This window comes from Tachysurus vachellii, chromosome 10 (assembly GCF_030014155.1).
Source record: "Tachysurus vachellii isolate PV-2020 chromosome 10, HZAU_Pvac_v1, whole genome shotgun sequence".
Taxonomy (NCBI): domain Eukaryota; kingdom Metazoa; phylum Chordata; class Actinopteri; order Siluriformes; family Bagridae; genus Tachysurus; species Tachysurus vachellii.
Window position 1 is genome coordinate 10675439 of NC_083469.1, and position 72089 is coordinate 10747527.

At 38.8% G+C, this 72089-nt stretch overlaps 2 protein-coding genes across 2 annotated transcripts in view; both read right to left on the reverse strand.

Moving 5' to 3' along the window:
- Nucleotides 1-12635: 12635 nt before the first annotated feature.
- LOC132852262 (G patch domain-containing protein 2-like) lies at nucleotides 12636-42440 on the reverse strand. Its single transcript, XM_060879357.1, is given in 12 exon segments — nucleotides 12636-15923; nucleotides 24746-24831; nucleotides 29469-29560; nucleotides 29640-29679; nucleotides 29758-29822; nucleotides 29972-30051; nucleotides 30888-31064; nucleotides 33188-33249; nucleotides 38681-38857; nucleotides 38907-38937; nucleotides 38940-39410; nucleotides 42398-42440. Coding segments are annotated over 11 exon segments (1452 nt in total). The 5' UTR covers nucleotides 39409-39410; nucleotides 42398-42440; the 3' UTR covers nucleotides 12636-15750.
- A 27512-nt stretch (nucleotides 42441-69952) lies between these two features.
- The window catches only part of LOC132852269 (intraflagellar transport protein 43 homolog A), a 19105-nt gene continuing 16968 nt past the window's right edge, over nucleotides 69953-72089 (reverse strand). Inside the window, exons 7-9 of the mRNA XM_060879367.1 lie at nucleotides 70661-70736; nucleotides 70480-70542; nucleotides 69953-70147 (exon numbers count right to left, since the gene is read on the reverse strand). Of these exons, the coding sequence (XP_060735350.1) occupies nucleotides 70037-70147; nucleotides 70480-70542; nucleotides 70661-70736 (250 nt within the window). The 3' untranslated portion in view covers nucleotides 69953-70036. The remainder of the gene's footprint in view (nucleotides 70148-70479; nucleotides 70543-70660; nucleotides 70737-72089) is intronic.

The window sequence follows — 72089 nt, forward strand, 5'->3', positions numbered from 1 at the left end:
ACATATCAACTGAGGTGAGGTTTATCATGCAAATGACCTGCATTCAGAAACCAAATAAATACCATCTCTGAATCTACCACATTAACTGTTAATTATCCACTGGCTTTTATTAATGAATAAATTAACTACTCAAATATCTTTGAACAATGTTCATTTATCCTTAAACATCAAATATTATGTGTAACATATACATTTTTTGGAATTTGTTCATTCATTTTTTTGAAAACGATGCAGGTAGAAGAGTATAACGTGGTAAATTAGGGTCTTTACTATTTGTTCATTACGATTCTTTAACACTTTACTCTCACTCACTCTCACTCATTTTCTACCGCTTCTCCGAACTACCTCGGGTCACGGGGAGCCTGTGCCTATCTCAGGTGTCATCGGGCATCAAGGCAGGATTTAACACTTTACTTTGCATGGAAATTATATTAAAACTGAATCCCAGGTTAATTTAATCTAGTTAAATATAAAAAGAAATTCTGATATAAATCTATATTTAGTCCCTATAACAAATATGAAACAAATTGCATTTCCATGCATAGATTTTTTCCATCCAGTACCAACAGAGCCTCAAATTTTTATTATATTTTTCCCAGAAAAATATATCATATAACATATTGGAAAGACCTTGGAAGACCTACTGGTGTGTTTGTAATTATTCTGAGGACAGACAATATATGGCCATGACCAAATTATTTTTTTTTTTCAGAATAGATGTGGTTTAATATAATGATAAAATAAATCAAATCTATGTGAACACCTTAAAATACTCCAAAACAGTACAGAGATATTAAAGTATCCAAAATAAGTTTTCGCTTATGCCAAATTTAAGTGGATTAACTTTCAGTAAAACTATTCCATCAGTAAGTTTGATTTCTGTGATGAGAATTAAAGTGATGGTGGTGGTGGCTGTGCTGGGATTTGAACTTACATCCTTCTGGATGCATCCACTTCCCAAATAAAGTTTGTCTACTTGCAGTGAACACAGATGAACACATTGTTGTTATATCATAATTAAAAAAAAAAATGTAAGCATGCTTTTGGTGATTACAGCAAAGTAAATTCTTTCTTCGCATGTCCCGACTTTGAAATTTGGTGTCAAAGCGCAGGGTCAGTCATGATGCAGCATTCCTGGAGCAGAGGGGGTTAAGGGCCTTGTTCAGGGGCCCTTAAGTGACAGCTTGCCAGTGCTGGGTTTCGAACCCTGTACAACAACCCAGAGCCTTAACCACTTGAGCTACCATTGTACTGCTACGCTACTGCTACTGGTGTACTAAATGTAATACAAAATCTGTTCTGAGTTTTCTTAGATCAATTTTTCAAAATTGAAGAAAACTGTAGACATTTTCATATATCTGGTGTGTTAATAAGAACAGAAGAGACTCTTTAGTGTACAGAGTGTCTCTCTCTCGCTCTCGCTCTCACTCTCGCTCTCGCTCTCTCTCTCTCTCTCTCTCTCTCAGGTCACCCCACTGGTATCGCAAACACAGCAGTCACATTGAAGCACAACACAGACAGATTGCTTATAATAACTGTTAGAGACCTTTCATTTTTCATTGTCAGCAATTTACAGGATAATTTTGGCACCCTTAAAGATACAACTCTAGTAATAAGAGGATAAAAATAACCAAGCTACTTTTGAAAGCTCTATATCAGGACAGACTAATCCTGTTTACAAGTCTGATTGCATTTCTGCCAATGCTATTGAACCACATCAACATGCTTAGAAGTGACAATTTTCACTATTTTTTAAAAGCAATGGTCACTTGACCCAAAAGCTTTTAGGTGCTGGAGACGATAAAAGGATCAAACGTTCAAATTTCATTATAAAAGACAAACTAAGAAGAAGCAGCTCACCTACTGTAATAGTAAAATACAGCCACTTCTGTTTGCAGTCAATCATATCATCAGTTTTGTTTGCTATTATTGATCAGTATTGTAAAGCAATTGCTCTTATAGTCCCTCGAACAATAGCACTTTATAGCATTATTGTGAAATGGAGTTTTAAAAAAATCTTCAAAATATGAAAATAATGAAATGATATGTAACTGGATTATTTATTTAAAACTATGCTCTCATCAAAGCCATCTTATTGGGAAAACCAGTACAGCTGCTTGTTCGTGTATCCCAAACAGTAAATCACATAGCAGCAATTAGTATTCATATTAAACATCAGAATGGGGGAAATAGGATCTCAGAACTTTGACTGTGGCATGGCTGTTGGTGCCAGACAGATGGTTGGAATATCTTCATACATAGCAGGTACAAAGTATGGTGGAAAAACAAACAAATAATCTAGAGAGCAGCAGCGAGTGTAGTAATGACTTTTTAATAAGAGAAGTAAGAGAAAAACTGACTAGGAAGGATAGAGTGAGTGAAATAATCACTCATTACAGCCATGGACCCCACCAGCCTTGTGTTCACAATTCAGGTTGGTGGTGTAATGCTGTGGGGAATGTTTTCTGGGCACATATTGATCCTATTAATGTAAACTTGTTTGAATTTCAAATCCTGGATATTGTTAGTGATCATAAGCATCTCTTTAAGTATATAATAAAACCTCATTTTAGTTTAGTATTCCTAATAAAGTGGCTAGGATGTGTATTTAGAACAGTGGTGACTAAATCAGTTAAAGCTCTGGGTTGATGATTGGAGGATTGGGGTTTAAATCCCAGCACTGCCAAGGTGCCATTGTCGGGCCCTTGAGCAAGGCCCTTAACTCTCTCTGTTCCAGGGGTGCTGTATCATGGCTGACCTTGTGCTCTGATCTCCAAATTCCAAAATTGGTATATGTACTGTATATGTGACAAAATAAAGGCTTCTTCTAGTCTATGTAGGATTTTTGCAAACTATATATTCAGCAAACAATGTGATGTGTAAAAGTGATGTCCAAAACCAATAAAATCACATTTTTTTAAGATTAATATTTAGTTACTCTGCAACATTACTGATTCTTTCTGTGATGTCATCTATTTAACAGTCTGTTGTGCTCCTGCCTGTGCCCTCAGTTTAGACTCACACTCTAATGTGTTGAAACTGTCACACACCAGTTTTTCCCACAGGACATACTGTATCTGTACTGGAACAAAATGGAATAAAAACAAATGACATTCGTTTGTGTGGGTCATACACTTCCATTCCTGCACTTCTTTTATGTATCTAATATTTCTAATTTACCACCGGCCAGAAAAAGCGACACAAGAAGCCATAAATTCCCTCCTAATTCCAAATAATTCCGATTACATGGACGAGTAGTTTTCAATCAGAAAGATAATCTTGGTGATAGATGGTGGGATAATTGGCTGTCTCGGCGACGTAAATATTGTGTCGTTCTATTAATCTTGCCGAATGAGGTGTCAACCTGTCACTCATTCGTCAAACTGAATTAGGAAATATAACGAATAAATAAATGCATGCAAGTCAGGCTTCTGGAGGAAGAGCATGTGTGTATGTGTGTGTATGTGTGTATGGGTGTGTTTGTCTGTGAGAAAGAGCGAGGGATAGTTACAAATAAGAGAAAGCATGTGTGAGGCGGTGTATCAAACGTCTGTAGAATTGACTATTGTGAAATAATCACTAAATCTAAGAGTCATCTAGTAATATAGAACAACGTATGCTTGTGCTATACACATTAGAAATGGTTTTCACAATTAATGGTTTAAAATCTTTTTAGCCTTTTATTTTGATTCAATTTTGATTAAAAATTAATTTGCTTAAATAGAGTATGCCTGTACTAACATTTACATTTCTAACTGATTACTTGAATACCAGATTAAATGTACTTTCGGGCTTGTTCGTGCCAGTATGGACGCTGCATTCTACTTGAAATATCTGCACGCTCACTTACTTGTGAGCAAAAAAATTGCACTGACATCTTTTTAATTTAATTTATAAAGATCATAATTAATGACCTCCAGGCAGACGAGCACCCTATTTTAATGTGGCAACTAAAAAGGCCTGTGCTATAAGAATAAAAATGAAGTTTTCATTGAATTCAGAATGAAATCTCAAATATCAGTAATGTAAAGGAAAAGGTCAGCCCTAATAGAGTCCCTCCCTGCTTCTTAATAGCCCATAATTCTCTTTAAGGAGCTCAAATGGCATGACTATGCTAAGAGCTAATTGTAAGCGATTAACAAATTCAGCATCAGGTGTTGGTAAAGGCAAACAAAGGCTGCGGAGAGACGAGTAGCGCCACTGCCCTTCGACATCATCATTAGCCACCATCAGGTGAGCGAGTGCGAGGCTGACGCGTGACAGATTACATTTCCTCGGACGACAGGCTGCAGATTTATCTGCGTTATAAAGTAAGAGCAGAGAGCGGCCTTCAATCACCAGAAAGGGAAATTGGATTAACGAGCTAATGATCACAACAAGACACAGAGAGAAACCAATGTGATGGCTATTAATGTGTACTGGCTGCTCTGCTGCAATCGAAGAAAGTCCTTGTGTTCAGATTTGGAAATCTGATTTTTATTTTTTTTCTAATATAGTTATATAGACTTACGAGAATGGAAACATTTTAATTTATAAAGTACATGCAGAGGTAAACTAGGTCTGCTCTCAGTCAAATGAATCTCCTGGTTAAGAGGCAGATTCATTTATCCTATTTTCATTCGGTCTGCATATGTTATGGCCCCCTCTCCCCTCCTTATTAAATCACTAAAGCAAAAAGCCTATATGTAGTCTCAGGTTGTCATTCCATGGGGCCCATGCTGCATCTCCAAATTTACAGTGAGTGTCAGGAGCTTCTGTGTGTACCAACCCCCAACAGATATGCCTCAACACCCCCAAACATCCCTCATGCCCTTCTGTTCATACGCACACTCACACATACATACATACATACATACATACATACATACATACACACATACATACACACACACATATCACCAGTGCATGCAGGTTGTGTGGCCCAGGCCTCATAAAGCTGACATCTTCACTAAACTATGCTAACAAGGCTCGGTGATTTGTATATGCACAGCCAGGTGGCAGGGCTATGCTGGAGGCGTAGAGAGCCGCGAGACGGCTCGGGAAGCGTGCTGGACGTGTGGAGAAGCGCGTGCTGAGGAGATTATGGAGAGAATCTGCTACACAGGGGGGCAGCCATGATCAAAGCAGTGTGTCCCTACATACTAGTCCATCCTGTGGTACAGGGCACAGTGAGCAACCCTGTGGGATCTTGCCTCTGAAGCCCGGAACATTCCAGCGCTGATTTAACACACTGTGCAGAATTTATGATGCATTTTGTCTTGTGGTGAATGCAGGTAGAAAAGCAGATAGCTGCTCTCTTCAGTGAGCGTCTGGATCACATTTTAGTCACACTGAGGCTTTATACAGTATATTATTAATGTCTATATTTATAATATTTAATGGGAAACGTTTTTAAACTAGATCTTTATAATTTCTTATTGACAAAACATATAAACTGTAATAAAGTTTATAGTATGTAAAGCCCCATCTCCAGTCACATCATGTTTTCCTTCTTTTTCATCTACATTGCTCTCCCCATCACTGTCTTTACAGCGCAGGTGCAATTACACCACAAGCTCACGCACCGTCCACCTTCCTAACCCGCTGCTAGATTCTGGAGGTCCGTGCTCAGCGCTGGTGACTGTCAGCAGCTGTGGAGTAAAGCCATGCAGCGCCTTTGTCAGACGGTGTCACGTTTCCAGCCCTGACACTGTCCTCCTGTGTGCTGCCCATGGCTCTGTCTGAATGGGGCTTTTGATGGGGCTAGCCCAGGGTCTTTCATCACCTCCTGCCTGCCCTAGAGCACAGGGGTGTGGGTCATGGCACACAACACCTGGCAGGTATACCACACCACGTGCCACCAGCCTGAAACAAAAGCTACTCTGTACTGGACGTTTATTGCAAATTAATTTCCTCTCTCGCTTGCCATCTTCTCATCGTATTCACATTCATAAAATGTGCCGGGGAAAAGGCAGATCACATTAAGTGAATCAGTACAGGATTAACTATGACAGGAAGCTACCGTTATGAGGAGTTCATCTTGGTTTCATGTCGTATTCTGACCTAATGCATGAAACTAAACAATTAGGCATAGCTATTTTTGCTAAAGCCCTTAAAGCTAAAAAAAAACACAAACGAGCAATTTTTATTCTTAGCACCTGTTGTTAACATATATAGAATCATGCCTCTGAAAGCACACACAGACATACAAAGGAGCATCACTGGACCCATCTTATAACATGCTTATCTGTGGTTCAAAGCCTGATGACTGAATTATCTCCGACTGGTCTGGGGAGGAAGCGGATATCGGTATCCTCTCAGTATGGTGGGCAGCTCAGCGCTCCCTCTGCTCCTGCTTAACCCAGCCTTGATGAATAATCCACATGAAGACAGATTGCTGAGAGAAGGGGATGAGCAAAGGCTACCGGTGGCAGATGCGTGATCACAGGGTCTATTTTCTTTATCTATTTCTTACTGTCTTCCTGTTTCAATCTATGCCTCACTTTCATTTCCTCTGAACTTGAATGTTTTTGAAATAGTGTGTGAGCTATGAGTGGATGGTCGGGAACGAAAGCTTCATCTCTTGTTTAAACAGAGAAATTTCAGCCGCTGAAAAACAGGCGATTATCACAATCTGAGCACCTGCTCAACAGACACACTATCCTGAGCCTCAGCTGCATTCTAGGCTCTTGAAGAGTAAGAAAGTAGATACTTGATATAAGTTTTTAACATTCAAAGGACATGGTTTTTCCAAGGAAATACATATGATGTGCATCCTAGTACACCTTCACAATCCAACATGAAACACTCACAAATCTCTATCGGTCATTAGCATCACCTCTGACACGCAAGGTCACCTGCCAATGAGTCTCCATTCTCCAATTAACAGCCCTGATGGACACTGCTAATTGAGAGGATTTATGGCTCTCTTTTATTGGACTTTATGAGGAAGGCAAGTGGAGGGCATTAGCATTTATGGGCCCCAGGGTCCACGTTGAGAGTGCGGTGCTGTACGCTGCTCCTTGGGCTGCTGAAGATCTGGCCCATTACTTACTGAGGGAGAGGAGCCAAGAGTGCGACACTCAGTAGCTGTCGGAAAGGGAAGAGGAGACAAGAAAAGAGCCATGCATGGAGATAATATAGAGAAAACTCAAATGGGAAGAAAAGAGAAGTAGTGGATGAGAGAAAACTGTGTGTGAGAGGGACAGAGAGAAAGAGAGAGAGAGAAAGAGAGAGAGAGAGAGAGAGAGAGAGAGAGAGAGAGAGAGAGAGAGAGAGGTCATGTAATGTGTGTGTGGTTATTGATTGTATTGTCAGCAGGGTTATGCAGGGTCTTGAGTGGTGTGGACTCCAGTCCATCTGTGGACAATAGTCAGTTACAGCTCACTGCTCTGTCTAATAAAGCACAGAAAGATTCATATCACACTGTGTGTGTGTGTGTGAGTGTGTGTGTGTGTGTGTGTGTGTGTGTGTGTGTGTGTGTGTGTGTGTGTGTGTGTGTGTGTGTGTAGTGGTATACTCTGCACCGCGGGATGGGGAAGAGAGCAAAGGTGAGCAATTTCATTTCTAAAATGTCATTGGCCTATGTTTTAAAACGTGGAGCTTTTGTTTTGAAGATATTCTGCGCTGGCTATAAAATCTGATTACAAAAACAGGTATTACAGAGAAAAATCCCATGATGGGACAGAAAGAAGAAGAAATGGACAATACATATAATTACAGCTCAGCATTCCACATAATAAAGCATATATATAGTATAGCAGATAAAGTATATATATATATAGTATAGCAGATACTCTATAGCAGATAGCAGATACTCTGTGTAAAGTTGTTGTCTGTCTGACACACACACACACACACACACACAATACAAAATACACACATACTACACACACACACACACTCACACTACACAATACACACATACTACACACACACACTACACACACAGGGCAGCATAATTGTCCATTCAAGCCGAGAGTAAATTCCTTAACGGAGCATAAAACAACTTCCTGTTTACTTTTATATATTTATAAAATACCTATATATAGGTTTTATATATATGGCAAGTAGCCATTTCCAGATGGTACCATAGTATCAGAGATATTGGTGCAGAAGTATCTTACTGTATATGTGGTCTTGGACTGAGTGATGAGCCTAGAGTGGCATGAGCGCCTGCCCACAAGCAGCCAGGCAAAACCAAAAAATCAATAAACAATCTCAATGTTTCTGAGGATTCCACGTCCAACCTAATAAATGTCTCTATTCACTGGTATGACTTCATTTCTCCTTAACCTCTTTTTCATGGGTATCCCAAACTACTGAATTATTATTAAAAAAAAAAAAAAGGTTGTTCTCAAGACACCCTAGCTACAGTAACATTTCTCTCTTACTTAAACACGCCCATTTTGTATTCATGTATTGAGCCAAATTCTTCAGCCACTTCTTCACTGCTGTATCAAACATATCCACATACTTTCAGCCATTGATAAAAAAAAAGACATTATCCAACCTGCATCTGACATATCTTGCCTTGAAAAGAGAAATACTTGTGACAAGCTAATCCCTAAAAAGGATTGTACAGAGAAGGATGGCTTGTTCTTATAGCTATCACTGAGGGATGCGATCTAACCTGATTTTTAAAGCCTGATATATGAAATTTTACATGAGTTAATCTAGAACAAGAAAAATCAGGAACCAGTCTTTAAATCGCTTTGAAAAGGAGTTTCTAGTGTAGATTGTAGAAGTCCTTGATACTTGTACACATGAAGTAAACAAAGAAATTAATGCACATTTTAAATTCTGCATCCAGAAAAAAGAATAATAAAATAATAAACCAGCAAATTTCTTTCTTGGTTATGATCAAGTAATATAGCATTTGGTTTACCGTAAGTATTAATCTTTGAGAACATGTTGAATGCTTTTTTTTTCTTTCTTCAAATCAGTAGATAACAGAAGCCTGAACTCGTTGAATCCATGGTTGTCAATGGCATAACACAAGTGTATGCAAACAGGCATAGTAAGGGACATACCCTCGCTTCTAGCATGTGTCCCTGTCACCTGTGCTGTCTCAAAGAGAAAGAAGAACAGCCTGGTTGAGTGACAGACACATCAGAGACTTCCTCCTCTACCTCATTCACAGGCCAAAGAAACCTTTCCATCGCAGATCTGCTGGGGAGAACAGCACACACACATAGAGTACATACTTTCTGTTTTCTCCCATTGATCCTGCCACTACCCATTACTGTCAATCAAGCCCAGAGCATCAGAGAGAAGCAGCCAAACAAGCCTAGGCACAAAGAAGCAGTGAGTAGTTAGGAGTCCAAATCACTAAGGTAAACAGGGTAAGGTAAACCACCACAAGACTGCACTATTACACGTCCCAGCCACAAGTCCACTGTGCCTTTACACCTCCCAACAACCACAGCACTGCAATTTCACACCTTCACACCTACCATCACTCTACTCCACCTTCACAGAGCCAAACCACATCACTGAAGCTTCATGCCTCCCAAACCATCATATCACTTCCTAAACATCTTACACTTGTAAATGACCACATCAATGCAGTTCTACATCTCCCAACCACCACAGCAACACAACTCTATGCATGGAAACCACCAGACACTGTAATTCCATCTGTTCATTCCAAAACATTTATATTTATGCCATGTAGCAGATGCCCATATCCAGATCAACTTACATTTTTATCTCATTTATACAGCCAAGCAATTGAGGATTAAGGTCCTTGCTCAGGGCCCAGGAGTGGCAGCTTGGTGGTCCAAGGATTCAAACTCACAACCTTCTGATAGTAGTTCAGTAGTCCAATGCTTTAACCACAGAGCTACCACTTGCCCGCATACCCACATATCTCCTTGCCATTATACAATTGCACTTCCATACCCCTTAGCCAACACACCAGTGCACTACCACACATCACAACCATCACATTACTGCATCTTTACTCTTTTCATCCACATAACTTCACTTTCAAACCTGCACACCATCTATCAGTTCACTGCAATATCATATCATCAACTCCCTCCCCTTTCCATCCTCAACCATCAGACCACTACATCTCCCCACCTCCAAACCGTCATTTCACTGTACCTCCACACCTCCAAACCACACCACTGCATCTCCAACACCTTTTAACTGCCACACCAATGCATACCCAACATCTTTCAACCACCACACCACTTCATCTCCAATATCTTTCAACCAACACAGCACTGCACCTCCACATGTCCCAAATACCACACCACTGTACCTTTACAACTCACATCTACAACATCTTTCAACCACCACACCTCAACACCTCCAAATCTCCTAACCAACACATCCCACCTCTAGATCTCTATACCTCCTCCCACCTCTAAAGTACCACACCATAGCATTTCCACCCTAAACACATCATTGCACCTCTTCATCTCTTCACCTGCAAACTACCAAACAATTGCAATGACTGTTTCTTGAATTGGTCACATATTGTATATAGAGTAATTAGTTCAAATAAAGCAGCAATCCACTTTAATATTATTAAGTGTTGTGCCTAATGAGTTAATGCTCATGATCATATTTAAAGGTCTTAGCATGCACACTGGGCACACGGTGGCTTGGTGGTTAGCACGTTCGCCTCACACCTCCAGGGTTGGGGGTTTGATTCCCGCCTCCGCCTTGTGTGTGTGGAGTTTGCATGTTCTCCTCGTGCCTCGGGGGTTTCCTCCGGGTAGTGTGTGATTGCGTGAGTGAATGAGAGTGTGTGTGGGTTGGCACTCTGTCCAGGGTGTATCCTGCCTTGATGCCCGATGACGCTGAGATAGGCACAGGCTCCCCGTGACCCGAGGTAGTTCGGATAAGCGGTAGAAAATGAGTGAGAGTGAGAGAGTGAGTGAGCATGCACACTGTGTAACATGTATGCATGTTATATGTGTATGATTTTTAGAGAAAGAAAGAAAGAAAGAAAGAAAGAAAGAAAGAAAGAAAGAAAGAAAGATTTTTAAGCTTAATAACTTATAATTATTTCCCTTGCAAGGTATTTGCAATGTAGTCATGTCCCTAGTGTGTCTCCAGTTGTGTGTGTGTGTGTGTGCATGTGTGTGCATGTGTGCGTGGTAGGCTGGTGTGCTCCACCGACAGCCATAAGTGCAGGAGATTGATAGACGTGCATTTCACCCTCCCCACACTGTAAAAGATTATGCGCTTGCCCGCTGGAAACAAAGCTATGATGGAAATTCGTCGCGCATCATCAGCAACAAAATATCTACACGCCAAGACAGGAGTCTCTCATTTTTCATGGGCTATATATTAAATAAAAAGGGCATTAATGAAAGAAGAGAGTGAGAAGGAAATGACAGAACATGGAAGCGCAAACTGAGTGATGGCACTAGTTAGTGTTTTTTTTAAATGGGGCCACTTGAATTGAGGAGATTATAGGGTTTTTATTGGCTGTCAGAGAGCGCAACTCCTATGTACCTCACATTCTCACATACAGTGGTCTGATTAGAATGCCAAAAAGAATGAAAAGGGATGGGAATCTGATAGAAGACAGTGATTTGAAAAAGACAAAGCAAGGGCATAAGCAAGTGAACGGGTAGACAAACCAAAGCTAAATATTATTAATACATCTGATTATTCAATAGAATAAAAACATTGACTCATTTAGGTCATTTAAAACCCAGCAAAATTTAAATGTAAAATGTAAAAAAAATAAAAATAAAAATGTAAAAAACCTCTGAATGACGCGTTACTTCTAAGCACATCAGTGTGTTAGAAAAAATAAGTGACACCAGTGGACCCTGTGACCCAACTAGCCCAGTTCATCCCTGCAACCCACACTGTGTTAAACCAGCCCACTCACATCTGCCAAGTAAAGACGGGGGGAAAGCAGGACTAAAGACAATGGATAGATGTCAGAGAAAGAAAGACAGATCCAGAGATTAGAGTGAAGCAAAGCTAGCCACTCTATCATGTCTGTTTCTTCATGCCACTGTCACTCGGCAGCTTTCAAGAGGCAGCGGCAACAGAGGCGAGTCAGGAAAAAGCCGCTCCTATGCATCAGGTACTTAAACATGACAAAACTCACTCACTGCCACTGCAGCTACGCATTGATTTTTCCTCCATCTCTCCATCAATCTTTCAAGGGAGAAAGGCAAAGTGGGGAGAGAGAGCGAAGAGACGGAGTGAGGGACGGACAGCTGAAGATGTGATTTGTAACTCTGAACCAATATTGAGTAGAGAATCACTGGTATTATACAGCAAAAGTAAAAGGGAATAGAAGGCATCTTTAGTGGCTGTCCAAGATATGATATTAACCACATGCCACATAATGATTGAGCTTAGACCCCAAGCTTGGAGTCATTTGTCCTGTCAGGGCAATTTAGGAGGCACAAAAAATGTACTCTTATCTTATAACAGAAGCATGCACTGTAGAGCACCAAGTGATCTGACATCACATGTATGGACTCATAGTTCATATGTACTGTATTTCTGAAACACCTCACAGTTCAGATCCAGCAAGACCACATCATACTGGGACTCTTTCAAATGTCTGACACAAATACAAAATAAGTGAAAAATACGCTGCAGCTAAATAAATATATACTATATGAGATAATGGACAACGTTTCAGAATGACTGGTTAAAACAAAATACAGTTGTCACATATCAGAGCTTTTATTTTTTCATGGCAATCCTTCAATTCATTCAGAATCTACAGATAAGCGCTCACTGATATACAATGACAAGAGCACTGAGATTTATATGCATGCTTTCTCATTCATAATACACATATACTGTAGTAACATATTATCTAGAAATATAGAAAGAAACAGCTGCCCAGATGACACTGACTAGATTCACTCATGTGTGCCGCACAGTTCATCGATAACAGAAATGTTTATACCATAAGGGCCGTATTCAGAGTCAGCAATTTATGTCCAACAGTTACGTGGATATTTACACAGGGGAATTTGTGGACTCAGAGTTCTACATGTCATTAAGTCATTTTTATGTTGTCATTATGATGTATTTATTATTTGCATGTCATAATTTGCTCTGTGTATTTACAACCCAAAACATAAATTATACCATGATATATTGTGATTATATCATATTGTCAGATCTTGGGGCCGAACTAACTGTTTACTCAAACTCTCACATCACTTGTGAATAACGCTTAAGTCTGCATTACATCTCAATATTGAAAAAAAAAATTTGGTTGTTAAAACTTTATTAAACATAAGTAACTCAACTCTGACTACAGCCCAAGTGTGTATGTATATATATATATATATATATATATATATATATATATATATATATATATATATATATATATATATATATATTATATATAATTCATTTCCATTCGTAATTTTGCATTCTTATTATTCTCAATATATGACCACTGTCTTATACTGTTAACATGACCTGTGAAATATTTACCTGAAAGTTGACAGTAAAGATGGCTTGAAGAATTTCAAAGCAGTTGCAGGGTTTCCAAATGAGCAAGCATTTAACGTGTATATTTAATACAGTACAGCCTTGTATACACTGCTATACAATACATTCATAGCAGGACATGCAACAGTTATTAACATTTTTAATTAATAATGGTACTATCGTCATTTACTACAGAAAATCCTTAGAAAAGTTTACACAATAGGAAGAGTTTTACGTTGTTTTTTTTTTTTTTTAAATGCTGTAATAAAGTATGATATTTCATCATCTACAGGACTCAGGCTGAACACTGTGCCATTTATGGACCAGAAGGAGTAACTACTTAGACTTGTTTCATTTCCACATACTTTTTTTTAAACCCATCCTCTACAAACTCCAACCTCCATGTCAGATCAAATCAGATACAGACTTGTTTTTTTTTCTTCATTATTCCTGTCTACTTGAAATATGATTTAATTGTATTATAGTGGTGTTGATGAAAGGTCAAAGGAGTCATCATTATGATTCCTCCATGTTTAACCGCCTCAGGTGTTAAATGCATCCCTTAGTTTGTTTAATCATATATTACTGACTACCAATAAAATGACAAAATACTAACCTACAATCCAACTAAAATGCAACAGGGCATTGCATTTATTTAATTTCATTTAATAAACATGGAGCGATTTTATTTAGCCACCGTCCTATACTTAGGTAGCATATTTTCACAACCTCCCCTGAATTGCATTCCTGTTTATGTCACTGCAGCCTACTGTTGAGTAACAGAAGCTAATTTTTATTTTTTTATTTATTTTTTTAAGTAAAATACTTAAACGGTCTCAGACTGTTGGTCATGCAGGGTTTATGCTGGTATTATCTTCAGATGTAAGTTGGCACCCCCCCAATACTCTGCAACGCTCCACCCGGCCAAAATATACCACAGTGGGTGGAGACCTGAACGGGCATCACTCACTTCTGCACTCCTAGGTGCCTTTGTCAGGTGATTGCTGGCAGAAAAAAAGGAAAACAGATCAATACATCTCCTCTGGGGCCGACAGGTAATCTTTACCAAGGATGAAATATGAGGAGCATCAGCCCACTGGATTCCTTAACTGTAGCTGAGATGATTGACTGGGTGCACGTGTCGTGTTGTCCCCCCCTACACCCACTTTCTGCCCCGCCAAAGAAACTCATTTCAGGCCGCACACACATAATGGGAGGAGGGGCTCATGAGGTAATGTTGTCATGGTAACAACTAATTACAGGCAGTTGAGGCAATAGCTTTGATGATTGACAAAAACGTGATAAGGAAATACAGCAAGTGTTCTGTCAATTCAAGGCAGCTGGTCATATGGATGAAGAGCGCAGTGAAAAAGGGACACTACAGTTCCCACAGCTGTCTACACAGCCATGCTAGTCCATTTATAAATGTCAACAGAAGCAAAAAGCAGTCTCATTATACTGATTGCTAAAGAGGAAATGTTTCCAGAAAGCTACAGGTATTCAATTCCAATAGCAAATGCACAAGCATATGAAGGATTCTCAGAAGAACCATAAAATATTTTTACAGTAATTCGTGCCCATAATAATAATAATAATAATAATAATAATAATAATAATAATAATAATAATAGAGACATGCCATCATCACATTCCCGATTCACACTGAGCCTGAACTGTGTTAAACATTATGACTCATCACCACACCAATTGAAACAATAACTTCAAATTAAAATGCATGTTTAAGCAGCACTGTGCTGCACCAAACTTTTATGTGAGAACATTTGAATGTGGACTGTGAAGCAGGGAGTGAAGGCCCCCGGAGGGTGCAAGAACGCACACTCGCTCTGTTGTGCTAATGAGTGTTTTTAGAGCACTCTAGCGTTTCATATCCATGTTAATATGGGACCTGGGTGTTTTCACTTCCAATGGTCGATCGTGTGTACGTTGCATCGGCGTGACGTATCTGACTTTAGTGATACTACACAATGAGCTACTTCTTTAACATGCATACCAACACACAACAAAGTTTTAAATATTGAACCCAGTGGATGTTTCTATAGCCACAATTGGAAATCCAGTCCCAGTCTGAATCAGTATGAATGGGGTGATAACTGGTGGGTTAGCTGCCTTGGGCTTACATATTGACCCAATTGACTCATTAGCATTTTTGTCTGTAAGGTGGTGTCTTGGTTGGAGAAAGACTTAATCGAGAAAGTTTTGTCACAGAGAGTTCTTTCTGTTCACCTCAGTATTCTCTGTGTGCTAGACTACGTTTTCCATCCTGAGCAGCTGTGCCCATGATGAGGGCAGCCGATGTGAGAGCGTGTGTCAGTCATCCTCATGTTCCCTCTGGCTGCTGAATGAAGTCCCTGGTTTGATGAAGTCAGGTGTGTGTGAAGTGGATGGCAAGGGGTGAGCACATTCTCCTCCAGGAGGAAAAGCCAACTCGTAGCATTGGTTGGCCTCTTCTCGTCTGGCCTCCTTATGGAACGGGAGGTAGACTGTGAATAGAAAAAATATCACTGACATCTAAGAATTAGCATTTTCTCATTTTTTTTGGAAGGTTTATAACTTTAACTATATAATGGAAACTAAGTGCAGCACCACATAAGGAATCAACTTTATACTAAAAGAAAATCAATAACCGTAAATGGACCCGAGGGTGTTTTTCCAACCATACTACAGGTTTTACCATATTACTTAAAGGTAGTGTTTATACAAGTCGCTTTCATAAGCCCCTCTTTGCTGACATAAAGCTATATAAATCTAAACAAGATTTGCCATATATCAATAATAATAGTATATATAAATAATTAAAATTGCTAAAATATACATTTTAGGGTTCATCAGTTGGCTTCTGTTAGGACTCAGCCCGGACTTTGGCCACGTGCATCCGTTTACGTTTCTCGTCACGTGTCTGCCCCGCCTTCGTCTGCTCCTCCCTGTCGTCACACCTGATCCTTATTGTGTCATTGTCTTTTTGTATTTAACTGTGCATTAACTGTGCATAACATCTACTGTGGTTATGTCCTGTTTCTGGTCTGCGTGATGTTTCGTGTTTTCTGTTATTAAACCCTGTTTATTTATGCTATCCTGCATTTGGGTCCGCTCTGTTCCGTGTACATTACAGCTTCATGCCATAAAGGCTGCTATATTTTGTATTTTGTGTATTTCTGTGACAATTTCTATGTTGTTTTGGTTATAAAGTCATGAAAAGCAACTGCATAGCTATGTATATACAGTATGTAGCTTCTGGTGTATACTTTATCTTCCACCCCAAACTTGGCCATGTCTTCATGGAACTCTCATTGAACAGCACACTGGCATTTTGGACATAGTAACGTCACAGCATTCCAAACTTGGGTGCAACGGTTTATGGAAGCTGACATATGGTTGTGATGGTCAGGTGTCCACATACTTCTGACCATAATTATTATTTGTTATGTGAAATAGCATTGCCATAGGTATTCATTAAAATCTCACAATAGCTGTTATTTGTTTCCAGCAAGTGCTGAGCTCAGGAGAATGTTTTGGAATTTTTTCTAGCTCAATTTTTGGGAAGTTGGTATTGCTACACTATTCTAAACAAAAGATGGGGGAATATGACTTGGAGGTGTAACTGGAAAAAGAATTCCCAGGTAAAAGGGGGAAATGGACCTGAGGTAAAACAGGTTAAAACACAACTACTAATCTCCATACTTTATTTTCAAAGACGTAATGGATAGCTTATCTTTCCCAGAATTCAAATATTACATACATGCAACATTTATCATTCCACAACAACCAAAATGCGCAACCTTATCATTCCCGGCACAAAACATCATTTAGAGTGTCCTGTCTATGTTGGTCACTTCAGAAGTTTGTTCATGTTACACAGCCATTTTGAGATGAGCTCCTGTGTTAGACGAGGAAAGTGGGAACTAAAACTGACATTGTGGCTCTGGGCTGTCTTACAGGATTAAGCAATACAGCCGTCACTAACATGTGCTTTTGCTAGTACCCATTATATCTGACTGTGCCTCTTTCCAGATGACTTCCCCTCCAAACTGAGCCAGCACGGTAAGGAAGGCCGGATCATTGATTAAAATTTCTGGAGGGAATGATGGCTAACCGTAAGCTGTGTTTGACCAAAACAAAGCCAAACACTTAATCACAGGACCATGAGAAACTGCTGACCCTCAAATATTTATGAAAAGGTCAAGATTGTTAAATTTGGATAGTCATTAGAACTTCATAGTATCCCAGGCCTTGCTATGGAAATTTAAATATTTGGATTTTGTTAGTAATCTATTTTTTAATAGATTTGTATCGACAAACAGCAGTGCTATGATTCCTGCTGCATGAGCGCTTGGATTTGTAACGTAATGATTCAGCAGGAATGAAAGCATTTGAATGTCTTAATGGCTCCTTGTGTTCAGCCTCTCAAAAAACAATTATTTTTCAACCGCTTCCTGCAGTCCTGCCCTTCCAATGTTTATTAATCAGCTAATTACACATTGACAGTAATGAGGCTCCTGATTCATGCACTTAAATGAATAGGACTGAATGGCTATTTAATGATTAGCCCTTTGTTGGCTTTCTGTATATAGCAAAGCAACATCCACTAGAAAGCGAAGAGGATGACAGATTTGGTAAATGGAAAACTACTTGATGCTGTTGCAGTGTTAGAAGCCCCTGGCTGCTCTTTCCGATGAACGTTCATAAAATCGATGCCGTAATAAAGTTTAACAAATGGTTAACAGTAAACGTGTCATTTCATTACTATGGACTGTCTCTAAATTCTTTAAACAAATTGTTAAACATTGCCGTTTACTTGGAAAATATGACTGACTAAAAGTATTATTTCTTATTTAAGGATAGTGGTCAGGTGAAGTCATTAATTATCACATGGATAGAAATCACCTATACAACTGATCAAAAGTTTGTCCACATTATAAACACACATGTTGACACATAGAGGTTTAAATGGCTATCACAGCTGTGACTTGTAATTGTAATTAGTGTCTGTGAATAAATAGTGAGTTTCTCTGCTCATGAGGTGATGCACTGACTTGGCTGGATACTGCAGCATGGGGAAGACAAAAGACACCTGTGTAATAGGTAGTTGATCTTTGTAAAGCAGGAAAGGATATAAAAAGATATTTCAACACTTGAAAATGCCAGTCAGTGCTGTTCAAATTCTGAGGTGGAAAACAAGAGGGTCTGTTGATACTAAGCCACATTCAGGTAGACCAAGAAAGATTTCACCCACTACTGCCAGAAGAATTGTTCAAGACGCAAAGAAAAGCCCTCAAACAATTTCAAGAGAAATACTGGCTGGTGGTGTTGTTTCAAGGAGCACAATAAGGAGGTACTTGAACACAAATGACCGAGTCATGCATGGTCGAGTTGCCTGTCGAAAGCCGTTACTGCGCCCATGCCACAAAAAGGCCCGCCTTCAGTACGCCAGACCGCACCTAGACAAGCCTCACAACTTGTTGTTGAGACCAAAATTAACTTTATAGTCACAACAATAAACACTATGTTTGGCAAGGAGTCAACAAGGCCTACATACACCATCCCCACTGTAAAGTATTGTGGTGGATCTCTTATGACTTAGGGCTGGGTGAGCTCCAGTGGCACAAGGATGTTAGTAAAAATTGATGTTAAGATGAATACTGCATGTTATCAGAAAATACTGGCAGACAATTTGCGTTCTACAGCACAAAAGCTGCACATGGGATACTCAGATGTTCCAACATGATCCAAAGCACCAGACAAGGTTGACCCTAAATGGCTACAACAGAAAAAGATGAAGGTTCTGGAGACCATCACAGTCTCCTGACCTCAAGATCATTGAGCCATTTGAGAATATCTCAAAAATGCAACCAAAAGATTTACAGGAACTGGAAGCATTTTGCCAAGAAGAATGGGCAGCTATACCACCTGAGAGAATTCAGGACCTCATGTGCAATTATTACAAAAGACTGCATGCTACCATTATGCTAAAGGGGGCAATACATGATATTAAGAACTAAATGTATGCAAAAACTTAAATGGGGATTAAAGCATGTCCTTATTTTCTTTTTGTTATGTTTTGTTTAGAGATTGTGCCATTCTGTTATGCCTTACATATTAACCCGAGTCATATACGTAATCAAATAAAATTGTTTTGCCTCCTCACTCATGTTTTCTTAAAAAAAAATGGTACACATCTTGCAAATTCTCCCAAGGTATGCAAACTTTTGAGGACAACTGTTTAATGCATGATGATAAGACTTTCACCCAAATTCAAGCACTTGTCCATGCTGACGCATTTAAGAATAAAGGACTACCCTGTGATCAGAATAAACAGCAGAAGTTCTGACTGAATTTTTTTTTTTTAATGTCCTTGTGCAGGTGTTAAAGCTAGTATTTATTACTAGACCTGCTCGATGTGTGCCAACCATCACAGGGATTCATAATGGCTTTATGAATGATTGTGAGCCAACATACAAGCAAAGTGCTTTTCACGATTTACACTGGACCAAACTGCTCCATTCATGAAGACTTTAGGTGGAAGACGTGGTGAAAGAGGAGGAAAATTATAGAAAGGAAAGGATGGAGGTTAGGGCAGGACAACATAGGACAGGATGAGGTGGGGTACAGAAAAGGAGGAGAGGGAAAAGATTGGAGAAGGGTAGAGAGGAGAACACGAGAGGTTAGCATGGGAGAGGAAGAGAGGAGAGAAAAGAAAAGGAGAGGAAAAGATGGAAGGAAATTGAAAAGAAGAGAAGAGGAAAAAAGAGAAGTAGATTAAAAAGGGGAGAGGAGAAATGTAAGGGACATAAAAGGAGGGGAAGGAGAGACAAGAGGAGTAAAGAGGAAAACAGCAAGAGAAAGAATCACAGGATAGGGTAGGATAGGAGGAGAGGAGAGGAGAGGAGAGGAGAGGAGAGGAGAGGGGAAAGGAGGAGAGGAGGGTGAGGAGAAAAGTGGAGGGATGAGGAGAGAGAAGAGAGGGGAGAAGAGGAGAGGCAAGAGGCACTAAGCGTCTCAGTGGTGGGCTTTTGAAGGGCGCAGGAGGAGAAGGAGGCATGCAGAGTGGAGCGGATGAGGGCAAAATAGTGCGGTGGGCTGCATTTCTGTCAGCAGAAGTGATGGCTGAGGGCTGGCGTTATTTGTCTTGCGCTGCCATATGGCCCTCGCACCAGTGTGGGCATTAATGAGAGGGGGCCGGACCGCCGGGCAAGAACACCAGGGCCTCAGACGCAAGTGATCTGTCACCATGGGTGTGTGTGAGCGTGTGTGAGTGTGAGAGAGAGAGAGACAGAGAGAGAGAGAGAGAGAGAGAGAGAGAGAGAGAGAGAGAGAGAGAGAGAGAGAGAGAGGAGGAAAGGAAGACATGGAGATAGGGGATTGAGAGAGAAGGGTAAAGGCAGACAGACGGAGGAAAGGTAGAAAGGGCAGAACAGGAAAGACAGACAGAGAGGGATGACACTCTCTAATGGTATCCCAAAAATAGAAATGAAAGCTGGCATGGTGCTTTGCATTCCAGCACAGAGGTATGCCCTTGCTAGTGGGTTAATGAGACTCTCTGTTTTTAAGATATCAACCTGATGCTCTAGTGACACATCAACCGATACAAACATAGATTTAAGTCATAGAATGAAGCAGAATTTAAAATTACGATTTACAATGAAAATTACACACACACACACACACAAATATATATATATATATATATATATATATATATATATATATATATATATATATATATATATATAAATCATAATGAAATCCATGTACTGTCTTTTATGTAAAAAATATTTGAGATAAATTAGCTTGAAAGGAGTCAGATTAATCTCAGATTTTTAATATGAGATTATTTTAAATCAACAATAAAACATATTTTAGTTATGTTTATAGTTCCACAAAAGAAGTTCCTATTAAATCATAACAGCTTTATCCCTGTCATTTTTCCATAATCTTTATTTTTTTTGTGTATGTGTGTGTGTGTTAAGTTAAAGGAAAAAAAAACGCAGCTTGAAAACACAATAGTGCAACATCCTCTAACTTTCTGTTACACAGTTATGAAACTTAAGACTTCTTCCATAAATGTTACATAAACATATCCTTGAAGAAATTAAGAAATTAAACTCTACTAAAAAGCAGTTGTACTATGTTGTGTAAATTAGCTGTTACTATAGCAACAGATCAGTAATAATTACATATCACAGCACTACTGCCTACTATAGTGACAAAGACGCTGTTATAACATCTGATGAATCTGATTGGAGAATTTAGCAGTTCTGTGGTTCAGTAGGAATAACAAAGCAATGGTATACTGCTTGTGGTTTAGAACTTTGGGAGAAAAGTGTATTTGTATGGTTAGGCTAGTGACAGTGAGATGTGATTCTGGCAGCCAATTTGGACCTGCAAAGTGGAGTGCTCGTCCCAATCCAAACAGTCTGATGAGTTCTCTCACAGCTAGCTTCAACACAATGTCTGCTAAGTGCTAAAGAGAGGGGCCTGTGCAACAGCTGGGTACAAGCAGCACAATACCCAGAGGAACCCTGGTAGACACCTCATCCTGTCACCCAGGAACACTGCTTAACACACGCTCGAAAATCACACTGTCACACATTGTAGCCCTCGGCTGATTAGATCTCTCGCCGGGATTCGTAGGGTAGCACAAACACAAATTAAAAGCAAGAAAGTAATTGGCATTTCAACAATCAAACAGACAATATCTTTCCGAGCGCTGTACTCGCTGACTCTAATACAGGCAGAGAGAGAGAGCTGGCCCTGTGAGACGCCAAAGTAAAGATTTATACAGAGCAGATGCAGCCACAGACACTGACATTGGATGACACCCACTGCATGATAAATCACAACAGACCCACTCCAGACTCTACATTCAGGACATAAACATACACTGCAGAGCAAGGGCATATGAAAAGATAGAGCTAAATAAATAAATAAATAAATAAATAAAGGGAATGACTGCTAAAAAGAGATGAAGCTTTAAAATGGTGATATTTGTCAAAAAATGTTTAAAAATGTTCTAACTGTTCTTTGGTTCCTAGTGCTCAGGACAAGACATCTTATAATCTCTGAATGTAAATACAGCGCAAAATGTTTTTTTAGCAAATGTGGAAAAAAAAACTGACATTAGATTTTTGCAAAAGTGTCTTGAAGGTGCTTTAACAATTGTAAAATTCTTCTCGAGTGAGGTTAATCCCGTTTTCTGCAGGTTTGTAGTAAAAGCCAATGAGGAATACCCGGTTTCTGCCTGCCTCCCCACAGAGAGGATGAAGGGGCAAGGGTGAGGCTTTTTTTAAGTTTTATGGGAAGCGGCGTGGTAGCGTGGAGAGGTGAAGGACAGAATGGCTGGCCATTCCATCACTCAGTGCAATAAATGGATGCAATCTGTATCCCTGTACAGCAGTGGCTGTTTTTAAATTCCACCTCTTTTATCCAAATGAATGATGGACTCTGGTACAGTGCACTGTGTGGCAATATTAATATACATCAGAGGCCAGAGCCCCTCACTAAATCAGAAAACTGGGTGCATTTGTTATTTAAATGACAAACAGCGCACCACAGAAGAGACGATGGCGGAGGAGATTTTGGGGAAGAGGCGGACAAACCAATTCAGATTTCAATCCTGTGAAGCAGTGCACAAGGACCCAGGAACCATGAGTCTAATGAAAAAAGGCAAGTGGTTCAGCCCAAAAGGATGAAAGGCTCATGGATGGTGCCATATCCAATCCTCACTTCTTCACGTCTTCTTCCTCTTAGGTCTACGTGCAAAAGTCAGGGATTTTCCAATCACATGTTTGCTGGGGTTTCCAAAAATGACTACTGGGATTGATTAAATCAACTGAGAGTATATGACATATGTAATAGTGGTTAATAATCATGAGCAGTATATTTTAATCCTCCATTATTTAGACTTGATTATATAACCTCGGATATTTAAAAAAGGGGGGGGGGGGGGTTGAGGTCTATAAGTATCGACCATCACGTAATTTAAAAACTCTGATCCTGTGTTAATCCAACTTCTTAGAAATGTAAAAGTATCAAAATGTTTTGTTTGTGTTGTACTTATAATATAGTGTCTCAATTTCTCAATCCTGGGTAACTTAATTTAATTTAAATAAAAACCTATTTAATTAATTAGGTTTACTTAAATTATGTATCGATAGTAGTTAAGGGCTCAACAGTGAAATGATATTTTAGGGACTGCTTTTATAAAATCAATTTATATAAAATAAATACAACGGTCCTAGTTCAAAGCCTTGTGGAACACCTTTACTATTGTCTGTGACTGAGTATACAAGTAAGAAGCAACTGTGCAGTAAGTTCGACCAGCATGACAGTTGAAGAACAGTGTGAATTAAATGAATAAAGGAAAGTGAATGGACACCTACATGCTGCAGGGAAAGAAAAAAACATGGTACGAAGAATCTAAACAAAAGCTTGAACGATTTCACCATAGCAATATTCTAAGTTTGTCTAAGAGAATACAGAAGTAACTACACTAACGACAAGCCACGGGTACATATACATATAATCCTCTGCTCGATACAAAGCAAAGCAATTAAAACACAATTTCAGTTCAAATAAATGGAGTATCAAAGTGTATTATTATTTAAATAATTTAAATGATTAACTAGCATATTTAGCTCTGGACATTTATCGTATTAATTATTTCAGCTGTACCCACAGGACATCGTTGTCCTGGAAGCCGTTGTAATGGTAAAGTGAGTGACCTATACTGCACTGGACTACATTGTTATTACTGTCCTTGATGGCTTCAGAATAATAAGCAGAACTGAGAATCATTTTCAGACTTACAAAAATCCATTTGACATTGGTTCCTTGTTAAATGTAAAGGTTTCTCTCAACCTTTAACCTTCAAGCCCTGACTTGTCGACTGTCAAGTAAAAAGATTAATATTGCAATGAAAACTTTTGAATGAGAAGCAAGAGTCTTTTATTTTTGAGTTATTATATAATTAAGTTAATATAGTTTTTTTTCCTAGGTATAATTCCTTTTCTGAGCATTTCTTCAGCTCATGTATGGTATGATATGGAATCTTATGTGTTATTATGTGACAAGTCTACAATCTTTTAATGGCAAAAAAAAAAAAAAAAAAAGTTAGAAGAATACGTTTTTTACTCATTAAAAAAAAAAAATAAGTTGACTGATACAGACTTGACCAAATGTATGTAAGTGACAAAATAGATTGAAAACCAAGCGATGTTAAAAGTAGAAATATAAACGTATCCATTTTGTGGTACAATTTTAATGCAGCAGGATTTGCTAATAATTTAGACCTGACAGTGAGCCATACCTGAAGTGGCATTGGGAAGTGCTACAGCTTTCCTCCTCCTCTTGATGTCTCCTCCACACATCACTCCCAGTTGTGCACTACGCTGTCTACCGAAAAAGAAACACAGAAATATCAAATCTCTCAATTAATCGAGTGTAATTTAACAGTTTGGAATATTTCATACAACCCATAAAGTTTTTAGTACCTAAGAGTAACTGAATAGTAACAAAACTCTCAGAATCAAATATCCTGAAATGATTTATTCAGAAAGTAACTTCATTTTGTAAGAATGAAAAACAGCCTGGGGACTGCAGCAGTTCAAGGCAGGAAAGAGTAAGATGTAGTGCAGGAGTTTTAACAGAAATATCAGTAGAGGCAAAGGAGGTGCTCAGGCTGTGTGTCTCTGTCGCTGCTGGGTACAGATAAACAAATTACCCTGGCTACAGACCCCCTGTGTCTACTGCAATGTAAAGTTAAGGTCAAGGTCCTCTCCACCGCCTAGGGGGAAGGGTCTGATGCTTTAAGAGCTGATCTGTGTGTATGCGTGCGTACATTTTGAGGAAAAACTCAAACAAGATATATACTCTTATTTGTGAAATTTGATTCTCAAAAAAGAGTGTTACGACAGAGACAGTTCAGTGTCAGGGGTGGCTTTTTATGTACACTGTGTAAAGCAGTGCAGGTACAATACCTGCCAGAGTGCAGCTCATCCCTGGCAGCCGTATAAACCCCTCACCTCACTCGTGCTGAGATAGCGACCTTTTAACTGCCTGTGCAATCCCTGACCTCAAAAGCCATAAATCACATGATACTCACACTACCTGAGCAGAGCGAAGGGGGGGCAAGAGCATGAGAGAAGTCTCTATGTTGTATAATCAATAGGTATAAAAATAAATGGCTCGACCGGTATTCTCCGCCTGCTACCTCCCTCTAATAAAATCTCTGTAATGCATATTTCATTTACTTTTATACTTATTGATTAGCTGTAGCCCAGTTAGTAAATCACGCGTCTATCGATCCCTCAATCGTAGCTTTGTCGGACAGCGTATAACCAGCCATTTGCTGCACTGATAAAGAGCTCAGCCATTGAACTCCCCACAGTAAATCTTTGCAAACTAACTTTTTAATTCCAAAATCAATGAGCGCTTAAACACCACATTATTTCACTCGCTGCTGCCATGGCCAGTATTAAACGTAATACCCAGATGCGTTTGTGTCTATTTCACAGGGGGTATGTCTCTCTCTCTCTCTCTCTCTCTCTCTCTCTGCCTGTCATGATCTCTCTCATTTAGAGACAGATCAGTGCAGAAGAAGCTCTCACAGCTCCACTTCATTTCTACATTGGCTACAGATCCTCTGTGTCATGTCCAACTATTAAAGAGTAAACAAAAATACTTTTAATCCAGATTTATGAGGTTAGATATAAACTTTATATAGATGTCCAAAATCCATAACACATAGTGCAGCTTGATTCTCTCCAACACTTCACAGTCCTGTCTAGTAAGCTTCAATAAAGTCACTTATGGCACACCACTGTATTAAAAGTGCAACAAAATGAATGGGGTGTGCATGTGATAAATATGTCTCATGAAACCACAAGCTTTTAACCACAAGCTGTCTGTGTAAGAAAGAAAGTTTTAATTTGATGGACTAATAAGTTCTGGAGGAGAGAATTCAAGAAAAGGGTTTAAAAAAGTATTCATGTAATCCGTAAACTTTCACAGTCATCTTACACTGACGGACCAAAAAAATAAATAAATAAAACAAAACATTTTTAGTGCTCGCCAGTCCCTTAGGCACGGTGTGAAACTACACTGACACCAGGGTCAATTGTCATTCGCTTGCCCACACCTCTAAACAGATATATCAATTAAAAATAATAAATCAAACAGACGTGAGAGCTACAGCTAGCTTCTGGCCCACCATCTATTTTCATTAGACTACAGGCCACTCCAGGTGTAAGGAGGATCTCAAGATGAATAGAGGTATTCAAATGAATCAAAAAGGATTAGGGTCCTCTGGGATTGCAATCAATGGCCGCAAATCAATAATCAATAGGCCACTCACACCAATATACTAACTGCTGACATCAAGATCTCACAATTAAAATGAAAAGCGGGCGAGAGGAGTGGCGAAGGACTATGATTTATCTGGTGCCGCCGAATGTCATTTAGAAATAAATAAAGTCTATTGAGAAAACGTGCATGAGCCAGAAGCAGATCGGACGCAGTTACGCATTTTAACATTGCGTGACAGTGTGAGGTATTACAGAGACAAGTACAAGCTGGAGCTCACCCATACAAAACAATCTGGTGGAGCTAATCATGCTCACGGAATATCTTTTAAGCATACTGATTGGCGAAATTAGATATATTAGAAACAAATATCAGGTTGTTTGGGATAATTAAGATCAACTAATACTGTTTACAAGCACTGAGTCTGAGAACCTTAATAATATATAATTGAATTTAATATACTTTCTAAATCTCTGACATCATTAAAAAGTGACAGCAGAAAAAAATAAAAGAATAAATACATTAGTGAATGTTTGTCCCTGTAAAATGCCACCTGCTTTTCACCAACCAACAGCCACAAAGAAAAACATTGAAAAAAAGTTGGCAAAAAATCTAATATTTTAACAATTTAATATTTTAAACACATTCAGTTTTGGAAATCATGTGTAAAAGCTGATACAGTGAAATTGTCTGTAAGGAGATGTTTATTTCTCATTGGTGGAAGGAGACTCCAGTGTCAGCACTTTGTAGCAGGTAATGTTTTAACTTTACGTTTTAGAAAGAAGCTGTGTGTGTTTTTTTTTTTTGTTTCTTACTTTCATTGCAGTCAACTTCAACAAAGAGAACAAAAAAGACTTGATTATACAGTATGAATGAACCGTGGAATGTAATGTGGGAAATAACCTAAATAAATTAAAAAATATATATATATATATATATATATATATATATATATATATATATATATATATATATATATATATATATATATATATAAAAGACCCAACACTGTTTGAGTGTTGTAATATACTAGCAATAGACACATCTTCATAAATTGCTTTTGAATGAAAATAATCTTTGCCGTGACTCTGCTTCACGTCGGTCAAAATTACATCACCATGTTGGTGATTATTTTCCTATAATCTGATGCCACATAATGCTTTATTCTTTACTTATGCCTTAAATGAATACTTTCATATAGTAGCAGCATGGAGAAAATTTGCTGCAATATATTAGTGTGTATGCATTGTACATATAGATAAGTGAGGCCGTACATAGTGCGGCCCGAAGCTTTGCTGGAGGCCTGGGTCAGGAGGACAGACAAGTCTCACCCACACAGGCCAGAACCCAGCAGCTTTGTGAGCTCAATGCGTCTGCTACTAATGGGTGGGACACATCAGAGATACCCGGCATCAACCTCCTCTCTCCATCATTCATTTGGGAGTATGATTTATACTTTTTGAAGTAAAGGGGATCTGGAATTCTTCTATAAAGGAATTAAGAGACGTCCCCTGTGTACAGCATTCAAATGAGAGCATGGCAAAGATACCAGGGCCTTTTAATAGACAGAAATTAGTATTCAACGTGCTTCAAACTCCAATCTGAAGGAACCTTTCAGGTGGAGAAGAAAGGCAATGAGTATGAAAGACAGCGCTAAGAAGAGTGGCTGCTTTATTGCCGTTGTGTTTCTGCCCCTCATCAAGGATAGAAGGAGAGCTTTCTAGAGTGGCCCAAGAGAGAGCGAGGGACAGAGGAAGAGAGAGAGCACGAGGGAGAGAATTAAGAATGCACAGTAAATAGGCACCAAAGGCATAATGCACTGAAGTCGAACGATCTTCAGGCAATTAAACTCTAAATAAATACGCAGATCCCTCAGAGCCCGTATTTACCTCTAAGCATGCCTCCCCTTTGACACACCACAAGAGCGAAAATAAATACATATATTAGGGTTTTTTTTTCTATATTTAAACCCACTGGCTAGTTCTGTATTCTTGACATTTCTAACTATATAATTACAATATTTTATATATTTCACAACTGCCGAACATGCATTTTTATTCATGTAAAAGCACAAAACGTTGTCAAATCAGATACCCGTCATGCACAGCAAGCCTGTAGATCAAAAGGTCATGGTTTGAGCTGCAATCCTTTGGGATTTGTCTATTGTAGCGATTCTATACACATCAAAAACAAACTGACCCTGGTGCAAAACTTTCATGCAGGTCAAATCGGTTAACCCTTGCCCTGCTTTACTCTATGCACGGTTCATTCGGAGAAGTTAACTAAAAAATGCTCCATCAATATATTGAGCTTTGACAGCAGATCTGTTCGATGCTGTGTCCTGCGCAGTCGGGAGACACAAAAAATCTTTTTATATATTCGGTAAGCAACTCGATCCTTCCTACAGTGAGGGGAGGTTTTGCCGAACTGAGTGGCATAAATACAATAGCGTTTCACCTTGTCACTTGGCTCAATGATAATTTAAAAGAGTGTTTAGTGAGTATAAACAGAATGACAGAAAGCAAAGCGCAGTTATTTTACTCTGACAGGACAAAAGTGCTAATAAAAGTCAACCTGACATTTTTTCTGGTAATGACAAAAAAACAAAACAAAAAAAACCAAAAAAAAAAAACACATTTGAACACAGAATCATTTGTTAAATGTGATTATTTTATTTTGAGATGTACTTAAGGTGAAGAAATAAATTCTAGAAAAGCAGACAATCTCACCTGTTTTTACATTCAGATATGGAGCATCTTGGATGTGGGGTGTCTGGGCCCATGCCAATAGGATACATAGACAATGAACACAAAGGTTTCAGCTGGAAATAAAAGAAGAAGGATTACTATAAATGAGCAACAATTCAAAAACTATAGAACAGACTAGAGTTTCAATCATACCTGTCTTCTATCTCGCTTCCCATAGGGGGGCAGCCAAAACCTGAAAATAGTCAATATTATTTTATTTTAGCGCCAAAGTAAATAATTGACACACACCAATTTTAATGTAAAATCTTACTCTCTGTGATAGGAATCATGTGAGCAGGTCTTCAGTTTGTCCACACAAGCAGCAATATTATTATCCTGCAACACACCCAAAAGACAAGCTCAGTGTAAAAGATTGTAACATGGCAATACCTCAGAGCCACAGGACGCTGTCAGGATTTATTAACATGCTGTAAAAGTAATGTGTACTGCAGGTCTTGTATAATGTTTATAATATGCCAGTTCACCTTGGCAGGCAATCTCCTTCTGCCTTTCCTAATACAGCACGCAGTCACACCTGGCAAACGGTTTATACGAGAATGACAACCTGCAACACACACGGTTATGATGCTCAGACAAATGATGGGCATGAGATAGAAGAGACAGAGAGAAAGAATGATACTGTACATAGCTATGCTGCTTTTACATGTCCCTTCTTAAAATGAACCTAAAAAAAGATAAGAGATGCCAATGTCTACAGCATAATTGTTGAATAAATAAGAAAAATAAGGGAATTACCCACTGAAACTAGCATTTCCTTCACCGTCATCAGAAGGTGAAGGCTAGTAACAAAACTCGGAAACCTGAGTATCGAATTGTTTCGCATGCTTCTGCGTGTAATTTGATCTGAAGTGACGTTCACGGGGAAAGGAGCACAACGTGTCTGTCGTACGTCGATGAAAAAACGTTCACACTGGCAAATTGTGGAGGTGGAAGATGAATAAAACATGACAGGTTTTGCTGTTATAGGAAAATAATCGACCTAAATCAACTCAAACAGGATGCAGCTTCTTGCTGATTATTTTCCTTTAACTGCATCTCCTCCACATATTTTACTCCACACTTATGCACTGTATTGTAATACGTTTATGCAGTAAAATCATATCGGAATTCATATCTATCATGAAATATTTAACTTATTTACACAAAATGGTCATCTAGATTTCTAATGCAACCTTATGTGACATCCTGCTTGTTTCTCCTCACCTCGTCACCCTGGTCTTATCTCTCAAACTGCAGACCACAAGGGGGCCCCATGCAAAAGCCTGAACCATGATAATAACCATGACATCACAGTCTCTTATTGCAAAACAATGATTCATTGAGATAACTATTGTGACACTGTTATTATCTTGCATTCTTACAAGCGGACACTGGCTCTACCTCTCTGATTGGACTGGCTTGGGTGGAGGAAAGTAGCCGAATGATGCTTCTCTCTCATAGCGTCGAGTGCAGCTGGTCTGGGGGCTGTTTCTGACTCTCTGCTGGAGATCAGACCCTGAACACCGATACCTGGTGCACATTCACCTTCAAAGAACCAGTCACTCTGTTCATCATCACCTACAGAAAAAAAGGTTCAACTGTAGCAAACAAAACAAATAGGTTCAACTGTAGCAGACAAAACAATTAGGTTCAACTGTAGCAGACAAAACAATTAGGTTGAACTGTAGCAGACAAAACAAATAGGTTCAACTGTAGCAGACAAAACAATTAGGTTCAACTGTAGCAGACAAAACAAATAGGTTCAACTGTAGCAGACAAAACAAATAGGTTCAACTGTAGCAGACAAAACAAATAGGTTCAACTGTAGCAGACAAAACAATTAGGTTCAACTGTAGCAGACAAAACAAATAGGTTCAACTGTAGCAGACAAAACAATGAGGTTCAACTGTAACAGACAAAACAATGAGGTTCAACTGTAACAGACAAAACAATTAGGTTCAACTGTAGCAGACAAAACAACGAGGTTCAACTGTAGCAGAAAAAACAATTAGGTTCAACTGTAGAAGACAAAAAAAACATTTGTTAATTAGTGGCAGCATTATAAAATATAGCAGTGTGCTGTTATAGAAAAATAATGAAAAGATTTTTTTGTCTGGTTTTTATTTATTTACGGCATTTGAGGATTAGTGGCCTTGCTCAGGGGCCCAAAAGTGGCAGCTTGGTGGCTCTTGAATTCAAACTCCTGACCTTCTGATCACTAGTCCAACACCTTATCCACTAGACTACAACTTCCAAAAGTGGTTGCTTATTAAAAAATGACACTTTTGTATTATATATTTCCAACATATTTACTGCTGTGTAAAAGCCACTCATTTTCTCTTATAGTTAACAGAACAAAAATAAATTCAGCTTGTTACAAAACTGACACTTGACCACAAACCTCTGACAATGAAGACTCCATCCAGAAATGCTCCTAATAGAAAGCTTCTAAGTTAAGACATGTTTAGTTGTTTAATATCAGCATGTTTTTAATCCATTTATTATTAGACTTCAGACTTAGACTAATCCCTGTGAATGGATGTTCGCATATTATCACATATTAGATATTCAATTTAATTGCATTATATATAAACCTCTACGAAAAAGAACTGCTGTTAAATATATACTGTATTTAATCAACACCTTCTGCTGAATCAGATTTAAAAATAAATATATAAAAAACATAGAATTTAATAAGCTTGCTAGGAAGAGTGTTTACATCATATAAACATCGATCTTAATACTGTAGAAACGTACTGTGAAGTTTCTCGAGTCCTCGCCTGCCTGCAATTATATCAATGATGTTTCTACCCAGCAAATAATTTCAGGAGATTCATAAAATTTCAATTACAGCTACATGTGCCCTCTGTGTCAAATGATGTTAAGTGAAGTGCAACCTCAGTGCTGCTCTTGGGTCAAACAAGGGCTTAGTTGAAACCCTGTTCATAACTGAGGTGCAAAGGGGACGTCACCTCACACACACACACACACACACACACACACACACACACACACACACACACACACACACATACCCAGATATAGTGGTCTCTGTGGACCTGTCAGTCAGCTACACAGCAAGGCCATGCCTCTCACAGTCAAGGTGTAGTGACAACTGTTAAATCAGAGGATGCCTAGCACCTCCACACCTAATGAGATTAGCAAAGCCTTCAGCGCTCATTAGCACTACATGACAACTTCTCATTAGAACCGCATGGGCACGCGGTGAGTGCCACCCACAGCAATCAGGCAACACAGCGACATTATCCTATTTGTTTTTCCTTGTTATGTTAAAGAACATTTTCTGGTATGATTGGTTTGGTAATCATACAGTTCCTCATGTATGGCTGGTTTGCTTAAAGTAGAGGAAAACAATACGCATTCAAACAAGTTACTATCATCATGTGTTTGAAGGCAATATGCGCCTCAATTAGTGTTCCAGTAATAAGAGATTTGAATTTTTCTTTTGCCAATTATAGTTTTTCTAATATACCATTAATACTACAAATTATAGCTACAGAATTACAAAAAACTAGACAAATACAAATCAAAACAAATATTAAAAAATGCTTTCAAAAGAGCATCATTTAACCAATTAATCTTAACAAATAACCGTTGTCTGTTTTGTCAGTGCTGATACTCATGCAAAGATATACTGAGTTAAAAGTTATACACAATATACACAAAACTAGTATTCCTACCTTGCCTTCCCTCATCATTGGTGAAAAGCCCTGGGTCACTGCTGCACACGCTGCTTGTCTCACTACAGGAAAACAGAGAACAGGGTTTATCATCTAATCTTTACTTTACCTCCCAGTATTCTCATTTTTCTGCTCTTTTAATTAACAGACCCATTAAACTGCACATATACAGTGACAGACCATATTTTCAGAATTTCACATCAGCTTAAAAGTGTCTTTAAAGAAAAAAAAAAAAAGGAATAATACGAAGTGGAATCAGATCAAATGTGGCAGACATGGTCCTTGCTTTGGAGATCAAAAAGGCAAAGACGCTGGGGAGGGGCAGGTACAGTTGCGGATCGAAGCTCTTGAGTGACATGCCCAATCTAATTGAATATCCCTCCCTGTCAACTCCAATCTAATCTGCTCAGCCTTTTCTAAGGATGACAGCAATGCACCAGATTTTTTTTTCCCCTCCCGCTTTCACCGTCTGCTGAGAAGTGCTCATGCACAGAATGGACCTCAGGCCTCTGGCTCATGCAACAACTGGACAACATCTGTTCTTAGCGACACTGAGGCCTGGAGCAACGGCACACAGCAGAAATCTGAAACAGATTCACTCCAGCCTCGGAATACTGGCACTGAACTGCCGTACCAAGCAGACGCAGTGCAGATGCATTGATCACACAATTACAGCTCTGTGGTCATGTACTATAACAACAACAATCAAATTCTTTCATTCAACCACTAAGCATCAAAGCTTTGTTGTGAGCAGCACCACAGTGGATCCAGAACACTGGTGTAAGGCCTAGAAATGTAAGACTCCAAACTGTGTATGTGATGCAGACAGATTTATAGGTTAACATTAATCAGTCTAACTCAACTGTAGTAAAGTCTTTTTAATCTTTTATACTCTTTGTCTCATCTACATTGTCAATACAATAAACAAAACATTGTGTACATTTTGCTAATGATACGGTTACAATCATTTTCTGCGTTATTTTCAGACAGATTACATTTGTTTAAATAAAATCTTCAAACAGTTGTAGACTTTATAAAACTAACATTCATGTCATTTCAGAATAAATACCCTTTTTTTCCTCCTTTGTATTTTTTTTATACTAAATACTATGCACTGTTAGAAAATGCTTCTATTCTAAAACTTTTTTTTCCTAAATATGAATAGAAAACCAGGATAAATATTAGCATTAATTCTGATAGCCCAAAACTGACATTTAAGAACTTTTCTCAGTTGCTTCTTCTCAGTCCATATCATCTAAGACGTAGGGGGTGAGCCGTGAGCCCTGGGAGGAGCTGACAGACGCATCTGCTCCGCAGTTTGCCACGTCCTGATCAGAGTTGACCTTGACCATGAGGAGAGAGGTTGGTGTGGGTCACACACTTGCTGATGCAGGACTTCACCATATTGGGCGCCGGGCGGCCCAGCATACCGGCACACCATGCATCACTAGAAGCAGATGGCCTCCGCACTGTCGCACCCTCACACACCCAGGAAGCAGATGTGAGGGGGGGTCATGGTCTCAAGAGAGTAGCACAGGCTTAGCCCAGCACTCCTGGATAAGCACACACATGTGCATGTCTACACACCCACACACATACGCACACAAACTCCTCAGCTGCCACTGGAAGTAAGGATGAGCATCATTGCTGTGCTTCCAACAGCAACAAGAGAAAGATGGTTACTGTTCATCCTTTGTATTGCGAGACTCGTAACGAGAGAACAACCTGCTCTCCCTCATGGCAGCATGCTGGTCTGGTCACACCCAGAAACACGTATACCATTGTAGAGACTGTTTAATTCATTCATAACGTGCTCCATTAAAGGGGAAATGAAAAGTCAGGCGGCTTTGAGTTTCAAAATGTAAATTAACAAAAACTTCTCAACTGTCTTTACTATATATCTTTAACGGTTTCACGAGCGATAAACAGCTGACGTGTGCAAGAACTCGAACTGTTTTGGACACGAGCACATTTAAATGACAAGTGTATCTTTCGAGATCCAAGTGGAACTGAATCTCTATTGACGTGCTTGAATGGCAAAGAAGAGGAAGAAGTGTGCTCATTTTGAAGAAGAATGATAGGTACAATATAAACAATTAATTAGGACCGGGCATTAAGTATTAAACATTATTAAAGGTGTAATGTGATGTTGCCTTGAGAGGCTCGCTGCCAATATGAAACGGTTTCCATTAAGTAGTAGCTAATTAATGCCATGCATTATTGAAAATAACATTTTTCTTTCAGCATGTAGGAGCCTCCATTCCCCCCTAACATGACCTTCAGTGGGAGAACTTTTAACTCAGTTTATCTGTCTCTGTCTTGCCTTGTGTTAAGTAAAACTATGCATCAACAAATACAAAGATGAATAATACATGCTCAAACAACGCTCATACTGACATCTGATTTATCATCAAAATTCCTGCACACAGCCCAGGACCATTAGGAAGACGTCTCACCAACAGCTTGCCTTAAATGAGCTAATCTCTTCCTCTTCTTGTCTCACTGTCTACATACATCCTGGGGAGGTGAGCCCAAAATGCACTTCTCAGAGAGGGTGTAATCAATAGGATATAATCCCACCCTCTTGAGACCAATAGGCCAGTTTAGGGTGAGATTACTGCGCACTGGCAAGTCATTGAGCACTGGCTTATTCTGCACTCCAGAACAAAGACAGAAAACTAGGAGGGGTGTTTCGCTGATAACACACAGACCCATTCTGACACCATTCCCTCTTCTAAAAGTGTCTGATTAAAAGGCTTCTTCCAGCCTCCCTCAACATAGATAATTGGATTAGTCTCAGGGATTTGTGAAAAAGAACTTGGGCAAGTTGGAATACAATCCCGAACTCCTTGCCTACTTTCCCAAATCAAAATTTGTGAAGTAATGACAAGTGAAAGCTGCTACAGAACAGAAAGTTAATAACACATCCTATACTAACATGTAACTCATGAATCTGGACTCCTTGTCTCTGAAAGAAAAAAAATTGATGACTGACTGAATAAAAAGAAATAAATACATAAATAGATAATATATTTTTATACTATCTTTTTAGACGTATTACCAAATCCGCAACTAAAAACTAAACTGTTTGTGATTGTCTAAAAACATCAAAAGTATATAACTGCCCTTTTGTCACAATAAGTCCATAAGTTTTGAAAAAGTTCACAATCTTTGTCCTAGATATATTTTCCAAAATAACTAAATGAATCCATTCATTAATCTTTAGTAACCATTTTATCGTGGTAAGCGTCCGCAGTGAATACGCAGCCTATCCTGACAACACTGGACAGCAGTCCACTGCATACAAACACATGCTTTATGATGACAGTTCGTACTGAGAGTCAAATGTAACTAAAGGGATGCGGATTCACAGTCGGCTGGTTCTCCTAAATTAAGGCGAGGTCGCTCAGTGCCAGAGATGCAGTGCTGGTGAGGGTCTGTGTACCTACAGGTGCGGTCTGCCTTCTGGGCAGGCCAGAATGAACACCAGGTGGTACGCCATGCACTGGGCCCAAAGCCGGTCTATTTAAGGATGTACGGCCCAGCTGGAGCTGCCAACAGCTGCTTCACACACACTTGGATTGGTTTAAGGAAATTCTGGACAATGTCTGTATACTAGGGCCAACAGGGAAGATGAGCTGTAACTCACATACACCACATGCTTAAAACTAACATCTGGCCTCACAGTGTGTGTGTGTGTGTGTGTGTGTGTGTGTGTGTGTGTGTGTGTGTGTGTGTGTGTGTGTGTGTGCGTAAGATGACCCTAAGGGTAGAGCTGTTATTTGCATTTTAAAATGCATTGGCTATCCTGTGAAACTTCTGTTGTTTGACTTTCAAAACCTCCACCCTTGTCCAGTTCTGATTGTGATTCGGACAAGCTTGGCTTTAAATTCTAACGCCACCAGAACACTTCTCTGCGGCACTCCCATCCAATCCAAACGTACGGCCATCAGACACGAGGGGCACAAGTGTAAGCGAGAAATGATTGACAGGGCGACACAGTGTTCCCATTTATTTCTTCTCCGGAGCTGTTTTCTGTCATGAGACGTATTGATTTTTCCATAAAATAAGAAAACAAGCACCATTCAGAGGCCACATGGGGTCAGCACAAATTAAAGTAGAAGATGTAAAGCCAGCTGTCTGCCCATTATTGGCTGCTGCTGACGCTTCACTCTCTCCTTTAAACCAACCCACAGATAATTACATCATCATGGATCTGAGGAAGGGCTACGGGGGTCTGAGAAGAAGCAGGGAGATATATTCTCTAATGTTGTGTGCTAATGGAAAAAGAATAAAACATAAAAGTAAATTCCGGTAATAATAAGTAAAAACAAAAGCCTCTAAAATATACAACAGCTTATACATTCTGTTACGTTATATTACTAAAGAGATTTCTTATGCTAACGCACCTTATCGTAACCCTGGGCGAGATATCGAACGTCACTCTATCGGTGACAGATTGCGCTCCAGCCACCTCTGAAGTTTCTAACAGTGGAGTTAAGTAAATTGAGGGTCTCCATTGACACCGAAATAATTCACTGAGTCAAAGTCAATCGTCAGACATTTATGTGACACACATCATCCTCACTAGTGCAGGTGGGAGGTGGGAGACTCAGCTACGCACTTCACCTCAAATTTCATTAACTAGGATTCTATTAAAACTTCATTTCTCACTGATCAATACAATACCAAACATCTTATTTGTAATTTTAGAAAGAAGGCATCCTAAGCTAATTGTAGCTAAGAGGCAACAAGCAACAGAAAATTCCCTGGACTGATCACCACAGCAACAGCGGACTATATGCCTTATGGCCTTCATTTTTAATACCTATCCAGTTGATGAATTGATGCCTGTATGAATTATGGTGCAATGAGGCCACGCTGCCTATTGACAGTGAGATTTAGGGGAGCTTCTAGACTGTTTTAAATGTCTTCACTTTTATGATCGCTGCCAGAGTTGTTATCAAGCTTAATCACTAAAATGAACAAGGGGGAAAAAACAGTTCCGCTGCGTAAAATTATACTCTCGATCTATAAAAACACAATTTTATATACAGTGCTGTGCTAAAGTCATCATAAGGTTTTATATCAATTCTGTCTCACTTGTTTTGTTTTATGTCTTTTGCATTACAGTGACTGGTATAGATTTCCAAGCTTATATTTTCCTAAAATCGTAGGAATTGTTGTAAGTATAAGTAATTAACCTAAATAAATGAAAGGTAAGACAGCTCAAATCTCTATGTATGAACAGCCTATCAGGCGATTTCCTTTTACAGCTGATGATTATGTTGTTGTTTTTTTACTGCTTACTGAACTTAATAGTACATTTTGATATGTTCATCAACATTCATTCATTCATTTATTCAGTTATTCATTCATTTATCTTCAGTCACTGCTTCATCCTGCTGTATCCAGTACTGTAGATGGTAATATTTTTGATTGCTTTCTTTAAAAGGATATTCCTGTTTAAATATTTAAAGATTTTTAAAATACCATTCTGACATGTTTTCATCAGACGCCTCTTTCTTCTCCTTGGCCTGGCGTAGGATCTTGTCCTTCCAGCATTCCTGAGACATCCCTCCCACTCCAGCCCCCACGGAGCCGCCATCCTGCTTAGACCAGCCCGCTGAGCGCTTTTTCAGTCGGTTCAGTCTCTGCTTCTTATAGGACCTCTGATGATGATGATGATGGTGGTGATGATGATGGTGATGACAGTGACGATGTGTTTGTTCCCCTCTCTCCAGTCCACACACTCTAAATCTCTGCTGCATGTTTACATTTACATTTGGCGGCATGCGTTTGACTTTGCGTCGTCTGCGCAGAGGTCTTCCGGGTGTGTTCTCAGTGAATGAGTCCGACTCTGGCCAGGAATGCTGTCTGGTACGGAAGGACAGTGATGAAGGAGTCCAGCGCTTGACTATTAGCGTGTCATCTGAATCACTGTGGTTAGAAGCCAGCACAGGAGCTGCTGCTATGGCCACAGCTCCTGCAGCACTATGTCTCTGTTCTCTTGCAAAGGCTTCATCCACACTGGACTCGGATGCCTCACTGAGGCAAAGGCTGTGCTCGAAATCACAGCGTCGTTTGCGGCCCCTCCGCCTGCGAACCTGACGCCGATGCTGCAGTGGCCTTAGCACCATCTCCTGCCACAGATCATCAAGCTCAGCCTGCTCTGAGGTCTGCTCCAATGCAGACACCAGGTCCTGCACCAGCTCCTCCATATCTGATGGAAAAACAAAAATCAGTGTTAATGAAATACTCACTGAGATGTTGCTACTTATATTGCTATTTAAGAGGCACCATAGATGTAACAAGCATTCTGCTCCACACAGTGTAGCAGGTTTATGTGAAATCTGCCTGCAGCACTAGACAACAGTATAGCACTGTTTGTTTAGTTTATAGATAAATTGAGGTTAGCATCACAGATGCTCCTTCTTTATCACAAAAACTCTCAAACGGTGATCAAACAGCAACACAAAACAAATGAATGAGGCAGAGATTGTCTCATCCTGTTTGGTGGTTGTTGGTGATGCAAATCTTTTTTTTTTTCTTTTTTCCCAGTGTCTCTCGTTTTTTCATGGATGGGCTATGCATCGTGTTTCACAGTGTTTCAGACTGCTGCATTTTCACAGTAAGAGCATCCACACATTTTTAATATTTTATTACAGACATTTTCTCTTACAGTATTTGGCCAAAATTATGCGGACACCTGACTGGCTTACCCATGTGTTCCCATTTCAAAAGCTTTGTTATTAACAAACAATTGGTCCTCATTTAATGTTACAGTAACCTCCACACTTCTTGGAAGGCATTCCATGAGATTTTGGATTATCTTGGATTTGCGTTCCAGTTCATCCCAAAAGTGGTGACTTTTAGAAAGTTAACCCAACTTCCAATCAAATCTTGACAAACCATGTCTTTGTGGTCCTTACTGTGTAAGCAGAGGGCATGCTTTGGCCCTTTAGTTTCTAGTGAAAACCAGCATACAAACACATCTTATACAACTATCAGGTATCCACATACTGTACGTCTGACTATATAAAGTGTATATATCAGGGTTTCCCGCAGCACTTTGCAGTTCAGGCGGCCCGCCTAAGCTGGGAAACCCTACCACCTTAACTAGGTCGCCCAAAAAAAAAAATTCCGTCATCTTGGAGAATACCGCGAGCAGGCACGCGCGCCACATGGCCGAAATGAGAGACAGATGTGGTCCGTCACTGTCTGGAGGATAACTAGCCAGTTGATAAAACGCGTGTCCGCAAAATTTTGAATGTTGTTTTGCACTTTCTTATTATTATACGTTATTTAAATTTTTATAGTTAGTGTTAAATAAATACTTGTTAAATGTAGTACAGAGTCTGTGAGTCTGTAGTACAGAGTCTGTCTCACAAAAAAGCGCCGACTGCCCCGCCCCCCGGGCCCCGCCCACCCGCCGAACCCTACCGTCTTAACTAACAACTTTTCTGCGGGAAACCCTATATATATTATACAAGTTATTGTTAAGACATTTACATCATTTATCAGACATGAATGACTTATCCAGAGTGACTTACATTATTTCAATTTATATAACTGAGCAATTCAGGGTTAAGGGCCTTACTCAGGGCCCTTGGTGAACTTGGGATTCAAACTCATGACCTTATGACCTGGGATTCGAACTCATGACCTGGGATTCAAACTCATGACCTCATGACCTGGGATTTAAACTCATGACCTCATGACCTGGAATTCCAACTCATGACCTCATGACCTGGGATTCAAACTCATGATTTATGACCCAGGATTCAAACTCATAACCTCATGACCTGGGACTCGAACTCATAACCTCATGACCTGGGATTCAAGCCCATAACACATGACCTGTGATTCAAACTAATGACCTCATGACCCAGGATTCAAACTCATGACTCATGACCTGGGATTCAAACTCATGACCTCATGACCTGGGACTCGAACTCATGACTCATGGCCCGGGATTCAAACTCATGACCTGGGATTCAAACTCATGACCTCATGACCTGGGACTCAAACTCATGACTCATGGCCCGGGATTCAAACTCATGACCTGGGATTCAAACTCATGACCTCATGACCTGGGACTCAAACTCATGACTCATGGCCCGGGATTCAAACTCATGACCTGGGATTCAAACTCATGACCTCATGACCTGGGACTCAAACTCATGACTCATGGCCCGGGATTCAAACTCATGACCTGGGATTCAACTCATGACCTCATGACATGGGATTTGAACTCATGACCTCATGACCTGGGATTCAAACTCATGACCTCATGACCTGGGACTCGAACTCATGACCTCATGACCTGGGATTCAAGCCCATGACACATGGCCTGGGATTCAAACTCATGACCTCATGACCCGGGATTCAAACTCATGACCTCATGACCCAGGATTCAAACTCATGATTCATGACCTGGGAATTGAACTCATGACTCATGACCTTCCAACCATTAGTCCAACACCTTGACCACTAGGCTACCACATCACCATTAAAAGCTAAATATTTTGCCATTTTGTTCCACTCTCCTTAACCATACACGGTTGTACATCACCGTCATAACCCCACAGGAGCAGTTGTTGTCGGCATTATATTCATGTGAGCTCCTCACTGTCATGTCTGTGTCCCACTGATGCTGCACGCGGAGCTAATGACGTAGAGCGTGACGTCACTCAGTGAACGAGCAAAACAAAAGCACGCCGCATATAGATTACATAACAGCAGTCAGTGTCCTTCAGCCAGGATCTCTCTCTCTCTCTCTCTCTCTCTCTCTCTCTCTCTCTCACACACACACACACACACACACACACACACACACACACACACACACACACACACTGTATGTGTGACATCTGTATGTTTATGACACTCACTAACTCATCTGGCTTTAGATTAGCAACAACACCACAATAAGAGAAACGTGGGCGGTTCATTTCTACTGATCATCTGGCAGCTTTTACATTTACAACAGAGACAATGTCTGTTTACGACATGAGGAGCTACATGAGACGCATAAAAACGTTATTTTTTATAAACACCTGTCTGTTACACTAAAAGCTTTGAACAGAAACAAAGTATCTGTCAGCAGTCAGTTAGCGTCATTATGCAGATTAAAGGCTGTAAAAATCATTATAAAACGGTGCTTTAGAGATTTTTAAATGCTAAATCTTCGCATTGTTTGTCACTCACCGTCGCAGTTCCTGCTTTTTTTGTTTTGACAGCAGAAAGCACCGAGAGCTCTTCCGCCCCGCAGATGACGTCACTTCCGCCACTCTCCATATTATTTATTTATTTTTTATTTTTTTTACAGTTTTCATCGAGTATCCTGTTTGCAATGTAAATTTAAAACGAGTTAAATTACGTTATTACCTCAAATAAACCTCCTACGGTATTGTTCAAACTGAAAATGTACGATTAAATAAAGTAATACATATTAATACATATATATATATATATATATAGTTTGTTTGTTTTGTTGCATCTGATATATATTTCTGTAAAGCTGCTTCTTGACAATGCCTAATGTTAAAATCCATTTACAAATAAAACTATATTAAATAAAAAAAAAACAAAAAAAAAAACAAATGTAGGCATTAAAATATATATATATATATATATATATATATATATATATATATATATATATATATATATATATATATATATATATACATTAAATGCCAAATTTTTTTTTTAATTGAATATAGTTTTATTTGTAAAGGGATTTTAACATTAGGCATTGTCAAGAAGCAGCTTTACAGAAATCTGCATGGACATTTAAGTCATGAGCAAACCAGAGGTTACGATGTCAATAAACAGTAATAAATGTGTTAAAAGGCAATGTTTGGCAATTCTGCAAGATACAAGTCTACAGGTATCTACTGAAGAAACTCTGAGGCTTGGGCATTGTTTTTCGTAACAGAAATCTTTCATGTATCCATCTGTGACTATCCACAGCAGCAGAAAGTTATTCACGAGTGCAGAAGTATAACAATTACAGTAAGCATTTTGTTTATTAGGTTATATATACTTCAAATGCACTTCGCAGATCTATTCTGAAGATTGTAAAAGATCAAATCCAAAAACAAATCTGTGTTTTCACGCAAATAGAAAGAAAATCCTATAGATAATGATAGGTCTTGAGAATAACACTGAATTATCAGAGTGAATCAGCTCCTGTGTCCAGAATAGTGCCCTATTCGCTTGACCCTACACATGATAATGCGCATTATGCTTATATTTTATTCTTTACCCTCTACTGTACATAATTTAGGCACTAATCTGCAGCAATGCATTATGGGATTTCATGAGTACACCCAAAACCCACCATGTGGATACTAGGGTACAATTTCTAAGTAACAAGTACTAAACTAGTCAAAGGTTAAGGTTTTTATTGGTAATTTATTAAGCTTTATACACATTTGGGCTTTTCTGTCTACAGTGTAATACATGTTGCAACTCACTATAATTAAAATCCTGGTTTAATTGATTAATGCTATTTACCAATAACAGCAGTCAGTAATCAAATCCAGTGGTGATTTTTGTAGATAATCTGAAAAAATAGGTTTTAGGAAAGGAGTTGACAGACTTTGTTAACTGAACAGTCTTGAGGGACTAGTGTATCTCATTAATAAGAAACTAGAAATTAGCCAATGCATGCTGTGGTGCACTCATGAGATTTCTCTTAAAGCCTGTGTATCTATAAAAGCAAAGTAGCAGAAAAAATGTAATTTGTACTGTAGCAGTAATAACTACTTTCAGTTTTCAGATGAAGCTAAACTCCACACTGCACTCACATATACACCCACCAAATAAGAGAAGGGGATAAAATGAATAAAATGGGAAAAGAAACTCAGGGAACAAGAGCACAAAGACCATTTAATCGCTATCATCTTCCTCTTAATAACTGCAAATTTTCCCCTGGGCTCCTGGGAGTGGGCCTCAGTGAGCGGCTAAGCCCTTATCTGTCCCTTCCACATTTAGTGGTGGAGAGTGGCTCCCTCAGTACCCAGCCCCCAGGCCTCGGCTCAGCCGGGCCCCCGGGACCAGCACGCTCATGGGCCCTCATTGTTTAAGACGAGCCAGAGCATCTAGGGAGAATCCAGCCTAAAGACATAGAGAGGCCTCCTCTGCTGCTTTATTCAACACCTACCTTTTCACAGGCCTACAGATCACAAACATGTCCCTTTTAGGACTAATAATTAGCAATTTAGGAAGCTTGCCCCTCAGGATACACAGTTTCAATTTAACCCATCGGGTCAGAGCATGCTTCACAAGGTGTTTAATATTCATTATCTCTTCCCACTTAATAATTTCTTGTCATTACATCAACCAAGCCGGGGCAGGTGATCCTTTTTTTTCACATTCATTGTCTTTGTAATTCCTCTGCTTATTAAGCTCTATACAAGCAATGGTGTTGTATGAGTGGCTCACAAAGCATCTAATATGATGCATCTAATACACACAATGTAAATACAAATAGAACAGAAAAAACAGCAGCTGTAAAAACAGTATGTTTACACAGATTAACATATATCTGAATTTAATTTCTTGAAGGTTCAATCATTTAGCTAACTAGACAAGTACCATATGATGTATTTCCTTTTTCATCTATAACTTAAAGTCTCATTTAAAATTTGTGCATGAAATTATGCCCCAAAATTAAATATCTAAATTGTTTAGATAACATTTTATATTACATTTTAGATTCATTTATTTGACACCTGCATTACATGGAATACAATTTTTATTCAAAGTTTAGTATACACCACAAAAATCAAGACCAGAAGCAAGAAACAGCAGGAGGAAAAACAGATATAGCATCTAAAGCCAATAGTTGGATTAAGTGAAAGGCACAAATCAATCAGTCCATATACGAATTATATAGTGTTGAAAAGTGTTGTGTGTCATGAGCATTATAAGTAACTGTGATGTAATTACATTGCAAAAAAAAAAAATGAACATCTGTCTTAATCTGAAGATCAGATTAATCTTAATCTGAACATTTGTAACAGATTTTGTGTCTTTAGTAATAATAGGCATCAGTAAACTGACAAAGTTCATCAGTGAAAGCTCTTAAGAGAATTCTGCAACACAAGTGAGCCAACTTGCAAGTGTTAACAAAGTTATTGCTTTGAAACTGTTTAAAAATCCTAACCACACATCTTACCTCAAGGGACAAGAAAAACATTTAACGAGAATAACCAAGGATTCATTGTTTCAAAAGACTCAACTCATTCATTTGCACCCAATTATGTCTCACAAAAAAATAATTGATTTTCACTCCACTCTCTTACATAAAAAAGAAGGTAGTGATAATGTGCCTTGGTTTGGAAACCTAAATTTCAAGATTCTCATCAGAGTGAGGAAATACATCGTAGCTTAGAACAAAAGGCGAGCATTTAGAGGCACTGAAAGGGCTAGGGTTGGAATAATGAATGAAGTCCAAGTAAGCTATCTTCCCCGGGCAGGGAGTCACTGGGGATGCCAGCACAGAGCCAGTGAAATGAACTACCTATCTGCACACAGAGTGACTGCTCCATCCTATTTGATTTGGCTCTCCTATCATCTCTTAAGAAGATGTCAGCCTTGCTCCATCTATTGCTCCGAGGCTTTATCGAAGCTAAGACATTCCCCAGCAAGAAGGGGGAGCTGCATTTCAATCCCTTTCAAATGCACAACACTATTATACCACTGTTATGCGATAAAAAGCAGGTTGTTAAATAGATCTGTCTATTGGAATGGTAATAATGATCATTTTAAGCGGCACCGTGTCATGACTCGTCGAACAAGGGAACGTATTTGTATGCAGATGTTGGGAAGCGACGTGACATGAACGACCTTGCCAAACTTTTGTATTGTAAAAAATGGAACAGCGTCTTTACATTTTTTCCCCTTACTGTTACTTTAGCTCTTTTTCATTGTTCGTACATAATACAGAAACAGTTCAAATACAGACAAAACATATGATTTCAACCAAAATATTTTAATAAAATCCATTGTCCTTGTCCTTGTCCTCCCTTGACCCTGGACGATCCTTTCTATAATAACAGAGTTGGTTAGAGACTCCAGTGCTAAGTGAAAGAACTCGTTTTTAGGTTGAAACACAAGACAATTTAAATGGTCATTGAAATGTCATTTCAGTCTATATCCCAGTTTAAAGCTGTAATTGTATAAGTTATACTTGTCATTTGGAAAACGTGCATTTCACACGTCACAGCATAAATATTAGAACCAGAATTACAATTAGTTTTAGGATTAAGACTTTCCAACTGTAGATAGCATAACTACAGGTTCTATAGTCCCAGAGAATCTCCCCTGGTGGAATAATGTGGCAGAATTATGTAGGGTGTGTAAGAGGTGCGTTCACCTCATTTTTGGATGTGTGTGGCAGCAGTTAAACTGTTTAATAATGTTTAATCCTATTTCTGCACTAGGTTTAGAAGAGATAGGACCCACCATATAAATCCCTAAGGAATTAGAGAGCCAAAGGGGCTTCTATATTAAAACAGATTCATATAGAACCCTACATTTGAACTTGCCCCCTTGTGTAATATAGAAAATTATGACTCCATGCTTTAAATCTAGAACTCATTAGACATTAATTAGTTACATAACTAAGATTTTGGTGGATAGCAGGCCATAGGAAATTAAATCAATGAGTGGAAAAAAGAAAGAAAGAAAGAAAGAAAGAAAGAAAGCAAGAAAGAAAGAAAGAAAGAAAGAAAGAAAGAAAGAAAGAAAGAAAGAAAGAAAATGCATCCTAGTGTGGTCTGTCATTCAGATTCCAGATACAAAGCTTACCAGCTCCCTGTGGACCTGAGCAACATTATCAGCAAACAAGACTGACCCGCAATGAAACGTAAGTAGCTTTGTTGGTTGATGTTGTCAGTGGAGTGATACTTTTATAAAGCTGTTCCTTACACACATCATATCAGAGAATATATCAGGTTTTAAAAAAAAATCAAGTAGAAGTTCATTGTTAAGTTCATACAGAACTCTATATTGCACAATGTTTATGATTCAGCTAAAATGCTGAAATTTCTAATGTGCTAAATGTCTAAGATTAATTTCACTGCCATTTTCTATAGGCATAGTGCTGAGAGGAAGCTCATAAGGACATGATGGAGAATCCCATTTTCCTTAAAACTCCATGTGTGAGCACTCATCCAGGCTATGATGGCCCTGCCTTCACCCTGTGCTGAGCTTGGCTGTGGCCTCCAACCCAGCTGCTCACCGCTTTCCATTTATCTGCCCATATACCTATAAAACTCGGTCAACTCTCCCTTGCTTCGGCACGGCCCAGGCCTGGCAGATTGAGAGCGGCCCGTAATGCACAAGTCTGTTTTTATTATTCTTGCTGGGGGAACACTATTTCATCAAGAACATGATTCCACCAGAGAAGAGGGGAAGAGGAGATAGGGCCTGCAGCGTGGCTATATTTCTTCCAATCAAACATTCCGTAAGGGAAAAATGAGTTGGCGCCATCAAAGCTAAGAATAATGCTGCCAGCTTTTATGTAAAAGGAAGGACTGATGGACAAATACAGGAAGGCATGACAAGTTTAATGACGTGTGTTGAGGGTGCCCGAGATTGGAAAAGTGACAGAGAGAAGCAGCCTCCTTGGTGGAATATAAATTGTGGGGGGCCTGCTGTAAAAAGGCTTTTATCTGGAGTGAATGTGGGACGTAATGTGTGGGTCAGGGTTAAGTCATTTTCTCCGGCAAGTTAAGCGAATAATGAAAGCGAGTCGGTGCAGAGAAGGAGCAGTGCTGGCACCAGTTTGTCTTCATTTATTATGCCAAATCTCATGCTTTTGGCGTGGCAGCACCAAGATCCGTGGCTCGCACCGGTAGACGACATATCGCTTAATTTACACAAAGTAATGAAAGCAGGGAATGGGAGGACAAAACAATTTACCTGCTGACATGAGAAGAAGTGATTTGCGAACATAGGGGTTAGCGGAAGAGCAGGCACAGGGCCACGGGTGGGAGAGAGGGTGGGAGGCGGAGAATGGCAGAGCGCAAAAGGAAAAGATGTGGAAAAGGGGAGGAGGATGGTATTGGGGTATTGGGGAAGGGATGTTTGGGTTGAAGAGTGGAGGTAGTGAAGCACCATATCCATGATCACAGCTGTGATTATACATTTAGTAGCTCAGCAGTGGAGACCATCTTTCACATGTATAGACACAGCACACATACACATATATTCAAGTCACAGACGATATTCACCCAACTTTTATCTATTTTGCTCCATCTCACCATCAAATACACACACGAACACACACAGGGAGAAAGGGATAGAGAGAGAGAGAGAGAGAGAGAGAGAGAGAGAGAGAGAGAGAGAGAGAGAGAGAGAGAGAGAGAGAGAGAGAGAGAGAGAGACTAAAAGGCCAATCAAGGCTTATTTGACATCACTCATCAGTGCCTAAGGAGCTGAGGCCCTTGTCTCTCTTTTTCGACCCTCCTAATCGCAATCACACACAGAGAATCTGTGGCTCTCTGGCCCTTCATGAGAACAGCCTACAGGAGATCACAGTCATTATCATCAACAGGTATTTTTAGCCACAGACCTGTTGGAGTTCACTGCCAACTCAGGAGATTAAAAATAAACCAGAAACCAAGTTTAGTAAGAAAACATAACAGAAATGTAAAAATGTTTAGATCCTGAACATTTAGATTCCATGGCATATATTTATTAAAAAGAAAGGCCAGGTTGATTTTAGAGAAGGTAGAAGAGATCTGTGCTAATCTCCTTGCCTGGAAGTTTTCCCAGTGTGTGATGACCACAGAACCTCTCAAGTGATTGAAGACAATCATTGCACTGTTCCTGTGTCCTTAATATTACAGCACAGTCTCTGTCAATACTCTTCAGCTCTAGCAGACAACCATCTATAAGAGATGCACAAAGAGCCTAAGAAGAACCCCAGTCATTTTCCAATCACTGGTCTTTAGTGCTGGACAGTTAGATCCAATGTTTTTATCTATAAGAGGTAAAGAGACCTTCTACTAATTGAAGCAAACTGGATGTGAAAAAAACAGTTAGCTCCCCTTATGTGCTATACTGTCTTCACCCATCCGTGTATTTATTATATATGTCCATTTTACACCTTATTTACAGATTTCAATTGTTTAGCTTTAAAATAGTAAATCACTGGCCCTAAAATCTGCATTAGATATAATCCGTTATCAGATAATTGTCAAAAAAAAGTTTAAAAAAAATATCACTATGCACAATCATGCCCATGATATAAGGTTTAATAATAAAGTTCAGAGAAGGTGGAAGTTTGAGGAAAATAATGAGAGAGACAAAGAAAGGGAGTCTATTCAAATAAAAAATTTACTAATTATTGGCTGTATATTTTTAGGATGTGATAACTGAAAATTTTATTTAAAAAAAAATCTTGTGGTAGAGGCAGGAGAGTGCATAAGGCATTGGACTTACTGGCAGGTCATGAGATTAAATCACAGCATTATCAAGCAGTAAATTATACTACATCGCTATATACTATATTTAGGTCAATATTAATTTAGCTTTAGAATGACATATACTGTGGATATGTTATTGATTTTAAATAAGGGTGGCAATAATTTTAGCACTGACTGTCAATCCATATTACATGTCTGCTGTTAAATATCGTCTTTATTAACAAGAGGTAATATATTTATTAACAAGTGACACTTCCTGTGCAAAAAAAAAGCTAAATCAGTCTAGTAATCGTACCCATCATACACACAGACATTAACTGAGCATGCTCAGTACACATAGAGACACACATGCTCAAATAGGCAGATGCAAGTAGTGTGTGTTCCTGTAGAGCTGCACTGTGGGCAGGGATGGTCACGGTAAACAGTGGGGTGTTGTCTGCTTTTGCTGGCACAGCTTCACCACGAGTCTGAGATGACAGAGGAAGTATCACTCTCCATGGGCATGCTGGGAAAAGCCTGGAAGCGTCTCCATCCTGCTGCTCTAACCCTCACAACAAATCAAACAACACAGCAACCTGGCCAAGCAGCCCTCAGCCACAGTGCTAAGGGCCCGACCTCGGCTGGATGCATACACTCTACCTGCAGTTTCCACTCTTGCAGCTCTGCTGAATTAAATAAAAGTCATAGCTTTTAAGAAAAAGACAAATATGATAATGCAGGCTGCAAGCAGTAAGTTCTGGCTCATGAACAACTGTAGATTTTCACTGGACTTTCTTACTACATATAGGTATATAGTATATGTATATTTAAAAGACCTCCAGCAAAAACTAGTATGTCTACTAAAGATGAGAAAAAACATTTAAAGACAACCTGTATTAGGCCTATATAACAGCTTTATAAGCACTGTATCCATATTAATGAAGCATTTCTGAAGGATGTAAAAGAAGTGATAACTTTTTTTGAGGTGTTTTGCTTCACTTTTGCTTGAGATATACAGTAAGACATGCTTTCATTATGATATTCTATTAAATACACCTCAAAGGTTTGTGGACACCTGACCATCACATCTGCATCAGGGTCTTTTCTAAACTGATACCACAAAGCTGGAAGCACCCAATTGTTTATGTTAATGTCCTTGTATGCTGTAGCATTAAGATTTCTCTTCAGTGGAACTAAAGAACTTGAACTTGTTCCAGCATGAAAATGCCCTGCCGCACAAAGTAAGCTCCATGAAGACATGGTTTGCCAAGGTTGGAGTAAAAGAACTTGAGTGCCCTGCACCGAGCCCTCACCTCAACCCTACTGAAAACATATGGGATGAACCGGACCACTGATTGTACCCTTCTCGCCTGTAGTGCTTGACCTCACTAATGCTCTTGTGGCTGACCGGACAAATTCCCACAGCCATGCTCCAAAATCTAGTGGAGAGCCTTCCCAGAAAAGTGAAGGTTATTATAAGAGCAGTATGAGGCTCTAAATTTGGAATGGGATGTTCAACAAGCTCATGTGGGTGTGATGGTCCAGTGTCCACATGTTTTTGGCCATAGATGGTATCTAGGAAGTCTGTAAAAAAAGCCAAATAACTCCTTTTAGTTCCTTCTAATTAATCTCACAATCCAGTTTGCATTTATAGCACTATTCTGAAAGTACTGTACTATGAATGCATTCTACAACTTTCCCCAAGTGTTATGAATGCACGATAAAGACCAAAGCATATATTAAAAATCTAGATCGGTTTACATAACTATTAGCTACTTTTCATGCCACCTCATGAGTTTTGAGATGAGCCTTTTATAAATTGGTTAATAAATGGTTTATGCAATACTTATGAATGTGTTATAAAGGCCCTGTATGGGTAAAACATCTTTATATAAACTGCTACATTATGTATCATCATAATTAACATTTGCAGCATGTACATGCTGTTACATTTGATAGCCAGGTTTGTGTGTGTGTGTGTGTGTGTGTGTGTGTGTGTGTGTGTGTGTGTGTGTGTGTGTGTGTGTGTGTTTTTCCACATTGAAATCCACATGCTAATGACTATAACCATTAGTTTACCTACAACAAAGTAATTCTACTTACTGTTTTGCTATGTTTAGCTTCATAAAATGTATCTTCTATTGCTTATATACTAGAATTCATTACATATGAAATATAAGAAATATTAAGTGCCAGACTTTCCTCCCATGGTTTCCTCCATCAGTGAAATTTTGCCACTAAGGTATATGCTTCATTGAAACAATTGTATTGTAAAAATAAAATGTTAAAATAAACAGTTCTGACTATTTATCCATGGGTTATACAGAACGTCTGCGTGTTCTACATTGTTGCAGAATTGTATTTGTAGCTGTTGTATTTCTCTTAGGTTTATTCACTAGGTTTTAAGCATGGAATATCATCCCACTGTGTACTTGAATTAGATGACAAAAATAATATACTTGACTTCACAAGCTGTGCTGACGAATAAAGTGTTCATGTGTTTAAACCTTATGCTTTTTTTTCATAAACCTGTTATGACTTTTAGAATCTGTTGTTTGTGCATAAAAAAATCATATATTTAGATATTAAATTAGTTTAAATTATTTTCTCTCCCGATTTTCTGTTGTTTCATATTGGACATAGTTATATAAACGATATAGAGAGAAATTGAGTTCTAAAGCAAAATTTATTCCAAATAATGTCAAAGTTTGTAATAAGACAGACAGACAGACAGGCAGGCAGACAGACAGACAGGCAGGCAGGCAGGCAGACAGGCAGGCAGACAGACAGGCAGGCAGGCAGACAGACAGACAGGCAGGCAGGCAGGCAGACAGGCAGGCAGGCAGGCAGGCAGACAGGCAGGCAGACAGGCAGGCAGGCAGGCAGGCAGACAGACAGACAGACAGACAGACAGACAGACAGACAGACAGACAGACAGACAGATAGATAGATAGATAGATAGATAGATAGATAGATAGATAGATAGATAGATAGATAGATAGATAGATAGATAGATCAAACCACAAGATTACAAAATGTAGCATGTTTATTAAAGTATTTTTTTTCTGTAAAATATAATCCACATACAATAGTCGTCTTTCCGTTCTTCGCTCTTGTAGCACCTTCTCCTCTTCAACTCTCCCCTCTATTCTCTATCCCTCTTCTTCTCTCCATCCCAGTTCACTTCACATGGTCACTTCATATTGTCTTTCAATCACCTCCTTTTCCCTCTTCACCTCCTCTCTGACTTATTTACTTCCTGAATGAGGGGTGGCAGTGAGCAGGGGATGTCCTCAGTGCAAATCACTGGCAGTCATGCTCTGTGGCTTCCCTGGTGCACACACACACACAAACACACACACACACACACACACACACACACAATGGCATGTCATGAAAGGGCCGGGAGGTGAAACACAGGCAGGGAGAATGGAGTGTGTGTATGTCAAGCCCACTTCACCCCCAACTCCATTACAGCTTAACCAGCGACAAATTGAGTGCCACCAGCAAGCAGAGCCTGAGCAGAGTAGAGGTGAGACTCTACACACACACAACTGCACCTTATAGTACCAGTATTTCCTTTTCTTTCAAAGTGAACCCTGTTTGAGTTTAAAATTCAACTATAATACATTTTTTTACTTTTTGATATTGACCCCAATCTTAAATGGATATATATTTAAGGTGAGAGGATATGCTAGTAGTTAGTGCATGTGGCAGAAACAGGTTCAGACAAACAGGTAATAAGTTGTGATGTTGGGACACACTCCCCTCTGCCTGAGTAATTATGTCATTAGAGTGGCCAGGCTGAGAGGGCTGGGATGAGTGCTACAGCTCTCCCTCGACTGTCATCACGTAATTATGACTTATGCCACCTGAACCTTGCAAGCTGGGGGAAGTCAGTCCACCATAAATTTTAATGATCACTCCAATGAAACAAAGGCTTGCATTGTTTCCTGAGCATTAACAGGTGAATATGGGGGCATTGTCCATCCGCTGACCAGAACCATGCCCCCAAACAAACAGCTAGAAGAGGAAAAAAGAGAAGGAGCATGCAGGTACAGGGATTAGACAGACAGGAGACATAGTAGGGGAAATTAATTTGAGTGAGAAAGAGAGGAGGAGCTGAATGAGAAAGATGGAGAGAGGAGAGGTGGAGAAATGATAGCCAGTGAATAAAAGAGAAAAAGAATAGAAAGTCTCTGAATAAAAGAAAACAGGATACACTGGTGACAATAAGCTTTATAAATGTCAGATCCAACACATTTGGCTAATTTTGTTCACACCAAGATGATCTCAGTTTTCTCATATCAGAGGCCTACTCATAGTACCAGAACAGAAACTTGTCAGACTCCAAACCGGTAGTAGCACGTATCACTGACCCTGAATCAGTGTTTATGGCCAAAATGTAACTGGAGTGTTGAGGTCGGTGTCAGGTCTGTCAGAAAGGTAAACACTGGATCAGCAACTAGAGCTGGTCTGGCCTGCGTGGAAAGGACACAGGTGATACCTAATGCGCTGAGTAATTCTCGTGACCTCATTGAGCCTGTGCATGGGCGTGCGTGTGTGTGTGAAAGAGAGAGAGAAAGACAGACAGACAGGGAGAGAGAAAGAGAGAGGGAGAGAGAGAGAGAGAGAGAGAGAGAGAGAGTATTTGAAGTTCAAAATTCCAACAAAGCATCAAAGTGCTTTGACAGGTTTGGTGTGTGTGTGTGTGTGTGTGTGTGTGTGTGTGTGTGTGTGTGTGTGTGTGTGTGTGTGGACTTTCTTCAGGACATTAAGGACAAAGATAAAAGACATTAAATTCCTAATGATTATCACAGCACTAGAGTTAATTAAAATAATTGAAAAAGATTCAGCATTTTTATAGAGATATTAATATATTTTGTATAATATAATATTTTAGAGCCATGAATAACATGGATCAAATAATAATATTAATAATTATACATGCTATGAATGCTTTTAATTTGAGTTCATATTTTTTGTCTGATTATTAAAGGATTAAGGTCAAAAATATTCATTTTATTCTTTTTAGTGAGCTTTCAAGGAGCTGAGAAATCCACGACATGCCAGGAAATTGTTATAGCATTTATCGAGCAGTATTTAATTACAAGGTATAAATAGTACATTTTGATCATTAGACAACTGACCAAAAGCATCACTGACCACACTTGAAACAAACTGAAATCTGTTCTTGACAAATTGTTTACTATCATGTGGGACAATTGGAACTTATATCAGGAAATTAATTTCTGAAATTTGTTTTGTTTTGTTTTGTTTTGTTTTGTTTTGTTTTGTTTTGTTTTGTTTTGTTTTGTTTTGTTTTGTTTTGTTTTGTTTTGTTTTGTTTTGTTTTGTTTTGTTTTGTTTTGTTTTGTTTTGTTTTGAACCACCACTCTGGTGATCATGTGAGTGCTCATGATTACTGGGTTTTAACCTGAACCCTGCTACCTTGGCCAACACCAATTAAAACATCTCATACCAACCGCATGAGAAGCCACAAGGTAAAGTTTCCTCAAAAAGTCCTCATCAAGCTGACTGGCAAGAATGGGATCTCCCTGATCTCTCTCTCTTAATATTGATGTGTGTTTGCTCAACTATCTTCTTTCAGGGGAACCTTACCTTCACAAAGCCTGTATTGAGTATCAGAAGGTGGCTGTTAGGAAAGCACCTGCAGGTCCACTGGGTTTTTTTTGGGGCTCCTTTTTTACAATCCTACCTTAAGAGCTTGAAACATTGTGAATTCATTGTTTATGGCAGGATGTCTAAACATTTTAAGCTGAAAGAAAAGCTTTACATTCTAACTCTCTATGACAGCTGCATTGTCCACATACACAAACTATTGAAAGACAAACAGGATAATCTTATACTTTATACCTGTTTAAGTAGCGATATTGATCATCACGCAGTCCTAATGAACGTTTTGAATAGAAAAATTAAGAACAGAAGAATTTGAACCATTTTTAGACTACCGTATAATTCAGGGATTGTTTGCGTTCCCATTCCTTACAGTATTCCTTTAGAATTGTTTGATTACAAAATTACATATGTAACTTTTGTGCACAAATTGGTAGGCACTATTTCATCTGCTTGCTCTTTTATAATTATTTCCCTTTTATAGCAACGCTTAAGCAGTGAAGAACAAGGTTTTTGTATATAGGAATTGTCCTTGTGAAAGAAATAACCACAAATGAGGAGTTTCTCTTACATGCAGACAAGCATGAGAGGCACCGATATGACCAAAGGCTTGTGGACACCTGACCATTACACCCATATGTGCTTGCTGAATATCCCACTTCAGATTTAGTCCCCTTTAGTCCCTTTGACTAACTTCCACTGTTCTGGGAAGGTTTTCCACTAAATTTTGGAGTGTGGTTGTGGGGATTCAGTCACAAGAGCATTATTGAGGTCAGGCACTGATGTCAGGCATGAAGGCCTGGGGTGCAGTCGGTATACACTCCATCCCAAAGGTGTTCATTGGGGTTGTTAGGGCTCTGTGCAGGCCACTTGAGTTCTTCCACTCCAATCTTGGAAAACCACATCTCCATGGACCTCTCTTTGTACACAATGGCATCAACATGCTGGTGGAAGCTTGGGCCCCATAGTATCATTCATTCATTCATTCATTTTCTACCACTTATCCGAACTATTCTCAGGTCACGGGGAGCCTGTGCATCAAGGCAGGATACACCCTGGCATCAAGGGAGGATACACCCTGGACGGAGTGCCAACCCATCGCAGGGCACACACACACACTCTCATTCACTCACACACTATGGACAATTTTCCAGAGATGCCAATCAACCTACCATGCATGTCTTTAGACCGGGGGAGGAAACCGGAGTACCCGGAGGAAACCCCCGAGGCACAGGGAGAACATGCAAACAGGCAGAGGCAGGAATCTAACCCCCAACCCTGGAGGTGTGAGGCGAGCGTGCTAATCACTAAGCCACCGTGCCTCCCCATAGTATCAGTAAATGGAAATTGTAATGCTACATCATTGAAAGTCATTTTTAACAATTGTATAGAAGAACCATATATGGTTGTAAAGGTCAAGTCTCCACAAACAGTTTATGCCTTCTCTGTAATACTTTTAATATAAACACTTACAGTTAAGTTAGCTGTTTCTTCTCTGACCATAACAACCCTTCCTTATATATATATAAGCCTATATATATCCTTCCTATATAAGTATACTATATATATATATATATATATATATATATATATATATATATATATATATATATATATATAGAGAGAGAGAGAGAGAGAGAGAGAGAGAGAGAGAGAGAGAGAGAGAGAGAGAGATACATATATACTATATTAATTTACAGTTTCTAAGTTCAAAAGAAAAGCCATAAGTTTTAGTTCCTCAGTTAAATACTCTTAAATAACAACACTGTATCAGTAGCTAGTTTCAAAAATAAAATTCACTGCAGCTAAGGATCTTTCTATCATGGCTGACAGTGTATTTAACATTTTAAACCCATACCAACTTCGGAATATTGCCAAGATAAGGAACATGCTGTTCATACATGATGCAGAGATGTTCGTTTATACCCTCTATATTAGATTACTGTAATACCCGCTAGTGCCCAGTCATATCCATCAACAAGCTGCAGTTTGAACATGAGTCCCTATGAGAGCTAGAACATTGCAGCATGTCAGGCAATTCATTAATCTATGGTATTGACTAATTGTTAGGTTTTATAGAACTTAGCTTTTGGCATAAAACATAACACCAACCTAGTACACTACCAGTCCTCACCAGCATGGTTCACAATCTCTGCAATCTCCTAGAGCATGAAACTACTATTTCTGACTGAAGTGACTTGAGCTAAGGCTGCAGGTTACACAATATTACATTGTGTACAAAGATGGTTTCTTAGCTACATTAGCCTCTAAAAGCAAACATCACACATCAGATAATTCTTGTCAGATTGACTACATTCACTTTGTCTTGAATATATTAACATTTTGTTTTATTTTGGGAAAAAATAGTCTTTTAAAGCTGCTTTCAGTTCATCTGCAAATTGATAAAAGCAAAGTCATCCAATTCTATAGTTCAATTCTACATAATAAGGACAAGAGAAAAATAGGCAAAAAGTAAAAGATAATATAGGTCGCAAGGCTAGAGGCTGACTAACACTCACAAAGGTTTGTTCACACTAGCCACGTAAATAAATAAATTAAATAAATAAATAAATCTTCACTTTCAATTACATTTTACTCAAACTTAAGATTGAAAGTTTTAGCCACACTTCCTCAAGGTCATCAAATTTGCTGTCAATCATCTGGACTAATACATTAGAAGGCACCCCCCCCCCCCCCCACACACACACACACACACACACACACACATCTTTCTCTCCAAATTTCTTTCATTCTCTCTTGCACTATCACTCACTCACTCACTCACTCACACACTCACTCACCTCCTCTAACTTTCCATCATCAACATTAAATCTCATGAAAACATTTTGTCTTAGGGGTTTTTTTGGCCTGACCATTTGTAAAACATAACCGGCACGTCCAAGACACACCGATGGTACTGAAAGATATTTTAAATGACATGAAGGATTAATTCACATAATGGCTTATTTATATGAGCGATTTCTTCTGTATTTCCACTAGACACTGTACATATATTTGAATCTGAGGTGCAAAAGAAATGGCCACTTGGCAAATAGAAAACGATCCATTGCAATAACTGCATCAATAATCCAATTCAAGGAGCAAACCTGGCAACAGAGAGACTCATTTGTCTTTGTGGTTTATTAAGAGAGTCTCTGTACACCTGAGTGTTCAGACTATAATCAGTTAGATGTATTACACAATACACATACAGGACAGAGCATTTAAGGGCTTTATTTCTTTGGTTATTTATATATATATATATATATATATATATATATATATATATATATATATATATATATATATATATATTTTTTATTTTTTTCTACAAAAACTCTCAAACTCTCATGAATTTTGTCTCAGGTTCTCCCCGCTCTCGTGCTCTCTGTCTCTGACAGACTGACCGTGTATAGAGGAGGAATGATAATAATGCTTCTAATCTTGTTACATGGCACACAGAATTGTGTTCAATGTTAATGATGAGCGGGTCCCCTCCCGTCCCAGCCGAGATGCTTACTTTCAATTTGTGTGCTGTCATCTCCCTGCGCCGCCGCTGAAATTGATGCACCCTCTTCCCTTTAATTAAATCAAAAATAGGCAGGGGGCCGTGCTCTATGGGTGGGTGTAAGGGATGGGGACCGGGGCTGGTCTGTGCCCGGAACAACCGTCACTGAAATTTCCAAATATGTGAAAGAGAAGAGAGTTTTACTTTACTATTTGTTTAAGCTTTTTTTTTTCCTTCACCGATGCCACAATGGTTATGTACAAATGAAGTAATAACTGACAGGTGAAGGCATACCCCTCCCCGAAATACTTAAATTAACAATTGTTTTTTTTTGTTTGTTTTTAGTTTCAGACTCATGGCATTCTTAGTCTGTGTCCTAGCAAACCAGCACTGATGTATTCATTGATAGAGACTTCAGAGCACTTTTGTATGTCACTGTGAATAAGGGCATCTGCCATTATGCTAAATATAAATGTAATAAAACTTTCAACATCCCCCAATTCTCCACATTCATGTAGTTTGTGATTGTATATGTACTGTCCTGACTGAGGGGAGGGGCTTTTATTTACACTGTAATGTAAGAAAAGAGGAAGACGATCCCATTAAAGCTTTTGGCTGTTGTTGCTGTGCATCACCTGTTCTTTCATTTGCCATTCAGAGTATCACTGCTCCAAATAAAATTACCCCAATAAGAGCAAAGGACATTCTCAGTGAATGAAGCCCCTTTATGTCTGAACCCTTTTCAAAGTCTTGCGTTAGATGTCTGCTGGGCGGAAAATGAGCAAGTACGAGAAAGGAAAAAAAGAAAAAAAAATTCTAGATAGTTTTTTAAAGCTAATCAGATGAAGTAGAATCAGATGTAGTGTCTAAATATGGCTTCAGAATTGTATACTAAAGTATGACTAATTTTTATTTATATGTTTTAACTTCTACTTGTTTTGTGATATAGGATGTATTTTATTACTACTAAAAGAAATGAACTCCAATTAATTTAATGATAAGAAAATGTCACAAATGTATATATTATTTTAAGCTGTTATAATAGCAATATTCTAAAATAATATCAGACATATCAAATAATATCAAATACAGGTTGTTGTTTTTTTTTTTTTTGCTTATTTCAAATGAAATAAAATGTTTGCTGTTCAAACCTGTAAAAAAGTCAAACCGGCTCAGAAGAGACACACAGGTATTCTTTTGAGCTATAGTTTATTCAGTCTCTTATCAGAATTTTTCCCTTGCAAATGCATTGTCTTTAAGAAAGTAAAATACAAATCAATCATGATAAAAATCAGATTTGTCATTTCAGAAGTAATGAGACTGCTGTATTTTCAATAGAAAGAAAGTTTTTGGCTAAATTACTGCAGTAGAGCAGGTAAGGTATGAAGCTATATTTCTATGTGACATTTGCTGCATTTAAATAAATAATAGCAGATCAAAATGTAAAAAAGAAAAAAGTACCTAAGACTCTTTAAACTTAAAGAGCTGGAGTTATGGCATACAAGGGAGGTTGCCTGATTTGTGCTAAAATACACCGCGACTCATTTATTTTCATGATGAAGATAAATATATTAATAAATGTGCCGATGTTTTAGAAAGTAAATGCATTTGCCAGCAGCATTGACATCAACCATGTGTAGCAAATTCAGAATGGGATTGAGAGACTCGGTCCAGTGCAGAAGCACAGCTAAACACCTCCCCCTAGTGAAGAACGTCTCTGGAAAAGCTCCTACAATCCCTCTGAAGAGCAAAAGGTTCAGAAATCTTGTTGAAAAAGAAATTGCAGGCAAACGTCCAATTGTATTGCACTGGGATTAAGTTGTTATGCTATTTGGTTTGTAAAATAAACCACACTCACAAAGAGTCGGCACCACTAGATTATGCGACCAACACAGATTGTTGTATAAGTATGCGCACCCTGCATCTATCTCCACACTCTAATACAGTGAGAACTGTGCAATAAAATAAAGTTATATATTTGCACAGAAAGGTCTATGGTTTATTGACGTCATCCATAGGCACAGACGTCCTCATACAGTTTACTCTCTCTGTCTCACACACATATACACATAGTTGTTCAAATACAAGCTCGACCATGCCATTATCCCCTCCTCAACCCCAACCAAGCAGTTTTAATTTCAGCACTCTGATTAGCTGATGATTGCCTGACAGACGCCGCCCAGCTCCACTGTTCTCCCGGCTCCCAGCCTGCAACTCAATCACAGCCAATTAGCCAGTCCCCAAACACTCTCTCCTATTAGAGCACTCATAATCGACTCATTGTGTCCTGATTTGGCAAATAAATCACTCCAGAGGCTGCTCGTTTTATTCCCCCCATTCTTTCCCCCCTGCAGACTGACATCCTTTCTTTCTTTCTTTCTTTCTTTCTTTCTTTCTTTCCATTTTTTCTGTTTTTGTTTTGATCACTAGCCCTTTTTTCCTTTAATTATTCTTCCATACATGATTTTCATTTCTCCTTTTATGTTTCTTTCTTTCTTTCTTTCTTTCTTTCTTTCTTTCTTTCTTTCTTTCCTTCCTTCCTTTGTATACATTCATTCATTCACCTTCTTTCCTTCTTTCGTTTCTTCCTTCATTCATTCATTCATTCATTTTCCTTTATTCATTCACCTTCTTTCTTTCTTTCTTTCTTTCTTTCTTTCTTTCTTTCTTCAGGAAACACAGTTTAGAAGACTTGTGCTTCTCGCCCTTTACTTTTACTTGTTTCTCTCTCATAGACACACACACAAACACACACACACACAAACACACACACACACACACACACACACACACACACACACACACACACACACACAACTGCTCTCCCAAACAGTCTGCAGAAGAATGAAGAATAATTTAGCGGCTGAATCTAGGCAGACAGCACAGGGGTGTCCTTGTCTTACAAGGTTAAGAATCCATTCTGTCCAAGCCAAAGAAAAAAGAAAGGAGCGAATTAAAATAAATGATGGCTAGATATTTATTGCTAGTTTGTAGATGAACCTCGGTCACTGTGGTTGGTCAGGGAGACTTGACTAGCCGATCGCTCACAGGCACAGCCTCCTGACCGGGCTCTCGCTCCGGATTGAGCTCGAGAATGTCGGCTCGATCGTCTCCATCTTTTTTCTGAACTGTATTTCATATTGATGCAGACACACAGCCTGCATATCATTTTTAAGTGGATATGTGTTCGGGAGAGATCAAAAGAGGAGAATTCTTAGATAGATGAGAAAACCTTAGGAAGGTGATGTCATGTTCATGTTGATGGACATGAGAGGAGATTAATAAAAATGAATACGATTGAAAAAGAGAGGCTGTGAATTAGTCGTTAGAAATGTCTAAAAGTATACAGTTAGACAGCTAAATTAATAATATGCTACTCATATGCAAACTTTTATGCGTGTAAATTTGTGGTAGATCAGGAGAAAGTTAAAGTTTCCTATAACTCTCTGGTTCTCCAGCTTCTAATTAGACACAAACTAAGTTCTAAGCTACATATGTTGGTTTCTGATGTCTAATTAGGTTCCGATATCTAATTAGGTTAGATATGTTCCTCACTCAAACTTGCCTGGGACTATAATGCCATATTAGATGTGTTCAGGCTTTACAGAATTTTTACTAAAATCCAGGCATGACTTGCTTAGGGCCGGCTGCAGTATGACTTGCAGTTACTACAGTTACTACATTGAGCACACGGCCTCCATGTCCTGGAGGAGCTCCAAAAAGACAGTGAGGACTAGATCAGTCAGCAAGCACAAATCCTCTACACCACCCACTTCTGTTCGATCCCAGGTCTGAACACAACCGGGAAGGAGCTATGTCCAGAGGGGCTGTGCAGGATCACAGAGCTCCTGCCTGCTCTTTCACTACCACTTGCTCAGCTCTCACTCTGTTGCTTTTCTCAAACTTTTATCTTCACACTAAGGGTCAAATGTGAAGCAAGACTCTTTTTTCATCATACAAACCCCTCTAGTGAATCCTAACTAAATTTGAAGCTTCTTATTCTTGATAAAAAATAGACATCTACAGTATATCCTCAACTCATTCACCTGAAATGATCATTGATCAACAAAATAGCTTGAAAACCCAATACTTTGTCATCTTCTAGTCATGTTCATATTGGGTGCCATGTTGTTAGTTGATTGTTTGTTGATGGAGAGAAAAAAGAAAAAGGAGGTGTGAGAAGGCCATTATCTCTCTGCTTGTAAGGAAGTGAGCTTAGCCAGCTGGCAGGAGAGCCATGCTGTAGCATTGGCCTGCAACTGTGAGGCCCCTGCCACTGCACCACCAGGACCCGAGGCCCTCTCAACTCAGCTCAGTAGGGCTGCCCAGACCCCCGCCAGCCTTAGACAGATGGAGCGACCTGCATCGGAAACCAAGGAGGAGGAAAGGGGAGGAAGAGTGGCAGTACACACAGATGTCTGACAAAGCCTGGATGATTTGAGAAGGTAGAATATCAGTCGTCCTCTCTAATCCTCCTTTCTACCTATCTTTCTTTGTATATTTTTAGTTCCTTTGAAAATTCATCTAGTTGAGAAAACATCAATCACTACAACAGGCATCATCAGGTGGCAGACCAAGTTATAGATGTAGACCCAACAAAGTGTTTCAGCAAACTGGTCCAGGGTGTTGAAAAATACTGTAGTGGAACTGTATGGAAAAAAGCCCTCTCAAATATTTACAAATATGAAATTATTGTGGACAATAACAGGTATTTATATAAGTCATTTTCCTGACAGCACTTGACTAAGAAAGTACTCACTTTTATCGAAGAAAAGCTGTCAATTATCAAAAGTGGCAATATGAAGCTCCACTATGAATAAAAATATAATGACATTATATTACCTTATTTATAGCCTTGAATTCATCATTAAAGGTCACTAATTAAAAGTCATAGCAGTTTGTAGGTGAGAAACCAGACTTTTGAAGTGAGGAAATTTTAAGTAGCTGGTCCTTTACAGATTTTGGTTGAATACCCTTACCCTAAATCCTCATCTTCTACTGACATCACTGTGCTGCTTAAGTTTCAATGAGTTGATGTGTTTTCACCAGTGCCATATCTTTACAACTCATATCTACCCGTCCCTCAATAAGAACTTTCTTTCCACTCAGAGACGCTGCTGAGGGAAATTGAGAAGACTTTACGAGTGCACCATGCAGCAAAGCACCTTGACCTGCTCATCTGTGGCCAAAAAACCCTGAACTCCAGACCTTCAGAATCAGCCCCACTCCTCTCCCACAGCCCTCCGCTTTTCCTCGGCCGCTCTGAGTTATTATCATAATTTCCTCCCGAGGTGACTCAGGGCCTCAGGCTGGCATGAGTGGCCCCATGTTTTACAGAATGTTCTGTGTTTTATTGCCTTTAAGTCAGCAGCAGGGCCAGCCATGAGGGCCCGCAATGATAAGAAAGCAGTCATGTGAAAAATGAAGGGGGCCACATGTCCAGCCATAGAGAAGAGCGAGGGGCAAATAATAAAATACATGACAAATGTGGGACCTGGCTGTATTTCATGCTCCACACACACTCACAAATACTGAAGCTTCACTGACTAGAAGACAAAGTTCTGCAAAAAAAAAAAAAAAAAAAAAAAAAAGCCCTGCTATTATAAGGAGTGTGGTCTACGTCTGAAAGTTGAGTGTTTCTTCCTAAATTATTTTGAACTTGAAACACAATCTAATCGATGCCCCCTACTGCCTCTCTCACTCGCTGCCCAGTGTTCTGACAACATGACACGGAGCAGATACCCAGGGGCATTCTGCACTGCTGCCAGCTTGTTCGCTTTATGTCTAAGCCCACCTGGGATGAACTAAAAAGAGACAGAACTTTAGAAAAAGAGAAAAAAAGCTGTCACAAAGTTTGGTTTCCACAAATGTGTCCCAGACGACTGTATTTCTCTCTCACATGCACTGTTAATGCAAAACGGCTGAATGGGTGTAATGATAATACAGGATCGGTGTTAAAAAAAAGTCTGAATATAACTGCTTTGTGAAGTGAAAAACGTTTTATGATCAGTCAGTGATATAAATATATATATATGGGTTTTGTCATATTTCCTTTTGTGCTTTACAATACAGTAAAATTGTAGGAATAAACAGTCAGATTTATTTTAAAAGCATGCTTCATTTTGCATTTAGAATCACAGCATGTTTTACTTATAGTATGACTGTGTCCTGGGATAAATGTATGTATGTATACTGGGATGTCCAACAATTCCTAAAGGACCCTTTTCATCCTGGACTCTGCTTATTTAAATTTCTGCCCTCTGGCAAATAATTCAGGTCCATCATCTCACCAACCATTAGACTTAATAATAGCTTCTACTCCATCACCATACGGGAGCTAAACTCTGCCGGACTTGTAAACATATACACATACACATAATCTGAAGACGCACAACAATCTGATCCGGCATTTTATACACAAATGCTGTAGGCTTACATTCACTGTATACCTCAGTACAAATTTCTTCATATATCTTATTACTCAGTAGGGCTACATTCTGTCGCACCTTATATTATACATTATTGACATGTTTACATTCCATTACACATTAATAACCTCTCATTATATACAAATCCCTGTTTGACTATCGTGCAATTTTTTATGTATATCTATATAGTTCTATTTATATAAATATGTACATACTTATTTATACCTATACATCAATTACAATAACTGACTTATTTATTACTACCCCTTTACTGCAATTGCACTGTTGTTTTTTATTTCAATACATAAAATTGTAGCTTGCACCAAATTATAAGTGAATTACACAGTAAAGACTGCTTTAATTGTGCTGTACTCAGTTTAATGACAATAAATGAATCTTTGAAAAAAAGCTGTCACTCAAACGTTTTAGTTAAGATCCAGATGTTTACATCCTGGTTCTACCACTATACTTGGCACAGGATTAACATTATCATTAATAAATTTACATTATCATCATTAAATTAAGTGTTAGATTTGCCTGCAAAACTTAATTTAATATTTTTAATCTTCTTAAAAATTCTGCGTTTTGACCAGTTTAGAACAAATGTCCTCTAACGCATCGTTAAATGTGTAAATGTTATCAGGCCTGTATAGAACTTCTGTTTGTGTTTGCTCTTTTTTTTATTATTATTATTTTCAAAGTCACAAACACCTGTGGTCACATCACTCATGGCATCAGGTCCCACATGAGGTCCCTATTAACAGAAGTTGAAAAACATTAAAGCACTCAGCCAGTACTACATGCTTTGCTCTTAAATCTTATTATGGTATATTAACTCTCTCTTATCAAAGCTGACCTTTGCCCTAGATGTTCAAATGTCGTAGTGACACAGCACGTCATCTCTTTTAATAAAGCTCCACCACACATTGTACAGTAACGTACACCTCGAGGCTCAGTCAATGGGACACGGAGCGCCAAGTACCAGCATGCGCACCGAACATCCCGTGACTTCCACACTTGCTCATGTCTGTCCTCACCAATCACTCTGAGCCCGAAGGGGGGCCCAATATCAGACAACAGCTATCTCCACATCTCCACATTTTCTTAACACTTTAATTACATGGCCATATATTGCCTCGGGTCTTATGGAAGGCAGATATTGAGAGGAGATAAGATGGAGAAACTTCTTTCAGCAGCTCAGCATATTAGAAAAGCACTCGAGCCTATTATCTCCTTTCTGACTGGCAATTAAATGTACTGCTGTATCAAAATACATACAGTCAGATCCAGATTTTTTGGATCCGTTATTAAAAATGTATTACTTCCCCTCTCATTTGTTTTGCTGGCCACAGAAAAGAAAACTCATTTTCATTAGAAAAAAAAAAGCACTGAGGAGTGAGCAGTGGTCATCTAGCCTTTACCGGCTTAGGGAATTTTATTGTTTACTTACGCCAAGTGCTGATAGAGAAGTTATTTTCAGACAAAGAAAATTTTAAAAGAAGACATTGTGGATTCACATGAGAAAATTATATATATCCTCATTATAGGGCATAAAAAAGCTTCCCATGAGTTGTATTAAATGCTATAAAATGCAACCAAAGTGCATCATGGTTGGGATAACACTGAGAATTTCTCAAATCACTCAGGCAATCTAAAAATGTAATGGCCTTACAGCAGGAAATGCTCTAAAACAGCTGAGAATCTCATATTAAGGTTTGTGGACCCCTGAGCATCTCTAATGTATAGCCAGCGGGTCAGTGATTTTATTATTATCCTTTTAACGATGTGATCACAGTGGAGACAGATATGAATGTTAGTGTTAATTTATGTTTCTAACTGGCTGATCACATATATTTAATGGCCTTTATGTACAGCGCTATAACTCAATAAAACAAATACGAATAAAGTCACGTTGAATCTGACTGTATCGGAACAGAATGGAAAAAAAATTAAAATAAATAGCAATCAATAACGTCTTTAAAAATAAAATGAGGTTACAAGACTGAGGTCTGGACCTGGTGACAGTTCCTGGAAGTTTACGAGATAAACAGGCTGTAGTTCTAAAAAGTTCAGAAAAAAATCATAATCATAATCATAGTCATAATCAGGTTTCTAAATGTTTTTATTAACTGTTTTGGGGAACTAGAATAAAATCTCAACAGTCATTTTATCCCAATAGTTTTATTGTCATCAGTGTATTCAGTACTAAAGCAAGGTAGATTTCCTTGTGGCTGCAGATAATGAGCATCAATATTAATTTTATCCCAGAAATATTTCTAAACTCTATAATATTTGTAAGCTGATTAGTGAATTGTGGAGTATGGCTACAGTTATAAATGTGACTGTCTCCTGTAGGAAACAACAGACTGTCAGTATTTGTCTGCAGCACCAGGCTTACTGTACTTTCCTCATGAATGTAACTATGTTATTCCATTGATGCATGTTTATTGTAGTTACTAAATAATTAATAGTAGTTACTAACGAATATGATAGATGTATTAGTTAATGATAAGGGGTTAAGATATGGCAGGTATGCCACCATTTTGCATAACTCCTATTTAGAGGCAGTCGGTGGGTTTTGCCGTGCAGGACTACTGAATTATGGCAGATAGTAACTGAGCTAGAGGAAGGCAGAAGCTGTTTTCAAGGAACAGAGTGAGAGAGGTCACTTTGAGGAGCTGGACACCGGCTCATGCCAAGCATCACTCCCTCTCCCTCTGTCTGTGTGCCTCCCTGTCGCCTAATCCTCCAGCAGACTGGCCGGAGCTTGGGCTGCTCGTCTGAGCTGGGTCACTTCCCTACTATCACAGCGCTTTAATCTGAGCGGCCTGCCTGCACGCCGCTCGCCTAAACACACCGGCGGCCCCGTGCCAGCAGAGGAGTGGCAGCCACTACCATCCCTGAGAGAGACAGCTAGAGGTTGTCTGTACATGGATGGGCACTTCACAGCTCGGCAGGGGAGAGAGGAAGGGGCATCACGGCAGCTGCTCAGGGCATATGGGCAGAATTCATTAAAGGTGGCTAAATAAGCCAACATGGAGAGAAAGAGTGAAGCAGAGCTGGAGAGAGAGGGAGACTGGGCACAGAGTTGGAAAAACAAAAGCAGAACGTGTCCACAGTGTTTGTTGTTTTGTTTTTTGTTTTTTTACCTGATGTTTCAGTTAGAGAGATGAAGGTTTTTCCACAATTAAATTCTCTAGACACAAACATTCACTAAAAACTATTCTAAAAGCACAGCTTGAATTTACAGCTAAATGACAGAACCAGATTAACTTATTTAAAAAAAAACAGTATCAGCACAAATTAGTGCACAGAAACCCAAAAAGGCAGACTGTACAGGAAATGCAGAAAATAATTATGCTTGGTGCTGCATTCTGAGCCTCTCAATGAACAATAGACTGTACTGTTTAGTATTTATTATCGCTCTCCACCAAACAATGTTTTAAAAATTATATGGAAAAAATTATATTTTGCAAGGCATATATTTATAGGATATATGAATATTTACTGTAATATTATAGGAATATTTACTGTAAACCATTTGCTAGTTCTGCAGGTGATAAGATGAGCTACACTAAGTTATATAGACTTACTATACTGCATTAAGCCATGTGTAGGCAATGTTAACCAGTATAAGGTTTAGGTTGGGTGATTTACTGTATATAGTGAGAACTCTTAAATGAGGTGAAGCTCATATTTAAACAACCTTAGCTCTCATCAGTTCTCCTTTTGTTGCACACTTTTAAACTGATGTTTTGGGTAAATAGTAGGGTTTACAGGTCCTTGGTTTTCCTGCATTAGATTAGATTAGATTAGATTACATTAGATTAGATTAGATTAGATTAGAAATATTATTAGATTCATACCATCAGTGTCCTGTCTTTGTATGCAAACATTAGTAAATATTTTTTGCAATGGTCATCATGTGATTTGTCTCTTCTCCAAGAAAAATGTTTATGTATTTAAGTTTATCAATTTAAACGACTAGTTAACAGAAAGAGATATAAAATTAGGTAATTTTCTATTGGTTTATTTAATGATTTCTGAATAACAACCAGCGTTTTCCTACATTTTTCTTTACTTGATAAAGAGCTGTATTAAATTTACAGTAATTTATAAAACAATAACTCCGCCATCATCCTGGAAAGTTATTACTAGGAAATTACTACAGTAAATTACTATATTTACAACAGCAACTCAGTTGATACTGCTGTAAAAGGAACAGTTTTGAACTCTTTTAATGTGTATTTATAGCATATAGCTGGAGAATAAATTCCCTGATGTGTAACATTATATTAAGTCTTGATTAAACAACTTTTCACATTCTAAACCTGCACCCTTTCATAATTAGAGAGTGGTTTTCAGACCTAATATAAACATTTAATTATGTTAATCCCAGTGATGTCAATAGGATCCTAGCTCAATGTGTTTGAGATAATTGTGCAGAATGTGGAAGCTTTGGCCAAGAGCAGACAGATAGAGTCAATGGTGCAGTCAATAATGATAAGGTTGTGTTGCTCTGTTGTGTAAAGTTCATTTTAAACCAATTAACTGGATTTCAGCTTACCTGTTCATTAACCTTGGAGTTGATCCTACAAATTCTATCCAAATAATATGAATGACATGAAAGGTCTTGAGATGAATGAATGAGTTCAGGAGAACAGAAGCAAAACTTTTTCTGGGTTGCTTTTAATATCAAAATATCGAACATACAGCACAATTCCAGAGGTTAAAATTTCAATATTAACAATATTAAAATACATACATATATGCAGGTGTAACTCGGGGGAGTACAGGATGAGGCCCCTAGTGAGAAATGCACTGGCCTTTCACTGAAAGTCATCTATCCTCAGGCCACAGGAAGAGGAGACTGTTCCTCTCTCTCTCCTTGATCCCATTCCGTCTGCAGCTCGGAGGACACCTCCGTAAATAGATGATCCCAGTCCCAGCCAACATCCTCCTGCACAGAGAGCACGAGAGGTAAAGAGAAAGCCAGGAGTAATGGAGAGAAGGACATGAAATGGATAGGGATGAAAAAGCCAGAGCAAGGACAAGAGCACAAGAACAGCGAGAGGCCAGGAGCAAGAAGAAGGGACGGGTGAAGTGATCATAAAACAAGACACAAAACAGTGACAAAGAAAGCTGAAAAGATGGAGAGATGAAGTTAATGTGTCATAAATCTTGTGATCCTCAGAGGCACAGCATGTCCCCCTTTGGTGGCCAAGAAGCAGCTGGTCAGCCCTGGAGGGAAAAAAAAAAATCAGCCCTGTCTGGTCCTAAAAGTCTACTTACCTCTCTCACCTCCTGCTCTGGTGCTAAAACCTTGGTGAGCAGTTTCAGGTCAATCTCACCATCCTGGACAAAAACACACAAAATGCATTAAACAAAAAAAATTACAAAAAATCAGCCATACATACAACATCCTTTAAAGCATTTAAAGAAAATCAGCATGAGAAACAGGATCGTTCCTCACCAGAGTCTGAAATGCTGTATACTTCATAAGATCATTGTCCAGATCTCTGTAGGTCATCACTCTGTTCACCTGGATACTGAGGTGTGGAGATAGAAATTAGGACAGAATTAAGCAACATATGTACACTGTAAGTAAAAGCTTAGTTAATGTATATTTCATTTCATTCAAGGCAAAAGTTTCATTTAAAAAATGAACAACACATCATCTGTTTAACCGTTGATTATGTTGTGGAAAGCCCAAAAGAAAGTTAGTTTCTATTATGGTTAAAAAATAATGACATTGTAAAAAAAAATTTTTTTGTCATTTTCATAAGAAACCAGAAAGATCAAGTCTATGTTGACGGTTATGAAGCATTGACACTGAAGACTCCTTATACTCTTACAGAAAGCCTCACTATTTCATTGCTTAGACCTTTTTCTTTGTTACATAACTACCTATTTAAAAAAATATATGTCTATTATTAAACTATTATGTGCCCTGTGTATTAGCTGTTGCTAAAGAAACCATAACATATTAGAACAAGTTACGATCCTGAATTCTTGTTCATCAATATCTTCTGACAAATCAAAATGGAGACTTTAACTTTGGTGTGATCCCACTATAAATAAGAGTGCATCTGAGATTAAAGAGTCTGTAGAATGACTTCTGCATTACACCACGTATTGCGTTGAGCTTGAAAGCAAAACCAAAACACAAATGCCCTGAAAAATGACTTGATTATGAAGTGCTGGGACACACAAAATCAAACCAAGGCCAAGCAGAAGTCTGTCTCTAAATTGATAGATAGCTGATTATCGCAATTTGTACATTAAACTGAGAGCATATCTATAAAAGTAGCCAGGACCTTGCAATGCATGCCAGTCATCACATTACATGCTACATTGCCCCTACGATGAGTTCAATGTGGATACAATCTCACAGTTGGTACACAGAGAGAGGGCATCTACGTTCAGAACCTGAATCAGTCAGATGGACCTCTAACACATGGCATGAAACTTTAATAGCTTAAGTTATCAGTTACATAGTTAAAGCTCTTATGTAAGAAATCCTCATAATACATGAAAGTCCTGTTCACAGATCATTAGTATAAATTCATATTTATCACCTGTTGATGTCTCTTTGCCACTAGCATCTGATTTAGCACCTGATATTCAAGCAGTAAGGCTTTCTATCAACTTTGCTTCACAATACACAAGTAATCCTGATTTTACTTTTATTAATAATACTATAAGGAATATAATATGATGAAAGTAAGGAAATGTCTAAGGAAAGTGTTGTTTTTTCCCCCTCAGTGACTCCCAATTTCTCAGGTCACAGTTTTGTTGCTAGAGACTCCTATCCTGAAAAACTTAAAATACTTTCACATGTGCAGTGTTTGGTCTGCTTGAATCAAACCCTGGTGCATTTTCCCCATGATGCAGTTTGTTTA